Source organism: Limanda limanda, chromosome 1, assembly GCF_963576545.1.
Source record: "Limanda limanda chromosome 1, fLimLim1.1, whole genome shotgun sequence".
Taxonomy (NCBI): domain Eukaryota; kingdom Metazoa; phylum Chordata; class Actinopteri; order Pleuronectiformes; family Pleuronectidae; genus Limanda; species Limanda limanda.
In genome coordinates, this window is record NC_083636.1 from 18,989,012 (window position 1) to 19,049,959 (window position 60,948).

Below are 60,948 nucleotides of genomic sequence, written 5' to 3' on the forward strand. Positions count from 1 at the left end.
ACACTTGCGTCGGCGCTAAAACACCCAGAACCTGTGCTCACCCTCTGTTAGAACCACTTTGAAGACGTTTCCGTTTGGATTTCTAAAGTCTGCTTTACCCCATTAGACTGGGAATCTGCAGAAAAGAGCTTTATCCCATTTGAAGGACAGAATCACACAATCTCAATTTGCCCTGTAGCCATCCCTCCTGCTCCACAATCCTTCATTTCTAAATTAAAAAGTTTTGCAGCCGTACAGAAGCGTCTCAGTCAGTTCATTTATTAGAGCAAAAGGTATTAAATTAAAATGTGGATTCCAGGATCAGTGAAATCTGAATTGGAACAACTGAGCTGGACCAGTAGACTAAAGCAGCTGTAGTGCATGCAGTGACTGGCGTGTGCAGCCGAGTGTCACAAGTCCGATATCACATCCGTGGTACGTCCGTCTGTGCGCTCGTGCCGTCTTCCCTCGTGCAACTTAATGACTTGTTACCTGTTTGGCTGATTAGACCACGAGTGTTTATTTTGCTTGTTGGCAAATAATCCCTTCGACACATCAGTGGCAGCTTCATTAACTTGCACGTTTCCAATCAAGATAAGAGGGAATTACACCGAGGGAACAAAACAATGCAAACAAACATAGGAGTCCTGCAAACAAAAGCCCATATTCTTGTTTGGTTTTCAATTTGCAAACTCATCATATACCAATAACGGTTTTATGGCCGTGGACAGCTTTACCAGTGCAGACAATTCTCACTCGTTATGTGTAAATGCCTAAATTCCCGCAATTTTCTTGTGACTGTGTTGCATGAATGTGGCTGTAGAAGCTAAATCTGGCTGCACGTCACTATTTTATATATTTATTTTCCCAATTGACTAAATTCTCCGTAAGCTTCTTCTGTGCCTGCGGTGCGGATGATGTCACCTCGGCCACGGACTGAGTAACATGTGAATGCTTGCTGTTAAAAGAGGAGAGTGACGAGTGCTCTGGGAGGGAATTGACTAACATCTTTAATTCACAGTAAAAAGCTGAAATGTCACGTAATTAGTAATTTCTGTGAAACTTCTGCACACCAGTGATAATTAGAAGTGGGGGATGATGGAATCAGCATCAAACCTACAAGACTCCTGTCAAAGCTACGTGTGATAGAAACAGTTGGAGTAGTTGTGTCTGTTAACAGTTTATCAAATGTGCTGTATTCTTGTTTAGGGCAGAACTGGAAAATAAATTCGATGGGAGCTGAAACACTTCTCGTGTTCACTTGGCCAATGAGGAACATACTTCTCTACATCACTGCTGTACCATGTGTTAACGTGCACGTCTCAGTTGGTTTATTTGAATTTATTTGGGGGATTATTGTTCTTATGAAAGGAATAAAGACATGCACATTTTTGCAAACTGTCATTTAGTTAAATTATGAAATATTTCCACTTGTTTGTTTGACCTTGCAGAGTCTGGAACAACACCGTATGTTTTACACCAGTGGATTTCTTGTTGCATTCAATTACAAATTTGACCAGAACACTGCACACTTTATATTAAAAACAACAGAAGTTCCATATACATAAAATATCTCTTAGACAAGTGTTAACGAGAAATAGGGACTTAACAATTTTCTGTTTCTGTTCTGTTGGATAAGTGATGTATAAAGATAATTGTTGTTTTTTAGATATTATTATTATTTTCCAGTAGGAATCCAAGTTTTCCAGTTTTGCAATCAACATCTAGACTTTGCAGAAAGTACGTCCATCAGTGCAAATGCAGACGTTACTGCGACCTAACAATAAAACATGCAAACCAGATACAGTTTCTTTGAGATGTCACTCCTGCTGTGTTATTTCCAGCACAGCAGCAGCAGCGTGTGTAGGAACATTAGTGTCTAAGTCAGTAGCGAGTTATCTCTGCTGTCACAGACCTTGTTAAACTCCATTACAAAGCTCCTGTTATCATCCAGTTGTCAGTTTTACTGAAGCCAGCTGTCAGTCATTCATTCCACGTCGTTCAAAACTCAGATCGTTCACTGTGAATTAATGTTTCTGATCAGATGAGATGTTTGCTATGGGTTAAATCAGAGTGTTTCACTGGTTCTGTGTCTCTGTACTACTAAGGCACAATCTGTGACCCTCTTTTTAACTGGGTCAACATTTGGCCTCTTCGTTGGCTGTTGGCTGCGAGCGACATGACATCAAAATTTACCAATTAACCGAATCGGACTTGACAGCCGGCTCCCCTGGGCAGGTTCTTCTCCTGCGTGCACTAATGTCAACAAAATGGCCATCATTAGTGCTGAGTCTGCTAATGACTGAGTACATGGGGGGATGTGATTGGCTCTGGGCACCGTGTTTTGATGGGATGTCGAGTTAGGTGCTCCGTTGTTGCTCCAGCAAATGAGAGACTCCAATTAGCCGCATTTTAATGGCAGAGGGGGTGTTTGTATTGAAGCACAAAATTCCCAGTGACGTGCTTCCCCTGGAATCTGCAGCTGTCACTCAGAGCACAAGGGAATGAGATATTGAAAGCAAAGGGGGAGGAAAGACTAGGAGCTAATTACCGAGTTGACACCTCCTTCAACAAATATCTTTTTCCAGTGTAATTTCACGACAATGGCTTTGTTCCATTGTGCATCACCGTGCATGTGCTTCTATCACTTCATTGTAAGACACCTCTGTAATGGACGGGCGGAAGGTAGGACATGTGTAAAGCACAATGTTGTTTGTGTGATTTTCCACCGTAATTTCACATCAGCGGCTTTTGTTTGGGGACAAATTTACCGTCTTAACATTTGTGTTGTTGTCCAGGACACAGCTTTTTTTAAAGCTGGGCATAAATTGTGTGTCGTATGCAAAGAGCAAAACACAATGTTGTTTGTGCCGATCAATTTGCCGTGCCGACGCATACGAGAGAAGACAGATGGCTTAAATAAATCAAATGTGATGCAGGGACATGTCGTTCAAAATGCACACCAGCGGCTCCCTCCCCCCCCTCGTGAGGTCGAGTTTTTCCACAAAATGAAATCCCCCGTGATGGTTATTTATCTTTTTAAAAACTTCACAAACATTATTGAACTTAGCATTCACCATTATGGATGGTTATTCCAGGCGGGACAGCCTCTCGAGGCGATGCAAATAAGAGGAGGGCAGATAGCGAAGCGGGAGTATTTAATATACAGCACAACATGTATAATTGATGATAATGGCTGTGAAATATCGTGGAGATTTGGAGGGTGGGAGCTAATTTAATTAAATTCTTGGTGGAAGAAGAAAAAGCCTCCCGTCTTTCTAGAATGTGGCATACATTTAATCCTTTAACGACCCATATTGGAAGTTATGCGAAAGCTGTCAAAAACCATCGAAGACCCCCCCTTCTTTAGAGAAGTCATCGAGGTGAAATGATAAGAGATGAGTGGATAGATCAGAAGCAGTGACAAGGTAATCAAACGGAGAAAGCCACATAAGTGGGTCCTGTCGAAAGATCGGCCGTCCCTGTAACGAGACGGCTCGACAGGCTGTCAGGTTTGAATGCTCTGAGTCCTGGTCATGCCGCATCTGTTATTTGGATCAAGGTTGACTTGCGGGGGATTAGCCTCTGTCAGCTTTATTTTCGGCAACACCACCGAGCCTCAGACTGCAGATTACTGCCCGGGGATGCTGATGGCCACTTGTGACTGGCTGCGGCACATTGCATTCCTGTCTTATCTGACACCGCCGAAGTTGCCCCCTCTACAAGTGAGACAGATCCCTCGGCAAGCGAACAACCGCGGCGAGCCTTCATACATCGGTGCTTCTTGGAGCGCGAGTCCCACAACGCTGCACCGAAGCAGACAGTTTGCTACAGTCTCCTGGCTTTTGGTTCAACGGCTGCATTTAAACAACGTGGGTAGAGTGGAAAGAATGCAAAAACTTTGTTTCCCATCACTATTTGCACTGACTCATTTGGAGGGAGAAACAACACTTCATTATAGCGCGAGTCCTCGGAGGAGGCACTAATTACTGCATCGTTACAGGAAGACAAAATGGAAGGGGATCAGGTTGGAATGTTATGGTGTTGGAGGTGTTAGGAGAGGATGTGTTCTTAGATATGATGAAAGTTAATTTCAACATTTTACCATTAGAGAACCATTGAAATTGGCCTGTGAAGGGGATGATTCAGCTTTTAAAAATAGATAAACTTGGGATGCAGACCCAGAAATCTCTCTGTGGGCAAGCATTTGATTCACTGCTGTGTGTAGCCAGTAGAGGTCAGTGAGCAGTGGGATGATGTGACCTTGATTAAAAACAAGGTGAGCATGAAGGGAGGCCTGCTGGACCTAAGAAATGGCAAAGTGAGTCAGGTAAGACTTGGCTTTTGTCATGTTGTAAAGTGGAAAGTGGAAAGATTTGCCAGACGGTCTGGATTTCGATCAGGTTTCTCTCACACTTGCTTGTGGATGTGATCTTTATGATTGAGAGAGTTCAGTATTGGAGATTTAGTTGCATGTTTTTCTCGACGTGGCTCCGTCCGAGCCGAGCAGAGATCTGTGCCGAGGTCGTTTGGTGGGAGAGAGACGTACAGTTGGATAACGTCTGCGTATACAACATAAAGTTACATAACGTTATCTTTATTAAATGCTGCTTATACTATTCTGGTGGAGAACAGGTACTGTAAATAGAGCAACGTGTCCAAGGGCAACATAGCTCTGCTTTTTATTACTAAACCCTGAATCATAGGAGGAAGGCAGTAAAGCATGGGGGGGGGGATGGGCGGTGAAACACAGAAACAATGAAGTGGAACAAATCCAACAGGCACACACACACTTATCTCATTCCCTTCCCTGGCTGTTTTTTCTTTTTCCCATTTTTGCTATCTTTCCGTATCTTAATGAGCACCGCGGCTTTCTATGGAGGACTGGTGCCGGCGTGATTACATCACCGGCAGGACACATACAGGGGAAGGAGGACAGGGTGACGGGGGGGGGGGGGGGGGGTGCGGGGCCGAGCTATTAAGAGTGCTTAGACAGGCACGCTGATTCACAGAGTGTGAGCGAAGGAGCACCATCATGCTCGGGGAGGGGGGTGGGGGGGGGGTGGGGGGAACTGGCAGCGGCATCCATCATCTCCTCAGGATGGAGAACGTTAGGAGGGTTTCAGACTGGTGAATGTTTTTGACGCAGAGGAGCAGTCGAGACTCTCCCTGGAAGACGCGGATTCCAGAACTAAGTCCATTTGACAGGACGAGTGAGATAAATGGGCTTAAAGCTACAGGCTGCGACATCAGTATAATTTGAAATACCAGTGCATTCAAAAATTGTGCTTACAGTGAGTTTTCAATAGGTCTCGATAAGCAAATTGCTTGAATTCATCAGTGAAACCTCCTCCTATTCATATTTTTTGTCGGGGAATTAAGTAAAGCCAGCGTCCAGCGGAGTGGATTATTCACAGCTGCTCTCGAGACAGAACTCAACGATAATGAGCTTTGAGTACTGCAACCGGCTTGTGTGTAACATCACATGCCCTTTTTTTTACTCGACTCGTCCAAAACCAAGTGCTTGACACCGTTTTCAGAGGCAGTTGAACCTTTTCGTGAGTGACGCTAACGGGTCAGACCCACTGAACACACTCCTGTGAAAGGTGTGCAGCTGTAATTGCTCGTGGGCCTAAGGTAACTCGTCCGGTCCCGAAGTCGGTCTGCACGCCGCTCGCTGTACACGGCCCCCGAGAGCTCGATTGCATAACCCAATCTCATTATTCAAAGGCGACCACATTAATAGGTGACCTTTCCATTTGTTTGCAGCGGTTGCTGCGTCATATTTAAATTTGAATCCTCTTAGTCGTGCTGTGTCAAACTCTTCAGCAGATCTAAACTCAAGGGTGTGTGTGTGTGTGTGTCAGTCGCACCTATCCATCACTTTCCTTCATATTTCCACACAAGGTAATCTGACACTATCCCCTTGTTCAGAGGTGGCAGCGGTTCTGAGAGCAGGGTTTAATTGAACAAAGCCTGGGAGAGGAAGTCCCCTAGCAGCACCAGCAGAGCTCTCTGCTCCACCTGCGGAGAGCGATTACCGAGCCGCCGAGTAAAATGCAGCGGCTCGGTGGAGGGTGCGTCCGTGTCCGTGCTCCGTGTGGATTCAGTAATAAAGCCAGCTCCTGCCGGGAGGAGAGAAGCCGGGCCACCTCATTCCCATGCATGGTGTGAAGGAGCAGGGAGACAGCAGGGGAGTCCCAGAGGTAATATAGAGGGAAACAGGCTATAGTGTGATTCTAATGGAGGGTACATTACTAGGGAGATGCTCCTCGCTGATGGCCACAATATGGAAAGACACCGTATTCCCAGATATAACATGGTGCGTTAGAGAGTTCCTGTCCAAGCGGGACTCGGCGGTGACTCCATTTCCTTGGAGTTATCTCAATCGGAGCCTCACACTCAGCGGGAGTGTCGAGGATGAGGCGTTGAGGGAGAGAAACTCACTGTATCATCCAGGAACTATCAGCAATGTTCTATTTCTGCCCACACGAGGCAGAACAGATTAGATAATCAAAAGTGAAAATATTTTCGTGGAAATGTCAATGCACTTATTCCAGCTCAAAGGATTTGTCAGCGTGGAGTGTTGGATCGCACACGTTCACATCAGTCACCCGCTGCAGCGATCAGCCACACACACACACACACAAACACACACACACACACACACACACACACACACACACACACACACACACACGTATGCAGGATATCTGTCGTGGGCTGGCAACCGTCTTCGCCGGAGAAGTGACTCACCGACCAGATGTTCCTTAATGTGTCTGTCTGGTGATTATAGCTTGTTTCAGAGCTGCTGAGTGTTTGTCAGGTATCAGCTAAACACACCTGGGACATAAAAGGGATGTTTCCTCATCTACATTATTTCCATTTGATCTGATTAGTTTGACAATACAATTAAGTGAGCAAACAACATGGGTACGTCCTGGCGTCGTCACCTTTCTGGGCTGCATCCACCTTTACTCCACTTTTCACTCTTTTGAATAAAGTACATAGAAAAAGTGGACTTTCCGTTTGAACTGCCACTTTAATATCATGGTTTTAATATAAGCTAAATGAAATCCCTGTGGTTCAAAATATTTATTGTCCGAGGATAAGCCTGCTGGCAATCCTACAAATCGCTTTTGCTCCAAAACTCCGAACTAGCCAGGAAAATGTTTTATTCGGCCAATGATCCAGTTAAATTTGGACTGAGACCTTCTTTCAGTTGGAGTAAATTTTAAAGTCCAAAGGCTCAGACCAAAAAAGGTAATCAAGAAAGCGCCCTTGATTAGTGGAAACATAGCGGATGTTACTTAAAATATAATAAGACATTTCTCTAAGTGGGGAAGAAGATAACGCCACAGCTTCTCTACGTGAGAAGCTTGAATATGATTAGAAATATGGAAATCTGAGAATTAAAGCCAAATCAACAGAGGTTACGTGTGTGCAGGGTTTTTCACTCTCCGCTCGTTTATTCGTGTGACATAAAAACGTTTAATGTGAAGTGAGAGGCAAAGATGGCGAGCGTCTGAGGTAGGTGGCGTGACGATGTTTGTTCAATCGAAGCTGCTACATGACAGGAGAAAATTGACTCATCTGCTGTGTGTTCCCGGTTCGCTCCAGGACGCTGTGCGCTCGCTGCTGGCTGAGTTTTTACATCCCAGAAGGCAGGTGATAGAATCCAGACAGCGTGGCCTCTCGACTGTCAGCCACGGTTACAGCTCCACAGCTAAGATCTTTCCATTGACCTGCATCTGTTCAAAATAAGTTGGCATCGGCTCTGGAAGGTTATTTTAATCAATGCTGCAGCAGAAGGCTGAAAGAAGCTCCCAGTATCTGAACTGATTCCTTTTTCCTTTTTTTTAACGTGGCAGCTTACGGTGAACGAGGCATCGGCGGCTGAGGCTCCTCGCCGAGCGGCAGGGGTCGCGTCTTCACCTCCTTTTTCCACAGACATGCGTCGGAGGCTGCAACAGCAAAGTAGCTGCGGTATCAATAGGCCGATCTGAGTTTTCTCTGCAGAGGTGGTGGGGGGGGGGGGGGAGTAGCTGCACAGAGGGCACCTTAAAACGACACGCGGGCAACGCTGAGGATAATTTCGGTAATTCAGTGTGTATATCATTTCTATGAAGAGGCACCTGAAGGTCACGGGGGAAGAATTGTGGGCCGTTGTCAGGGCTGCAGACAGAAATTTGGAGGGAGCGGAGCAGCCACTCTGTTTTGAATTGGTTGACTGCATTAGACAGAAGATGAAAAAAGGGTCTGACCAATACCTGTATTCATAACCCCCCCCCTGCATGTCTTCCTGTTTTCAATCAATACATGTGCATTCACAAAGACACACAAACTCCTTCCCCCTCGCCTGGCGCACAGTGGCACATGGCCACCTACAGGCTCTCTGGGGAAACTCTTGAGCAGTCGACTCTGCAGATTATCACAGCTTGTTTTTCCACCCGCTTGGATGCCATTTCCTGCTCGTTAACTCTCCATTAACGCCGCTCGCCTCCTGCCCACTTAACACAAGCACTGCCGGAAGAGGTCTGGGTTTGAAAGGCTTTGTCACACCTGCAAAGGAGGAGAGGTGTTGGGCTGTAATTACATCCTTTTCATTCCGGATGATATTGGTTCTGACAGTGAGGCTCCTTCAGTCATATCCTCACGTTAGGTGTACTTCTGTGGCCTCATGACCCAGTGAGCTGTGCTGTCAGGGGGCAATAACTCCTGGTACGGCCTCTCAAGAAAAATCGGTTCTTTGGGTGAGGAGCAGAGATTAGCTGGGAGTGTTAGAGTTTAATGAACCTGGGAAACCTCTTCCTGGAGCGTGAGTGATAAATGTTTGGTTCATGTCTTTGTCCAGTGGGTGCTCTGAGAAAAACACCTTTGAATAGAATTGGACTTTTTCCAGAACAGGCCACATTCACGCTGCCACACTTTAGTTTTAAAACTCATCTCCCGTTCTACGTTTAAATGTCTGCCGTCATCATAACCTCTGAGTTTTCTAGCACCTTAAACGTGGAAGTTGGGTAACGTTGTTGTCTCCATTTTGCTTCGAAACTAACAGTGTCATTTACATCATATAGAACCTATAGCACGTGCAAATCACCCTGAAGGAGGAGCTCAGACATCCAGAATGAGCTTTAAGCAGAGCGGCTGCTCTTTTGAGTTGAAAAACAGCCCGTTGTTTTCACCTGGATGCCTCCAAGGGAGTATTCCATTTGGAGGTGCTCCCCTGAGTCTCCCCTCAGGTTGAGATCCCAGAGAGGGGGGGATTACATTTCCTTTCTGGGCAGGGAACACCCCAGGATTACCCAGGTAGAAGCTGTAGGCTCAGGGAAGAGGATGCCCCCTGTCATCGTGATCCAGTACCCAAATAAGTGGCTGAAAATGGATGAATAAATGGTTTCCAACAATCTCTGTACAAGTATTTACACCGCAGGCATCTGTCGAGATCTATCCTTCGCCGTCTGATTCCTCTGAGACCGTGGAAAGGCCTCGCAAGTGAATGCAAATGTGTAATTATACTCCAGCTTTAGATCTGGATGGTTTTGATAGCCATGTTTCATCAGCACACTGGGACAGCGTGTCGCTTCGATGGTTATCAGGACCTTTTTCATTTCCTGCCAAACATTGCTTCCAGTATTTGTATACATTTTCTTGTGTGTTTGTGTATGTGGGGAGGGGGGAGGGGTCTGGGTGCCTTGTCAGTTGTGACAGCCTGTCTGTAAACAGTCATTTTTGAACATACACTTGGGATGAGACAGTATATACCGTAGCAGCATGTTAATCTGACATCGTCCAAATGGATGTAGGTGGAAAAAAGACTTCTCTTACCTGCCAACATTGATGTTTCACATTAAATCTCATTGGAACAGTTGCATTAACATATTCTTTCTCAATTTGCTGGCATCTGTGTTTTTGTTTTGACCGTAGTCGGTTTGATCTTGAGCAAGGAAATATTGATATCCTTCTTTTTATTTTTAATACTTGCTTATATCCATGAACTGAAAAACACCATGAGAGGAGCACAGAAAACGATCTGCACCCACTCGGTGTAATGTGGCGATGATAGCTTTTGCATTCCGGTCATGCTTCTCTGCAAACAGCCAGTAAACGAAGGCCTAACCCCACAAGCTCCCAAGGAGAGGCCCGGCAAGGAAAATGCATGTAATCATCAGAAAGCAGGGGGCAGGTGCCCTGGGCTTTGCCTTGGATCAGTGCTCAGAGGTGGGGAATAAGATTTTGGACACTAGGGAGGCGGCTAAATGCATCCACACAGCTGCCACATCTGAAAGCAGTGTTTCTTACATTCATCCTCAAGGCTGCGGCCACAGAAATGCAGCACCTGTTGACTGTCTGTGACGAAAGCAATGACCCCGCGCAGGTCATTATTCAGCTTTAAATGAAAAGGCAAAGCAGGTATTGCCAATTCAAGCAAAAATGCAATAATTGTTTTTCTGCACGGTGGACATCTGACCGGAGTGTGCGACAAAAGACAAAGCGAAGACCTGAGCTGTAAAGAAAGGGGTGAGGCTCGGCCCTTTACTGTTTCCCAGAGGGCAGAAGCAATTTTCAGCTCTAGTGAGCCAGCGCCAGGAATACGTAAGTCCGAACACTCAACAATACTCAAGCTCATTTATTCACTTCCTCCCATGGCAGCGTCTGGCTTCTCTTATTTCTTTTTCTTCTTCTTCTAATGCACTAAAAACAAAAAGGGGCAAATTCAAGATTGGTGGGAGGACGGTGAATGCGGCAAAACTATGACATGAGGGACAAAACTCATCATTTAATATTCTTTCCTCTGGAGATAATGATGGAGGCGTCACTCACGTTCTGATCGGGCTCCGGCGGCTGCACCGGCACCGTCGTACTGAGACTTGCAGGGAGGATCTGTGATTGATGGCTGCAGTTTGCTAAGAGTGCCACTGCTGCTCTCCCGGGCGACGGCAACTGCACTCGTGCTCAGCGGGCTGGAATGCCAGGATGTGTTACCAGTCAACACTGAAGTTGTTGGAAGTTTTATTGTTTTCCCGTTCACTGTGTCTCAGAATATATAAGCAGGAATCCTTTAAAAAACAGGAGTAAATACTCAAACAGCATACTCATGTTTAAAATGTCTTTTTTTTGTGATTTTAAGTCATATTTATCCCCATCAACATATTGATTAGCTGCTCTATTAGCTTGCGTAAATTATCTTAATTGTAAAATACGTACGATAAGCATTTCGTGCTGCTCATCTCGAGGGTCTCGCCTATTATTCTATTCAAAGCAAAATTATCTTTCACCCTTTTCACGTTCTTTACTCTCGACTGTCACAAACATAAGTATCTGCAACACCTCCTGTACCCATTTCTGTAGAGGCTCTGTTCGCTGAATCCATTTATTCAAACGTCTGTTATCGTGAAATGTTTTCGGGACCTGAAGTTGCAGCCTTTTTTTTCTGTCACAACAAAATGACATGTATTATAAATTCCGTGGCCATTCTCAAAGGCAAACCCTTTTGCAGCAGACCCGCTCCCCGTGTGAACAACTGACAGGCACAAGATACAGACCCAGTGCGTCCCTTGCATGAGAAATATTCTAAGATTGAATGTGCCCTTGCTTTCCTGGAAGGCTCACAAGTCTTTTTTCTGCAGTAGCTTCATGCTAACATGACTCAGTGTGGACGGAGGCTTTGGAGCCAACCCCGGCGTCCCGTGGGACCTTTTGAGAACCGCAGCTGTCCGCATTGAGCTAAAAAGGGATTTGTGCATCTTTCAGCTGACTCCAGTCTGGGGTGCAGCTTTTTGCTGTGTTATGGCAGAGATTGCAGGTGTGGGACGAGGCTTATGGCAGCAGGAGGTGGACAAAGAGCAGCGCGGGGAGTTAACTGCCTCCTCTGTGCTATGACCATCTACACTGATCCACTTTACTCTCTCTAATCCACTTGTCTCGAGCGAGCCACAAGTGTGTCCCATTGGTATTGTTGGTGTTTTTGAATATAAAATGGTGGACTTGAACATTTTATGGGGATTAGGCCAGCTTAGCTCCATGCCTAATGCAATGATTAGGGATTTCTGGCGCAGCAGATAAGTGAATGTTCTCTCGTTACTCAACTGTTTAAGACCTTAAGCTCAAAATGGCAAAGTCTTGGACAAGACAGCTCTCCGGCTGCAGCAGCGTGTCACCCGTAACACTTCATTAGCATTCAGTGCGATGCGTCACTTTCACAGTGTCTGACTCCTTTAGATGGTCAATCTATTGTTCCCAAAACAAGTTGTATAAATGTCATTTTAAGCAAACAAGTCCAACAGATGTATTTTCAAAACCTCAGACCTAAAGTATTTCTCTGCATTTCAGTCTATTCATTCCAGAAATCTGTCTGTGGCTCACACATCTCGAGGAACCCTTCATCTTATCGGCTTCACACTTGGCAAATGTCTTGTTAAGGTGTGAATTTGGTGTGATTTGGTCACGCAATGCATTCATAATCAATAATTGAATCAAGAAGTGACTTAAGTGCGACTTAAGTTGTCGAACAGCTTGGTCACGAAAAGGTCAGCGGCGACTGATTCTCCAGTTCAAGGTTCTGCTTTCGGAGGCGAGCTTCACTGAACTCTGATTAAACAGGTGAACAGCAGCTCCAGGGTTCAGCAGCAGGTCTTTACTTTGCCGTGGCTCGATTACTGCGGGTCACAGGCAGATTTAGAACGGTCACTTCACCAGTTTACTTCAACGTCAACAAACCGTATTGATTCAGGTAATAACTACGAGTCAGAAGCAGAAAGAGCCTTTAAAAAAAGCTTTGATAATCCGTCCATCAATCATCTCTCCCAGCTGACATTGAATCTACGATTCACTAACATTAACACCAATTTAGTTTTCACCAGCCTGATAATATTCACGTCAAACTGAGAAGTGCTAGCATTCCGTAAACTCTGAACCACGGCAGCGTAAGAGGCTGCTGGAGTCGTGTCTAAGCCGAGGACACGGAGCAGACAAACCTCACTCATCTTAATATCAAAGCTCAGTTTATTAATCAAAGTGAGGTTGTAGACACAGGCAAGTGTTTAAGGTTAAAAAACGAGAACTAGCAGGCCACTCTGGGATCAAAGGGATTTTCGAGTGCCGAACGAGGAGAATTTTTAAGTGCAAGTTGGAAATAGACCTTTTGAAGATAAAACGTCTGCTCCAATATTGTCAATAATTCCTTTTAAAGTTTTTACTGAGCTCTCGGTCATGCGGACTCGGTGGTGGAGGGAGGATTGATCTCCAAAGGCCCATCAGCTGCACTGAAGACAGGCAGCAAAGGTGTTTTTAAAAACATAAATGAATTTCCTGTGCCTGTTTTGCAGTTCCAGGTTTAACTTTTTGGCTCAAACTCTGCATTTGGAAACACTTTTAAACCAAAATGAATCATTTTAATGAACTCGTTTGTCCGGAGAGGAAATAACATCTTCCCTCCGCTGATTTTAGTTTGAAAGTAATTGTGCTTTATCTGCGTTGAGACATCCTCATTTCACTTGTTTCCTTATGTTCACACCTCATTTTTCATTAATGTGCACTTAATGGGTTTTCTCCAACAAAGCAGGGGTTTGATGGAAATGTGTGTTATTTATGCTTATCTGTGTGTATTAAAATGTGACGCTCTTATTTAATGGGTTTTTAGACGAGCTACAAACTGATGCAACACAGAAAAGATCAAACTTCACACACTAATGGTTAGTAGATGAATAGGTTGATATTTTAGAACAAACCCCTGCGTCATTAATAATTGCCCCCTGACATAATTTCTTATGCATATTGAATATATTCTAGATGTTCTCCGGGGTGCCCGATGCTGAGGAGGTAGATGAGGGGTCGGTACTTTGATCCCCGGCTTGTCCAAAGTGTCCTTTTGTCAAGATACTGAGACCCAAATGTCCCCAGACAGCCGAACTAATACCGTATGAATGGTGTGTGATAAAAAAAGCTCTGTGTATGAATGCAACGTGTTTGACTGGTTGATTGATGAGACTGGAAAAGCACACTATAAACAGTCAAGTCCATTCGCTTGACTTCTGCACAGAGAAAAGAGGGTCGAGATATTTCTGAGTGGAATTTAGTCACATAATCTTCACATCCCTCTACTGTACACGCAATGAAAGATTCTTGAGATGACTAAAAACCCTGAAGCCGACACAGTCCTCACCACAATTCTTCTCTTCTCTTTTGTGTCTCTCTTCTTGTAGGTGCCATCTGAGTAGGAGGTGGCAAAAAAAGACCAAATGCCATGGATGTATTCAATTTCACCTACTGGAATGCCTCCGAAGGCAATGACACAGAAGTCGTGGCAGAGAAGGAAAGCGCCTACAAGACCGTGGAGGTGGTGTTCATCGTGCTGGTGGCCGGCTCCCTCAGCCTGGTCACAGTCATTGGAAATATTCTGGTCATGCTTTCCATCAAAGTTAACCGGAACTTACAGACCGTCAACAACTACTTTTTGTTCAGTCTCGCATGCGCTGACCTAATTATCGGACTGTGCTCCATGAACTTGTACACAGTCTACATAGTGATAGGCTACTGGCCCCTGGGGCCCGTGGTGTGCGATCTGTGGTTGGCCTTGGACTATGTTGTCAGCAACGCGTCTGTCATGAATCTCCTCATCATAAGCTTTGACAGATATTTCTGTGTCACCAAGCCCCTCAGCTACCCGGTCAAAAGGACCACCAAGATGGCAGGGATGATGATCGCTGGAGCCTGGGTCCTGTCCTTCATCCTCTGGGCGCCCGCCATTCTCTTCTGGCAGTTCATCGTGGGTGGGAGGACAGTTCCGGAGAGAGAGTGCTACATCCAGTTCTTCTCGAACGCCGCCGTCACGTTCGGCACCGCCATTGCCGCCTTTTACCTGCCGGTCATCATCATGATTCAGCTCTACTGGCAGATCTCCAGGGCAAGCAAGAGTCGTGTGAAGAAGGATACCCGCAAGCCGTCAGGAGCCACCCCCGAACCCCTGTCACCTGGCAAGAGGAGGAACAACACGCCCAAACCCAACAACAACAACGTACCAGGGGAGGTGGCGGTGCGTTCCCAGATCCCAAATTCTGACGCTGGGGCCCACGAGCATGATGGAAAACTGCAAAATGGTAAAGGACCCTCCTCAAATGCCGAGGGAGAAGCAGAAGGAGATGAAGGGGCAAGAGAGAATTGTGCTCCTGGAGAAGAGAAGGAGAGCTCCAACGACTCCACATCAGGGAGCGCGGCAGCGTCCAATCAGAGGGACGAGGAGGTGGTGCCGTCCACGGCCAACTCAAGCCTCGAGACGAGCCAACCGCCCCCACGTCAGCGAGCCAAGGCAGGGGCGTCCAAGCTGACCTGCATCAAGATCAAGACCAAATCACCCAAGAGCGACTGCTACACGCCGTCCAACGCCACCGTGGAGATCGTGCCGGCCTCCGAGCGGCAGAATCACGTGGCCCGAAAGATCGTAAAGATGACGAAGCAGCCTCCCAAGAAGAAGAAGGCGCCGCCGTCACGGGAGAAAAAAGTGACCCGCACCATCATGGCCATCCTGGTCGCTTTCGTAGCCACCTGGACTCCTTACAATGTGATGGTGCTCATCAACACCTTCTGCTCCAGCTGCATCCCCAACACAATGTGGACTATCGGCTACTGGCTGTGCTACATCAACAGCACCATCAACCCGGCCTGCTACGCTCTGTGCAATGCCACGTTCAAAAAGACATTCAAACACCTTCTCCTCTGCCAATACAAGAATATTAGGTCCGCCAGATAAACACGGGCCACATGGGAGGAAGAGTTGTGCATGTGTGCGTGAAGGTGTGTGTGTGTGTGTGTGTGTCCATGCCATCCATGTTTATGTGCGTCTGTGATAGGGGGTTTGTGCGCCTAATTATGAAGTGTATCTTTAAAATTACTTTACACCATTTTATCTTTAGTTCACCACTTTCTCTCTCAATAACCGGTTGTAGCACTCGATACAAATTCAACTGACCCCAGTTGTGTTGAGACGTGTTGTGCAGAAGCAGCGTAGATAAGGACGGTTGTGGGGAAAAATAGAATCAGTAGTATTAAGAGTTGTAACTCCACAACAACGAGGGTGTGTATAGCAGAGAGCACTCGGGAGTGACACCGATGAAAGGGATTTAAAAACATAAAAACACGGTGGAAGATCTAAGCCGTACAAAAACAAGAAAACTTCAACACTGGGAAAATAGGGCTGACTGAATTTACAAACCTCAACAGTTTGAACTTCAGTAAAGATACCTGTAGATACCTGTACATATCAGTGTATACTCTTATCTGTGTGTGTGCACATGTGGGTGTGTGCAGGCTCTGAGCACAGGCGTGCACACACCTGTGCGTCCGTCTGCCTGCCTTCTTTCTGTGCGTCTGTGATCGCCATCATCACCTTGACACTTCCAACCAGCAGCAGGGAGAATAGTTAGGAGGCAGCTTGCGTAGCTTTGCCCCTGACGTGGTCACATTAAGTCTTGGAAGGCGAAAAGTTCACATCAACACGCAGCAGATGTAGAAAAGTATCAGAGCAGCACTTGTCAGCTTTGCACAGCGGTGGGACCAGCAGCAGGAGATGAATTTGAATTTAAAGTTTGTGCCAAATTCCACATTAAAAACTAAACCTGTAACTGCTCACATTCTTCTGCAGACAGATAAGTAGCAAGCCTTTTGACCAGGTTTTGAAAAATTTCTCAACCAAAAAGCATCGAGGGGAAAGCAATTTGGTTTGTGCTCACAGATTTGAAAATATATATATAAAAATATTCTGCAGAATAAACAGTGTCCTGGTTACATAACCTCACTAAGCACATGTATTGGTACAAACTTCCAATCAGGCTTTTTGAACAGTGGACAGTCAGAAAGTTGTTTTATTATGTGTGTTTATAAATTTGAATATAACATGCATGCAGGATATTGATTAATACTTTGCGGTACAGTATTTATTCATAGGGGAAAGATTATGCTGCAAATACCATCAGATGAGTCCTAGTTTTTGTCCCAACTTTAACGGATTAGCTCAACATTTTGGGACATACCATTATTCACTCTCTTCCTAAGAGTTAGATGAGAGGATTGATACCACACACGACTGTAATCATGAAGCTTGGGCCTGGAGGCTGTTAGCTTAGCTTAGAAACTGAGGGAAGTAAGAATTAAAAAGAAATGGACCTTCCGGCACCGAAATCTCACAAACGCATCTCACTTGTTTAATGTGATCAAACCTGAAGTGTCAAAGTTAGAGCTAAGAAATGGTAAAGAGAGGATTTTAAAAAGGGACAGGGATGAAAACAGTCGGAACTACATTGCAAAATGTGGATTGTTCAGTGTCACTCTTCCCTCTGCACAGCCTCACTTCAGCTCGTACGACCGCTGACAGGACGTCTGTTTGTGTCCGGGCGGCCATTACGATATCATGCTGTCCAGTTGTTCTTCCCTGCGAGGAGCCGTCAGTGAGCGAAGCAGGGAAACAGAGGGTCGGAGCTCAGAGCTGTGGGAAGGCCTCGTTTTTTAATTTCTCTTCTTTTGGTGTGTGTGTGTGTGTGTGTGGCTTAGTGAGGGATGTGATTTGATCCTGGTGATTAGTGGATTGATGCCACAGTGTGTACTGATGAGGACTGATAATGTGTGTGTGTGTGTGTGTGTGTGTGTGTGTGTGTGTGTGTGTGTGTGTGTGTGTGTGTGTGGGTGTGTGTGCGTGCGCTCCACGACTGGAGTTTACTTCTGATCACAGGTTGGCACCTGGTGATTTGATTAAAGGGCTACTACTGCGTCTTACCATGTGTTTGTGAACCATCTCCTTTCCATGTTTAAAAAATGCATGAGAGTTAATTCATTTAAACGTGATAAACAATCCATATCCTTAGATTAAAAGTCATAAATAGTTTCATTTAAAAAAAAGAAATGAGAAAATATCAATTTACTGTGATACATGTTCTGTGTGTTCATGCATGTCATCCGTCATTTCACACTATTAGACGATTCCCCGCTACGTTAATGTACGCTCATCAGCTGAAGTGATGAATATGCAGGAGTTGTGCGTTGTCGCAGCGTCTGATGGGGAGTGGGGAGGGGGGGGGGGGGGCCTTGTGGAGCTCCTCAAGGCCTCCTCCTCCTCCACGAGAGATCTGGGACAGATCCTATAATGAAAACTCTCCATGAGGCTGATCAGATTACGGGACGACGTGGAACATCTACATCTGAGATTAAACACGGCCCATTACACGCTCAGTTTGCGTCGTGCAAACCCCCCCCCCCCCCCCTTGGCTCGGCTCGGTCCCGATCCTGTTACCGTCTAGTTCGAGTTCATAAAATGCAAATTCGACATATACATTCATTAGCTCCTTCTATAATTCATTCTGTGTCTTTGCCCTGCAGTTATTATACTGTAGCTGCATTATACACTGTGCAGATCCTGTATGTGCAGAGTTGTGCAGGATAGACATCCATGCATGGAAATTTCCCATCTGTAACACACACACAAATGACGTTTGAAATTATTCGCTTGCTATCTGCAGCTAAATGCTAAATCTAGAAGCTCTCACGTCAAAATGCTGATGTTATCGTTTCTTAGCGCAGCGGTTCCCCGGTCTTGTTTCCGAACTGTGTTGCTAATTCCACAGCTTGAAGCTCCGGACAAGTATAAAGGAGCCTTAAAGGACACAAAGCTAGGAAACAACCAAACAACATCATCAGGTCTTTATACAAACTCTCTTTCCTTCTGATTGGTCCTCCGGAGAGTTGAAACGACTGGTTCATGGACGATTCCAGATTTGATCAGTTTCAGCAGGAGCTCGGGCGTCCGTCCAAAGTTGAGTGTCGGACCCTCCGTCCCGGTGATAAGCGGAGCCGTGTCTGTTTGACATCTGTCACACGTCTCAGTCGTGTGCAAAGAGCCTCCCAGAATATCTGATTAATCTCTTTGCTAAGCTGTCATGTGAGTGATGCCAGCAGGAGCCTAAGTGGCTGGCAGCTCCAGCGGTGGTCCGGGGGTCCGGCTCTGAGCGGCTGCCCGGGTGTTTGATGGAAGGCGGTGGCACTTTATCACCTCCAGGAGCGGGAAACAGGCGAGATGCATCTCAGAAAAAAAACCCACAAGTGCTCCCTGTGGTTATCTGCATGCCATTCACTCTGAGCAACAGGAGCAAAGTTCCCGTAAAGCGCTCGCCTCCCCCTCCCCCCCGCTCTTGTTGCCAAGTTGTCGAACAGACGAGAACAAAACAGCGTTTGTGTATCAGGTGTTTCTTTTGTGTTGCAAACCGGGGGGGAAGTGGGTGATAGGAGAGAACGTGGGCTCATAATAGAACGAGAGAGAGCGCCGCACGGTGACAGTGGAGCTGTCACCGCGAGGGGGGGGGGGGGGGGGGACGCCGGCTGATAGACCCCAAGGTGTCCGTATGAAACGGATAATCTTGGCTTTGTAGTCATGGTGACGGAGGGAGGGAGGATGGAGTGGGGGGGGATGTTGTGTGTTGGTGACAAAATCCAAAGCGAGAGGTTCGGGCCTGCGTGTGGACCATGTTTGGAGAAGTCGCAGCCGATCGGGGGGGCAGGTCAGCCAAAGGCCCCGCCGCAGGAATCTGAGCGTCCCAGACGGGAACCTGCCGCCGGGTGTAAACACAGCGCGACACGGCGCTGTTTACCGTCCCTCCAGCACTTTTATTGCATCTCATTTCACACTGTGCACAACCGGTTTCCACAGTGTTAATACCATCATAATACATTTACAAGCCAAATGCATTCCTCTACACGTGCAGGGCGTCCGTCCCCATGTTCATCCGTCTCATACATCCTCCATGATCACAATGTGCCGTCAGAGCTAGTTGGGCTCCTCTTCACACGGCTTATGTCAAAGGGCTACGCTCCTGTATTCTACAGAGCACATATGACATATAAGGTTTATCAGAGATGTACTTCAGAATGAGGGTTTTCTTCTCCGGGCCTGGCTCTCGAGCGGGGGGGCCGTCGCAGAGAAGAACCTCGACGGCAGCGAGAGGTTTGTCGGAGATGAAGAAGTATGTAGAAAAAAATATATTGATATCGCCAGATTGTACAGAGCAATTTGCAGTGCCTTACCTGGAGTGACGTAAACAAATTGCTCTTCTATCCTTGAGTGTGTGTGTGTGTGTGTATGTGTGTGTATGTGTGGGTGTGCTGCACCTTTTTAAAGAGCCTGAGAGATTCAGCCTTCCTCAATTATTATCACAATTATTTCCTTTTCTTTTAGTTCCTCAGCTCTGAGCTCCCATTACTGTAATTTCCCATCTTCAGAGCCCACTGGCTGATTGCAGAGGCGATGGAAGTTTGGACTGAACAATCTAACAATCATCATCATCTCAAAGCCTTTTTTCTCAATTCATCTTCTCCCCCGAAATACCCAAACGGTGTACAGTCACAGCAGCGACAGGGTTTTAGAGCTCTCCTGCAGGCAAGGCAGGCAATTCTGGTGATTTGTTTCTTTTACCGTCATGTGTGTGTGTAGCGTGTGTGTGTGTGTGAGAGAGAGTGTGTTGTCAAATGGGAAATTGTGCTTTTTCATGTCTGTCATTATACTGAGATCAGTGCCGTCATTTTGTTTGGTGTGTGTGTGTGTGTGTTCTTACTATTTTCCAAATGGCATCCTCAGCATGAAGGCATCAGATTGGACAAACTACCATGGCACACATCAGGGAAAGAGGCACGCGGTGTTTTGATTGTCTGCTCCTCCGCCATCTTCACACCGTTCTTTCTTTAGCAACAAGCTTCCAAAGACTCACTTTAGAAACAGACACAGCTTTGACGTGGTTCCTGGTTTTCATACAAATACATTATATTGTACATTTTCTATCACGTTTTATATAAAAAGTCTCCTTCCTTTTTTCTCATTGTAAAAAAGTACAAAATGTATTATTGAAGATTAGAGTATTATCAGTGTACAGCCAGAGAGTTGCTTTTATTTGTTTTAGAAATTAATTATTTAAAGATGAATATGAAAATTGTGGGGTTTTGAAAGTGAAGGTGATTATAATGGTAGGAATTATAAATATATGCGTTTTTCTGGAGGGGTGATTTGCTCAGATGTGGATTTGCTGCTTTTGTGAAACGCGCGACTGGATCCAGACGTTTAAGCTTCGAGGCGTTTCAGGCGACTTCCACACGTGACTCCTGCCGCCAGAGAAGAAAAAAACAGATCTGGGAGGAGGAGGATGGATATAACCAGAGGCAGGGGCTGGACATTTTATTTTTTTCATTTTTATTCCACCTGTAAATTTGACGAACGAAGCTGCCCGCCTGCTTCCAACTTCATTACGTTTGCAATTTTAATATTTTATTTCATTTTCTTTGACCTCATCTGAACTTTAAAGGGTCAGACGTGGATTTACAACGAAATCGGCAAACAACAAAAAAATAAAAATATGTAAAAATTTACAAAAAAACAGAAAAATCAGTAGCCTGCTGCAAGTGTTAAATGTAACATACACGTGTTCATCTTTCATTTACTTCTGTATGTAGGTGTTCATTGTGGATTCACTCACTGTGGCTTCTCTCGCAATAGTAAAAAAGAAATCGAAGTCTATTGTTTGCTTTGTATATAAGATAACACATTATATGTAATTCGGATGCCGTACATTGGAAATGTACATACACGTGTTTAATAGCTACTATCTGAATGTTTAACCCCCTTCCCCCACAAAGACTCCCCCATTTATTCTCCTGTCCCCTCCTCCCACTATGATACTTACTGTACAGTAAAACAACGGTATTGATTTTCCCCTTTTTAAAATGCATTCTTGATTATTCTGTTCCGGACAATGAGCCTGAGTGTAACGACCACCGAACACCTGCGACACCGTAAGAGGAACTGAATTCTGTGGTGACGTTGTGCCATATTCTCTTAGAATGAAATTCAAATAAAAATATATATGAAATGTGTTTGAAATCCCGAGGTGTTTTTTGAATAGACACACACACACACATGCTCTGGATATCCTCTACATTTTTTTTTGTCTTATTCGTTTTTATTTTTGGAAGTGTAACAGGGAACAAAGGGGGGGGCATGTTTAGTCCAACTTTTTTTTTACAGCCGGGAGCTGGGAGAGTAGAAATCAGTGTATAAATTGAGGTACAGCAGAGCAGCAGGAGGAAAAAACAACAAACTAAAAACAGTTACAACACACACGTATACAGAAGTTATTTCATGCAGCCTCCAGATAGAACCAACTTATGTTGTTTGTTCTTATTGGAAATGAGAAAAAAAAAACAGAGTGATCGGAGTTACAATTAACTTTTTTTGCAAATGCACAACTTTATTTTTTGCCAAAAATAATTAAGCAAAGATGGTTTCAGAACTGCCTTATTAAGTGGCCGCGCGGACCAGATGAGAGTTAGGCTCCGCAGCTGTAAAACAAATCCTATCCAATTTGTTTCTTCAGAAAAAATACTCCTAGCAATAACATCATTAGGTGAGAACGCTAGTAAACAAATCTCCGTACTCATTATCTGTCCCTACCACTGAGTATTATATTTATATCTCCTATAAGCAAACACACACAAGTTGTATCTCATCAGGTGCTAGAAGGAAAAAGAAGGAAAAGTAAAACACTTGGTCACTAAAAGTCATATTTCCACTGGTCTTCCACTATTGGCTCCTACTGTCAAACCTACAGGACGTATAAAGAGGAGCCGTGTTGAAACAGGGCAATGGACATTTTCCCACCCTCTTCTTCTTTCCTCCCTGGGGTGGCGGGGGGGTGAAACGACCTCTTCAGTCCATTTGGGTGCGGTCTCGCTTCTTGCCTTCCTTCTTCTGCTTCTTCGCATCTGGAAGGACAGAAAAAGACAAGAGGTAATGGCAACGTTAGATAAACATTTTCTCGTCTTCTGTTTGCTGTGAAGTGGATCGTCCCGTGCTGCCCTCAGACAGAAATAATCAAAACTATTATTGTTTTCTTGCGACGTGACAAAAAGCTTTATCAACTTCCTGAAAGCGGTGGATTGATACCTGGCAGCCGTGACCAAACGCCACGGTCCACCGGTTCCCTCCTTGCTCTGCAGCCTCTTCGCTCTGGTGAACAGGAAGAGAGTCCAACCTGCAGCCTGTCTGGCTAACTAGCTACTGGCTAACTGTTTCCTACAGAGATGTGTCTCCGTCTGTCTACATGCACATGTCTCTGTCTTTGCATCGTCTGATCGTGCACCTCCACATGTGCAGAGGTGGGTTCAACACCTACATCTACACATGAGAGGAGCTTCTGTGGCGAAATGAGGAACAGGCCCTTGAAATTCTCCAGCAGGAAGAGCAGAGATGGAAACTGCCGAAGTTATTTATGACCGAATTTGTCTTTATAACTTCCCGGGCGCAGTGGAAGTGGGATGTGTTGTTGCGTAAGTTGACATCTGCTGTTTGTGTGATCGCCTCGGTTGAAGCCGGGTGTAGATGCAAGAAAACTGTCTTCCTCTGGTGTCTGTCAGACATCGACCGCTGATGATTCAGTGCTGCTATATTTGTGTCGTTAAAGTGTGTGTATGTGTGTGTGTGCCGGATATCCATACAGTATGGGCCTGTATAATAGCAGATGGATGTCCATTTCCGGATTTTATGATCAGAATATTGAATATCGTGTCCACAGTTTGAGATTGTTCCATTTTCCTACAAAACAGGTTTATTATTGTGCAACAAGCCGATAATTCACATATTGTTAATAAACTGTATCATATTACAAGATACAGATTTATTCCTATTCATAAATCAGTTTTAATGTCTTTGAAGAAAATGTATTTGCTTATTTCTTTAGATTTGCTCCACCACTGTCTAACACACTGGGTTAAAAGATGGATGATTTCCCCAAAGGTAGGCCAGAGTGTATCAATCGCCCCCTGGTGGCTGGCTGCAGCGCAGGTCATAAATGCTGCCTCCTCCACGTTAGCAGATGGATGGGACATGGATCAAAATAAAAGGTCAAAAACTAAGATCAAATAAGCGTTTCCTGTCATTTTAGGTCGTTCTTATCACACTGATGTTTGCTGGGGAGTAGCTTTTACGTGATCGGATAAAATGAGGGTGACACGTCATGATTGACAGCTGAGACGGACTCGTTATTGGTCGAGCACATTAACCTCTATCTCCTCTACACTCCAAATCTGAATGATGTCATAGGCACAAAATGGCAGCGTTTGTATCCAGGCATGTTTCGGCTTCATTTCTGGATAATGTGAGGAAGAGGAGTCGTGTCTTTTCACCTCGTGACACGTTGAACAGAGACGTCAGCCGGGCTAATCCACGCTCTTTTGTTTAGACGTGTGCACGATCCAAAGCAAGTCCTCAGTGCGCGTCCTGCTAAATACAGATCCTCCCACGTGGCTGTGGTTCACATTCACAGTCAAACCTGGTTTATAGAAATAGCGCAGACGTGTCAAATGTGAAATAAAAACCATCATTCTTTCATATTGTTGGTGTCGGAGGTCAGGACGTTATTTCTGAAGAAATAAAATGAGCAGATATGATGTCTGAAATCTAATAAAGAGAGAGAAGTAATATACGGATGATATGGTGTCTTTTTTTAAAAGATATACTGCGATAAGATATTAAAAGACTGCCAATGCTTAAATCCTGAATTAATATCTGTATAAATGGATTACGTTGAAATGAAACCTGCTCAACTCACAGATCCTCTAATGACATGCGGGCGAGCGGTTCAGAGCAGAGACGAGTTCTGCGTCGTCAATGAGATTTTTAATTTGACTTTCCACTTTTTTTTTTATCATTCACATTCAGCGTCTGCGAGAAAAAAAAAAAATCTTCTCAGAAATCTCTGCTCGTCGCCTCGGTTGCAAAAAGACTTCCAGGAGCATTTAGATTCTGACACGCGACGCGCTGCTACTCATGCCAATGTGGAAATTGCTCTTTCCGATCCGTTTGTTTGCTTGTCTTCATCTGTGTGGATGCGTTTTTTTCATTGTTGTGTTGTCAGCATGTCCTGCTCCCCAAGGAGAGACAGAGGAGAAGGATGCACTCCTCCCTCGCTCGGTTCTTTCTATCAGCTTCAGAGACGAGATGGGGACTTTTTCTGCAGCTTTTGCACATGACATGACACTGTTCACTCCACCGACTCACAACTTCACTGCACAAGTCTGAAACACGGAGATTACACACATGCTCAAAATTCAGCTAACAGCAGAATCTCACTTTGCTTTTCACATGTATTCCAGGGTGAAGTGTAACGAAGTTCATTCCCTCAGTAAAACTTTCATTCGATGCTACATAACTGTACGGCGTTAAATTATTCACGGAAAACTCTGATACTTGAATCATTGATTTTTATGACGCCTTATATCGCGCCGCAGGTTTGATATTTAAAATGTGTGAATCGCATATAAAATTTTTCCTCTGCCGTCAATTCAACTCATAAACCGAATAAAGTCAGCATAATAAGGAACTTTAATACTTCAAGTTAATTTTTCTCATGAAATAAAGGAGCACTGAGTTTATTTTTTACCATATGAAATACAGAGCATATTTAAAATCGGTCATTTCCAAGGTTCCCATTTAAAAAATGTACATCTTAAAGAAAGTGTGTAAACTTTGCAGGAAACTGCAGCGGATCATTACATTTCAAGAAGGAAAAGTTTTGTCCTCAAAAGGCTTAACAACAAGTATCTTTTCTTTTTTTCAAATCTGTATCTTTGGCACAGATTGTTTGGCCGCAAACTTCATTCCCTCGTTTCCTAACTGGATTTCTGCACTTTCTTTTCTCGTCCTTTGTAAGTATTGTGTGGAAGGATGATTCTGTGTCTGGCAGTGCATGTGTTTGATTTAAGAAAATCAGAGCAACACCTGTTTGGCCAACGAGAAGGATTACAAGAAAGAAAGCCGGAGATGCCGGATTCATCCGAACAAAGCCTTTTGTTGAACCTGAAATCAGCTCTGGCAACCGAGCGCTCCCCCGTGCGCCGCTCGCTCCTGCTCGGCTGAAAGAAGGAGGCGGACACCTCAAGGTTTCTACAGGTATTCATAATGTTTCAATCCTGTCACTCTTTGTTTTCTCCTTCTCGCTCCGCGGGGTCTTGTGTTTCACCCGGACCAGACAGCGAAGAACACGCAACTCTGAGTCTCAGATCGCTCCCAAGGTGCCTCTTAGCATTGTCTCCTCCGGAATCTTCACATGACAGATGCCGCCTCCATCACGGCTACCTGCTGCAGTCAGGGGAAACCTATCTCCTGGAGCCGAGGTGGCTGCTCAGAATTGCAGATTTGACCGGGCACGTCTCAGCTCCGAGCCCCGGGGTTAGACAGTCTCTCCTCTCTCCATCTCAGTCAAGCCCAAGCCAAACATTTGTATTCTTTTTTTTTTGTGAAGCCTCTGATCCTGCTGCTGTGGACTGTATCGCTGCCATCCCCCCTGGAACACACAGGACAGCATCCCCCTCCCCACACAGCAGCCGGTGTTTCTTTCTCCACCGGTAACCCCTCTGCTTCCCAGGGCTTATCTTCCGACTGGCAGACGGGGGGAAATCACACCTCGCTCAGATAGCGGCTCTTTCTTCCCCGGCTGCCTCCCTTCATCTCAGCCACTGTCATCCTCGCTCTGCTTCTCTTTTTGCCCTCAGCTCTCGCACCTCTCACGCTGTCTCTCCGCATTCCACGCCACCGGGCCTTCATTAGAACTGATGCGTGCAGGTGTATGCGGGTGCTGCTGCTGCACACACGGCTGCAAGCCAAGCACGTTTTTCACAGGAACCTTTATTTACATACTCGCTACATGAAATGTTCATGACCTACATCGACAGAATGCACCTGCAACCTGCATCGTGGAATCGAATTACATGAGAAAAGCAGAATAATCAGCTCTTAAGGATTGTATTTTTTATGTTAATCAGGATTCACTGAAATAGTTTAATCGATATGGTTTTTTATACCAGATCAGCAAAAAGCAAAGAAATATATAAATTTATGCTGTTGGTGTGTTCACGTTTCCCAAAGACATGCAGGTTGAATAAATTAGCTCTAGGTGTGAGTTTGAGTGTGATGGGACCTGACAGATTGGAGACCTGCCACTCTCAACCTTTGCATTATGGGATGCATTCCATCCCCCAAAGCTCTAACCTGCATAAATCGACGTGGAGGACAGGTGGGCGTTACACAAGGCCTCGACATTTAAAGCAACACTGTGTTACTGAGCAACAGCGCCATCTACATCTAGCGCCACAGGTGGTGATGCATTCTGTTGGGCTCTTCATCCGAGCGATGAAGCGGCTCAGCGCTACTCGCTGGACCTGATTCTGACAGTTTAGTTTTGGATTGTTAAACCTCTTTTACCCTGGAATAAGTAGGTATATGCAGGTTATTCCCTAAAAAATGGTGGAACCAGCGGAAAAGGAGCTTTAGCCAGTTCTACACTTCCCACAGGAGATTATACAAGTTCACCATAGTCGCATAGAACAGGAGCAGACGTTCGGGGAATAAAAGAGAAAACTTCTCCCTCTATTCCAAGTCACTGAACCCTCAAACTAATTTTAAAGCTGTTGTTAAATGCACAAATGTTGCATCGTGTTGCTTTAACTGCGAAAAAGCCTTGTTTGCAATTTGTCCTTAGCTCCTCTGTGAATAAGCGAAACCTCCGACACTTGTGTCAATGCTGCAAAACAACTTATGCTGCAGCCGCTCTTCAGAGAGAAGTCCCACGTTACAGCAAACACTGAACTGACACTTCTCCACACTCACTTTTCAAACCATAAACTCATTTACGTCTCGCAGCTGGCGGGGAACGGCTCCCTGATCAAACTTCTTGTCGCAAACTCATCAGTGATGAGCTGTCGAGTTGAAAAGAAATTTAACAGATTCAAATAAAGTTTGGCATTAAAAAGCCTTCGTCAAACAGCAGACGTGTTACAGTTGGCAGCACCGCAGCTGCAGACATCCTGTAGCAGAGGGACTGCGTCTCCGAAGTGTTTACACGCTCTTATCTTTATAATTTTGTTGCTTGATGCGACTCCGCTTGTTTGATGAAGTGACGGTAAGGTTAAGCAAACTCAGCGCGGAAACCCTGTGTGCACACATGTCATCTGCCGAGCGCGATAACACCCCAGTTTATGACCCTTGGCAGCATTTCTGCACACGTTATTATCCTGTTTGGACAATGGGACGAACACAGTCGCATCCTTGTTTGCACAAGTGACAAAAGGGCATTGAGTCGAGAGCTCTGTCCTCATCAGTTCTACCAGCGATCCCCCCCGAGGAGACGTTGATATGTTCCACACGTGTCGGCGCCCGTTATTAGATATATTCCTCCATTAGTTCACATCTTGTGTCAAATCAGGTTTTTCTGACAGCTCCTCATTTTCCAGGGGAATGTGAGAAGAAAGGAACATTTAAAAAAAGAGCGAGAGAAGCTCCCTGACTTCAGTGTCTTTGACACGACTGAAGAAAAGGTAAGAGCATGTAATTACAGCTGAATAGTGAGTTAACCTCTTCACCCTGGCCTTAACACTGTCACTCAGCGCTTCGACTGAGCACTTAAGTCGGTGGATTTCCATCCCGCTGACGCTGCGTTGAATGTAAATAAGGAGCGCGGCCCCGTGCCTCAGATTAAATCATTTGCAGGCGCTTGTTGGATTTAGCGGAGAAGCAGTCGGAGCCGAGACGAGAGAAATATGTACCGAACTTGCACAGTTATAATCACAACGGAGAGTGAAGTTCACGCACATGTGAACAATACACTGAAGGTAATTTATTTGAGTTTATATTAAATTCAGATCTGTATTTTCCCAACCGTGTTAAAAGAAAATATGAACATCAAACGCCAGGAGATAAACGGAGCCCGTCAGCAGGAAGATCAGGAGTTCAGCTGGAGACACGGAGACACCCGACTGGTAAACATCCCTCCAGCTGTAATTAAATAAACAAACCAACTAATCTAACTTTCCCCCGCAACTGTTTACAATAATTTGACAGTGCGAGAAAAGCGCTGGGAATAATTCCCCTCTGAAATCGTCGGCTCTGCTTCAGCACGATTTTTACTTTTTTGATCCGAATCAATCTCGTTGTCACGTGAGCGTAAACATAAATATTTCCACCGCACAGCTCCAGCTCCTCCCGGTTGGACGACGCTTCAACTTTGGTCTGTGAAAGAAAAACACTGTGGTTTTGTCTTGAGTGAATTTGAGTTCATGAAGATTTAATAGAGCTTACAGAGGTTCGGTTCGGGACAGGGTGATGGATTCCTTTTAATAACCGTTATTGTCTCCGACGTGTTTGGCAGAAGAAGCTTCTTCCTCGGGTCGCACGAAGGGAAGGAGGAGACTCTTCTCCAGGAAAGCACTGGCACACCCAGCACTTGTTTTGCATCAGTGTTGGACTGTAATGCATTTCACTAATTATGTTTGTGTCTAAGAGATTACGGTTTGAATTGAGAAGCGTTGGAGGAGCGATGCAGAACTGTTGCTACCCCCAATCAGGCAAATGTCTCTAATCTCTTTGGCTTCAAAAGTTAATGCATTACTTCACTGAAAGACGTGATTTGCCAACTTCAAAGTGATGACATGATGAGGTAATTCCTGTCATATCATCCTAAATAATTGTCCATATTTTTGTTTGAGGTCGTTCAGGATAGAGAGATATATTGAAAGATGCTTTTTGGAACTTGGCATGATGTCTTCAAGGCATCACTCACTATATGACATCATTTAATTGGGGGGGGGAGGGTGGGTGGTTGGTTGTTGTGTACATAAACACACACCACACACCACACACACACACACACACATACACACACACAGAGGCGAAAACAATTACCGGCTTACGGCTAGAATGGCCCGAAGAGTAATTAGATCATTAAAATATTGTTGTGTAACTTGATAAAAGTTCCTCCAAAACATTGGCTAGATGATTTTTAAATTAGCTGTATGCTAAATGCAGGAATTGCAGCATGTGTGTGGGGTTCCAATATATGTTACTATTGACAAATGTATAGTAAGTTGTAACTTTTAAGTAATTTGCTTTAACAGACAAAAAAATCTGTTGTTTTAATGGCAGAAAAGCTTGTTCCATATTTCTGAGGACGTAGCGTTCCATCAGCAGGACTCGGACCCTGCTGCTGCTGACGGACTGAACTTGTCTTTATCCAGTGATCACTCATCCTCCTCTGCTTACCTTGCAGCTTGGTCTTGGGGATTTTCCCACAGGGCTTGGTGGCTGTGACAGTGGTGGCGCAGGTCGCGTCCATGAGCGCCCGCTTCAGCACGCCCGTCCTGTTCTTCTTGCCCGTCGCCAGGTCGCACTCCCCCCATGCCTGGAAGTCGTACTTGCATTCCCCTAGAGAGCACAGGCAAAGAGAACAGACACTTAATCAGAACGCCTTTGTTCTGGAAAGCAGCTCCGAGGAGGCATGGTATAGACGCAACCGAGCAGAAAGCCTGCTAAGAATGACACGTTGCAGCTTCTGTATTTGTTATAAACAGCAGCCGACGGCAATCAGTCAACGGAACGAGTCCATTGAGCCTGAAGAGCTGCGAGTCCTGGTCTGTGAATGGCTGTTTGATGAGCATTTATAATTTATTTGGCTATTATCTGCGTCCTATTAAATGAGAAGAGTCCAGGATAGACAGAGGGAGTTCTGCTGAAGCCCGGATCACGAGGCCGCTCTTATTAACAACAAAATAAAAGTGCTGATTGCTGTTTGCCAACAGGAACAGATGGCGTCTCATTTATTGATCTTATATCTCCTATAGGACGAGAATAGGCTAACAGATGAATGTAATCAAAAAACCAGCCTGGCTGCCGTTGAGCCTGGAAATAAGGGACAGATACAATCTTAGCGTCGGAGCGAGTGCAAGCACTTACTGCAGCAAGTCAAATAAATTTCGCACATGTGCTTTCATTTGATATTGAATTTAATCCATCTTAAACTCAACCCCAGAGGATGCAAGATTGCCCCAGCACGCAGCAGCAATGGCTGTCGTATGGTATAGAAATGTACTTTGAGTGTGTGTGTGTGTGTACTTTGAGTGTGTGTGTGCTGTGCGCTGTCCCTCCATTATTTTGTTGCCACTCTAGCTGGTGGCTCCCTCGGGGCCGTGACACTCATTCGCCACTTTCCTCTCACATGAAAGCGCCGGACGCCCTGTCACTGCCTCCGAGGTCCCAGGGCGCTCATCAGAGGAGCAGAGGGGTGGGAGGAGGGGAGAGGAGGGGGAGTGACATGGCCATTGTTGCGGGAATCCTACTGGGACTTCATGAGCTTCCAACTCTTTAAAAAAAAAAAAACGCCTTCATACCTATAATTTATCTCAGAGAGAGAGAGAGAGAGAGCTTCCTTGCTGGCAGGCAGCCCGTGTCCTCATTAAGGTGTCACACACACAAGTAGGTTACAAAATAATGTCGGGAACAAACTCAGTCACTCACCAGATTCCCGTCGGTGAAGGTAACAATTCATAAGCATCTTTAGAATCAAAGTTTCTCAAGTTTCTTCAGGAATTTAACACCTTTTTTTTACACATTAAAACATCATCCATCCCTGTTTCTGTTGTTGAAATACGTCCATGTACTATAAACCTGAACACTTTACATTATAGACGTGTGATAAGAATCAGTAACCATCTTTTGAAACAGGTACTTTGACTTTCCAGTTTGGTACATGTCCCATCCGCTAACATAGATGAGGTGAGGTTGGGGACCTATACTGTAGCCAGCCAACAGGGGGCGAACAAGATAGTTTGGCTTCACTTATGGCTGCTGTCAGGTCAGGACAAAATTCTGAAATAAAAAAGAATGGGGCAGACATCACGCTTTGTTGTTTTACTTTTTACTTTCCAGTCTTTTGGAGAGGATGTCACTTCCTGCCACTTCCACAAAACTTCTGTTGCTATAATCTATATAGCCAGTTAACTGGAGCACTATTTCCTGATGTGTTCATCACTTGTGACGGACACATTGCAGAGCTGCAGGCTCCATGCTTGACGGGCCTTACTGGTGGTGGTGGGGGGGGGGGGTTGTCACTGGGAGGCATTTCAGCTTTGATGGCTGCACACACTCCCAGTCCAAAAAGCATATGACAAAGCAGGATGATTATTTCCCGTTTTCTTTTTCTTTAATGTTGGACCTCTAATTATGGAGCTCTCTTAGTCTCATTGTGGAAGTGGGGCCATTGTTTGTGAGAGTGACAGGCGGAGGTGTGTGTGTGTGTGTGGGGGGGGGATTGATGGGAGTCATGCAGCTGTACAGAAGGAGAAAGGTGTTCTGGGTCAGCATGTGGGTGAAGATGATCTAAACACTGATCTGATCACATGTAGCTCAATAAGAGCATCTCAGTCTTAGTATCAAAGACGGATGAGGTCAGCTGCGTGAAAGTGAAGCTAAAGCGTCGAGATTGCCCCCTGGTGGCCAGCTGCAGTATAGGTAATTTCAGGGTCACTGTTGGGCCTTGGCAGAGGTTCCACTGAGCGCTATCTTGATTCGAACATTTCTCTCTTACCTCCAAACTTCTTCTTCCAGTTGCAGGGGATCTTGCAGCGCTGGGTCTTGATGGTCTGCTTGCAGTCGGTGCCGGTGCGAGTTCCCTCCCGGGTGCCGAGTCCGCAGTCGCCCTCGTTGGCGACGCACACGCTCCACTGCCACTCGCCGCAGTCCGACTTGCGCTCCTTCTTCCCTGTACCACACAATCACACACTTGAACAACTGGAGTCGTATCGGACGGTTCAGGCTAAAGAATGTTTGAATTTAAGCTTTTATTAAAACAGAACACAAAGTGCTACATGCAATGTCTGTAAAAAGTATTTACTCTTGAACTTTTTATTATTATTACAAGGCACTTATAATGGGTTTCGGTGCTTGCACTAATTTCCAATGCAAATTAACTTTTTCCCTTGAATTTAAATTGGACTAAATGTTGTTCTCTTTACCCGAGAGGGATTTATCTGTCTTATTTTTCCCTTTTTTTGCGAGATATTTGCTTTTTGTTTCTGGTGAATTCTCAAAGGGGACAAATTACTTTAACCCCACTGGCACCTTCCCTATTTTCATGTTTTTTTGGAAAAGTTGTGTCCACTTAAATAAGTTGTCACGAGGGACATTGTTCGCACCGGAGCCTGCGAGGGGAGATAGCTTTGTGTGTCGCTCCACTGAGGAAACTGAACGTTGCAGAGGTAAAAATGACAGAGCGCTTTTTCTCCAGCATTTACCTTGTTTCTCTGCTTTGCCTCCTTCGGCGGCCATCACCGTCAGCACCAGGAGAGCCATCACAGCCACCCTCGTCCACTGCTTCTGTCCATTCATTCTGAAACACAGAGACAAGGCCACTGAGTTAATTAAGACATGGTGTTCGGTGCTCGAGTGTAGCAACTTCCGCCCGACTTCAGCGTTCTTACATTTCAAAACTCACACATTTTGAGAGCCTCCTACAATACATAGCAGAGCTCGACACGTTGAACTGCTGGATAAAGAACAGAGAGGAGCAGAGAAAAGCAATACACGTCTCATGAGAGCAGAGGAATAGCCTGGGGAATGTCCACGTCTCGACTTGTGTCATTACCACAGTCCTAGATTCCAATATCGACACTGTGATGGTCTGGACTGTCAGTCACTGGTGTAGTTGCTGTCAATCTCATGGGAACTCTTGTCTCGGGTGGAAACCGTCACCGCACCAGTTTGATTTGAATCGTCGAAACAAGGAAAGACGCTTAACACGATTTGAATTCTAGAAAAAAATGGGCTGCGCTTCCCATCACGGACCGGGGACCAATACAAGTTCTCAGAAGAAGAGTTTAAAGAAACCTTTGCTTGTTTGATTCTACAAGAGTGACACTGTTTACCCAGATCCTCGCAAAATATTTAAAAGGTCCTTATGGGTGAGGCCCCATCCCTCCACAACATTCCTCAGAAATCGGTTTAGTAGTTTTGGAGAAAGTTTGAGACAGACACTCTTGTTAAGGGCAGTAAATAACACCCATTCTTGTTTTCTGCAAAATAGCCCAAAGGCTTCTTATATGTTTTGAGACCAAACAGAGGAAATGAACAGCCCAGAAACGTCTGAAGAAAAAACCTTGCACCTGCTTCACTCAGGCAGGAAAAGAGCAGAAAGCTTGAGATGTCAAGTTAATCACCTGTCACAGAGGAGAATGTTCTCGGTTTCCCTCTCTCTCTCTCTCTCTCTCTCTCTCTCGACCGTTATTTGCACAGATTTCAATTCTAAATTCAATGTAGTTGGTTTAAAGGTTTAACGAATCAATCTACTTCTCCATATTGTGCATCAGAATCCCTTCGGTTCATGATCCTCCAGCTGGATGTGGATCAGCAGCAAGCTGCCACTGTGATCCTCCTAATGCACTGTGAATTAATTAGTGCGCTGAATCCACTACCTTCAACAACCGACTCCTATGTGTGTGTGTGTATGTGTGTGTGTTTGTTTTACAGGTGAAGAAAATCCTCCTGCAGACCCGTGGAGGAAAATTACCAAATGTCTGTCCGTCCCATTGTGTAACGGATAAGAAAATCCCAACTTTTCAGCTTCAGAAAAGTTGAGCCTGCTTTGTTGGAGGACAGTGAACCCCTCTGAAATTTAAATCAGGTATTCAAACCTTATATTTCATTATTAGCTGTTGTAGCAGTGGCCCGGTGCTTCTTCAGAGTCTCGTTATGAGCCTCGCGGCGGCGCCTGTTCTTCCTCGTGGTCGTCTTTATACTCTTCAGACTGTTTTGATTGAACACTTCACTCCATCTTCTTTTTTTGTGTGTGTTGACTTTTTAAAGAGATTCCACTCATTTCCATAACCTCCCAAAAAAGGAAGCAAAAAGTAAATCCTTGAATCCCAACCTGAAAAGAAGCGAATACAATGAGTTCTAAGAGTTTCACACAGAAAACCCAATGAAGGCGACTCGATAAGGATCGTTTTCCACCAGAAAGGCATTGTGGCCTCTCCGCAGATAAGAAAGTCTTTTCCTCAGTAAGTCACGCAGAGTGATGGGCTCAGGGTGAACTGCAGGCACAAAGGGGGGGGGGGGGGGGGGGGTTGATGACTTTGAATGAGCACTCCATACAGTACGCCGGTGAGAGAAATAAATCTTGGGACTAAACTGAATTAACCCTTTTCTTTTTTGTAGCCAGAGGATCCTGCTAGATGACAGGCACCTCCTCTTCCTCCTCCTCCTTCTCCTCCTCCTCCTCCCGGGGTCAGTAAATCAAATGGGAGTCGCTCACTCCTCCAACCACGTAGCTCCCATTTCCGGAGCATGACAGCACCTATAATGATGGATGACGGAGTGGATCGGAGCAGTTGAGTATCATGTGTGCTGCCTGGTTAAAGCTCAGGATAAGAAGCACAATGCTTTTCCATAAAAGTGTCGTCAGAATACCTGCAGCTCGACAACTAGTTCAGAGAACATTGAAAGTTGTAATGACGATAACTAAAAGAGAATATCCTTACCACTAGGGTTAATGTCCTCTCTCACCATGTCAAAGCAGTGCTTCCCATTAATTATCCCATAGTAACATAAGAGATCTCTAACTTTGCTGCATGCTAAAGGTGTGTGTAGAGATATTTTTTGCTACGTGCTATCGTCAGTGAAGTTGTTACTGTCCTCGCAGACAGTCAGGCCTCATTATTTCAGCTGCAGAGAAAGTTTCTTCCTGACACTAACGGATTCTACCATCGGGTTTTCTGGAGTTCTGCTAACTAACAGCACCGATCCTCCAGGATTCAACTTCTTTCAGTCATGACTCCATCCCCCTGTAATTTAACCAAAGCAATTGTTGACTCCCATCCATCAATACAAGGAACTCTTCATCTTCACGAGCTGGTGTTTTCTCTTTCAGGTTGTTTTTCTCTACTGGATTGTTTTTCATTCCTGTGCTCTGCCAAAGTCCTGTCTAGGATTTGCTGGTGCCAACACAGGCAGCTTGGATCCAATCGCAGACTCCAAGTCGGGCAGTTGTGGTGATTAATCTTTAATAATTAAAAACCTGGCGCACGAGCAGACAACGAGCAGGAGCAGCTACACCAGGAAAAATCCCCACAGCGAATCAGAGCTGGAACACGGAGCAGAAACCGAACAAGACGAAGGGACGAGGAACTAAAGATGCAACCTGATGCATAAAGAGGGGAACTGATGGATGAATGAGGTGCAGATGGGGGGGACAAGTGGGAACAGTTAAGTGGAGGGGCGGGTGAGGGAGGGGGGAAAGTCTGAGAACATGTGGTGGGTGAGAAGAGGAAGACAGGTCCGGGTGGGATAAACCAACTCGTTATCTGAGTTCTTGAGTCATTATTTTCTGATGGTTTCTCATTAAAGAGACTTCCAGGGTTTTGTCTTGCCCCCTTTTTTCGTACAGTGTTCATGGCCGAGTGAGAAACCACCAGGTGCTGCCGACCGGCCGTTGGTTTAAAGGATCAAACTTCTTCTTCTTCTTGGACAATAAGTCAGACCGGTCCGGGGGTTCTGGGTAAACCTGACGATCGGACCTTACAAGCACATGAATTCTGAGGTTTAGCTTTTTTTCCACCACAGATGATTCATCCAGTGTCAGTTGAAATTCAACTACAACATTTCTACATTTGCATCCTGTGTTCAAACTAGGGTTTGAAATCCTGCACTTTTCTTTTTTCTTTATTTCTTGATGGCTGTTGGGACGTGAAGAGGATTTCAACATATAAGATATTTCAGAAACGCATATCCAGCCCTTTACTTTTAATATGGAGATATGGGTAAATATGATCACAAGCAGTATCTGCTTATGTTTAAGGTGTAAATGGTGAAACCAGTAGATTCCCACGATGGGATCAGAGGTCAGTGAATGAGTTACGTTAGCTGGAGTGGCATAGACACCCATTAATCTGTGTCGTTATGAGCTGGTGAGAATGAATCCTATCAACTCTTCTATTTGCCTCATCGAATGAAACAGAGTTGTGGGTTCCTGGTGAGGGAGTGGAGGGGATCAAGCCCATACCGGCCACACAACAATGACACACACACACACACACACACACACAATATGCCCCGTCACTCCACTACACAATCCCCAGATGCGAGAACCCTCTCTCCTCTCGGTCTCATTAGGACTGACGTAATCCCTGCAGAGTATATGAAGGCGAATCTATTTATACGATCACATCCTCTTGCCTGCATCTAATACAAAGGCACGCGGCGATGGAGCCGACAGCGCAGCAATAAAGGAGGGAACCTTAATGAATCAATTATGAGGTCCAGGGAAAGGGGAGTCGCTCGGGTTATTAGTCGTCTGAGCCCAGTGAGGAGTGATCTCCGGCGTTATCGTTCTGAGAGGAATAGATTTCTGTTTCTTTAACTTACACCGTTAACCTCTTTAAAATCTGCTGTTGATCAGAGAGCTGATCCCAAAATACCCAGGCGGAGGAGCAGCAGCGGCTTGGGGGTGCACAAGCGACGAGCACACATATTACCACAAGACACGTGTTTGCTTTTAATATCACTTAGCTGCAAAATATATTAAACATGTTTTTTAAAAACTGGGCCCCCGGAGGTAGCGAATCAAAGAATCAAGTCTTTTCCTGCTCGCTTCCACCAAACTATTAAATATTCAGAGTTGTGCGGACGGGACTGATTCTCTTTGTTATTAGATTTAAGGATTTGTTTTGGTCCATAACCGTGAACGCCTGTAGCTTGTGGCTAACAAATCTTGCCTGTGGACGTTTCACAGACGTTAAACAACTTTTATTGTCTGTTCAGTATAATAATTGTTTTTGCATTTTGATTTAAACACTTATATCTTCTTATTTGTTTGTAAAAGTGCACACGTAGTATTGACACGGTTGTCGCCGTAGCTGCCGTCATAATCGGCTGCACATTCAAATATTCATGCTCACTGAATCCTAAAGAGTATTCATGTGTTACAAGTAAAGCTATTAGAGCTTTTCCAAATACGTCCTGGAGCCACTGGAAGGGACAACTTCACCAGAACATGTTCTATGACGTAAGGCCGACAGAGCTGGCAACAGGCTGGTGAGGATAAAGAAATGCACTTTGGGAAAAGCAGGAAGTTGGAGACAAAACTTGCAGCAATAAGCAGGTTTCATCTTGTGCAATAAGCTTTTCTTCACCCAAACTGCCCCTCTGGCTTTTCCGTCTTTGTCGTGGCCATTTTGTCAGTTTCAGATTTCACACGAGTCAGAAGGAAAACGCTTCCACACTCTGGTCTCCTGTGGAGGGAAAGGTCACTGGGGTCGTTCAGAGTCTTGTTCCAGGTGCAAAGATGAACTTAGAGAAGAGAGAGCGGATCATGTTTCTTTGCTACATGCAAAGGTTACACACAGATATTTGTGGACAGCAGAGGCAGGGTCAAATATCGCAAAGTCATAAAATACAACAGGAATGGAAAAAGTTTGGCTTTGGCTAATCACGATAACAGACGCAGTAGACTCCAACTGAGTGTGGAGGTCATCTTAAAGACAGTTTTTATTCTATGCATCGTTTCATGTTGCTGCTTCAATAACCATGTATTTTTTTTCTATGGACTGTTGGATGTTTCTCTCTTTGAAGGTTCTCCCTCTCGAGAACCTCGGTTGGCATGACGTCTGTCCTCCTTGTGAAGTACATGACCCTCACGTGGTGAATAAGGTTGAAATAAATCAAGAAATTGAATTAAACAGCTCCTATGAAGTCCTTTTTTTTAACGATATTTACAACAACAAAAGGGAAAGAAAAACATGTTATTCACAAGTTTCTCTGTTGAGCTTTAGGTAGAGACAGAGAACACTGCGCCGTGTCCTTGGGAAAAAAAGTCGAGGGGCAGAAAAAATCCACTTCTAAGTGGCTTTCCCGTCTCAGTAGTTGTGATTCAGAGGGGGAGCGGATGCCTCCCCGAGACACAGAGCATATTGAAAGGATTTATTTAGGACTTTCTCGCTCTGTGTGTTCCTTGAGCTGCGGCTTTTGAGAGATCCCGGCACAGATGAAATGAGAAGTGTATCGACTAGAGGACGGAGGAAGGAGGAGGAAAGAGGGAGGCAGGCCGACGGGCGAGTGAAGTCGGGCACACAGAACGCCGGAATGCAGCCGCAAATAAACCCTGGATTAGAGAATGTAAAGCGTAAACGCCCGTGTCAAGGGTGACGATGGGAATATGGATGAGGAGAAGGTGAAGCTGCAGAGAGAAACGCGGCCGGGAGCCATCACACCTGCGGGTTAGATAACGACCGCCATTGAGGAAAAGTGATTCAGTCCTCTTGGGGCCGGGGGGGGGAGTCATTTGTCATGTGCTTAGGTGCAGATGATTAGAGGGGAAATGCCACACATTTTCTGACTTGTGTTTTGTAAAAGGTCAGACAGTGGAGGGGGGGGGGGGGGCCGGGACAGTGTGTGGAGAAGGTCCCCGCTATCGCTCAGAACAGCCCCCACCCCCCTGGAGGACACCCCAGGGAGCTGCATGCCGGAACAAAAGCAGCATGCGTGGTGTCTGTGTGTGCGTGTGTGTGTGTGTGTGTGTGTGTGTGTGTGTGTGTCTGTGTCTGTGTGTATGTGTGTGTGTGTGTGTGTGTGTGTGTATGTGTGTGTGTGTGTGTGTGTGTGTGTGTGTGTGTGTGTGTGTGTGTGTGTGTGTGTGTGTGTCTGTGTGTGTGTGTTACCAAGTCTCGAAAAACGGCGGCGGGTTTGAACGGCGCCGCACGACGACGGAACTTGTTTTAATCATAACAACACCATAATAACGACGACGAACAAAAGCTCTGAGAGAAGCATCGGAGCTGAAAATGCCAAAACTGAGGAGGTATATTAACGCATGAATGGCTTCATTACGCTGATCTTATTATATCTACGCCTCCAAACACCCACTCCGAGCCCCCCGCTCCCTTTTGTCATTCACACGCACATAAGGACATTATGAGCCGACAATGAACTCCAGTGGTTATCAATTACTCTCCTTTTTCGGGATTATGAAACTGCAGAACCGAAGGCCGAGTGCGGCACTGTCTCTCGTCTCTTTATCTGCGACTCTATTCAGTCTATTCACTGGGATATTTTAACCATGTTATCATGTGGCAGGGGGGGGGGGGGGGGAGGGCACACGAGTGGATTCCATTTCCTCTGTTGGAGACGGGTTTGTAAAATACCCTCAAAAAGACAAGATCATTTTTTTAATCACTAGCTCGGGGGGTAAACAATTTCAAAACAAATATTGAAGAATGTTCAACTTGAGGACGAATTGACGGCTCAACAAGTTTGGAAGATTGCTATAGTCTTATTTTTTTAATTTAAGATGGCGGAAGTTAATGAGTGGATCTGCTTTTAGTCGCACCATCGTGTTTCAGACGAGGTAGTGTTACATTTTAAAGCAACACTAAGAAACTTTTTAATCTTTAAAACAGCAGCTTCAAAATGACTGAAGCTTCACTGACTGGGAATATGGAGAATGTTTCCTCTTGTTCTGTTTTTGAGATTTTGGAAAAAAGGAAAAGTCGTGTGGACACAGATTTTTCGCAGGATCTGGTCTCTCCCTCTCTCTCTCTCTCTCTCTCTCTCTCTCTCTCTCTCTCTCTCTCTCTCTCTCTCTCTCTCTCTCTCTCTCTCTCTCTCTCTCTCTCTCTCTCTCTCGCTCTCTCTCTCTCTCCCTCCCCACATCCAATTCACTTCATTTAGCTGCGAAACAACAAAGAGAATTTGTGTTCCCGTCCACTTGAGCAGCGCCGCACATATCTCAGCCTCCCTCCTGTGCTTTTTAATTCCGCTTGTAAACAGACTGTGGAAATGTCCGTTATGCAGAGCAGGAGAGGCAGTGACAGCTTATTAAAATAAAAACCCTGGAATCACGGTGCTCTTGAAAAGCGAGAACGCCCCTAATGTGTTGTGAACTGTAAGATAAATAAGGCCGCGGCAGATTCGTCTGCCAGTCAGGACACAAACGCATGAATAATTCAGGAAATAATACAGGGGAAAAAATGTGATATATGAAGAACATGGTGATTTGTAGAGTTCAACCGAATGGACGGGTTCGTTTTGAGATTTATTTCAACTGTAGTGATGTGTTTGTGTAGAATCTCTGCCGTGTGATACCTGACAGGCTCACACGTAAATGTCAGTGAGTCCAAACCGCTGATTATCGAGCAGTCAATTAGAAAGACATACATTCACTCCAGATTGAATTAGTTGCTACCACATGTGAAAGTGACATTCGAGTCAGTGACTGGACTGAAAAAGGTTTAAAGTCTGTTTCTCACAGCAGGGGGCGGAAGAACTCTGAGAGCTCAGCACAAAAAAAACTTCAGTAGTTTCCAAACTGGTGTGAAATTTTAATTGAGTTCAGATAAAAAACTCGGCCTGAAATAAGCACCACTCATATCTCTGCTACCTCCTTGGGCTGTCACTTTTTATTCCAAATCCAAATATTCATTTGAACTTGTGGGAAAAAGTTCATATTTAACCTGCAACGAGTTTTGCTCTTGATCCAGGAGGGGGCTCTCACCATCGGTTGGTAATGTTCCGTTCTTTTGCTGCGAAAATAGAGGACGCCAAAGCATCTGAAGAAGAAGACCCAGATTAACTCCCAATCTGATCTGATCCAGATCCAGAGATTCTTCCACTAATCTTCTAAATTTTATGCAGATAAACACAACTTCCTTTGTGGAGGTAATAAAAAGCACAGTTTTTTTACTTTTGGCTTGAACATGAATCAAAGTGTCTGAAGCTTCTCTTTGCTGCACAATCCTCTTTTCCGCTCTCCCTCCATGTGCCTCAGTGGGTTTCTAACACTCTAACTAACAGCTTTGCCAAGATCCATCTTTATACTCCCAGCTTCCATCCTCGGTCCAGATTCACACCTCTCTAAAGCCTTTTTAAAGCGATTGTCTTCTTTTTTTCCGCCCACTTCAAGCCGACCGCTGTTCTCCCCCCGAAGCAGCAGTTTACAGACTTTTAACTGCCACCTCTTGAGTCGCGAGCGGGTTGCAGGAAAAACCAGGGTTTGGCTCCCCCCCGCCCACTTTTCTATGACGGTGCTGGAAGCCTCCATGAGTCCAAACTGAGAAGAGATCAGTGCTCACTCTGTAAAGACTTTATAGATCTAAGTGTGAACAGATCATTGTTATCACTGAAGTCATAAACAAGTGCTATCCAGCAGATGGGCTGCGAGGGATTCAAACACAGTTTATTATAGACACGTTCAGTCTTTAATTACAGGATTCATTTATGGTTCTTTACTTTGCAACACCACAGAGTTTGCACTTTACATTTTATGTTTTGACAAGTAGAGAAATTAATAAACTAGACGATTTAACAGCTTGGAGAAAAGACTCGGGTCATGGTGAAATAATTAAAAAGTCAGAGCAATAATTAAATTAGAGGAGAAAACTTTTATACCAGACGTTGGCATTGAGCTGGTGCAAAAAATAAAGTCTCACTTTCAGACAGCCTCACAGTGAGGGGGGGGGGGGGGGGGTTGACTCATGATGATGAGGATGAAGATGATGATGAGGGAGTCAGATTCTGTGTCTCCTCTGCCTTGAGTTTGATGCTGAGAAATTGTCCACTGCTTTAAAGTGTTTATAAAGAGATATTTACCATATTTAAATGTGTGATATTTCTGTGTGTATAAGTGTGATAACTGAGTGTAAGTTAAAAGTTACACCACAACATGTAGCACCCCCACTCACTGTTATTTGTTATGATCATCAAATTTCTTATAGTTCCTCCAAAGCAGGCATTTTTTTGTATTCCCAAAATTTAAATGTTGTTTCAGTGGCTTCAGTCTTTTTTTTTGTTTGAAATATTTCCAAAAATGTGTTTTTTATCAACCTAGTTTTTGTTGAAATATAACTTTTGTTATATATAAATATGTCATTATACACCTTTAAGCTTGGAAACATCCCAAATCATCTTAATCCCCAAAATGTTGGTTTTATGGCCTCGATTTCTTTAAAGGTTAACCAAACATTTCTATTTTGTATTTGTCACAATTCAAACATCTGTCATTGTGTCACTCATTCAGTTATGTCAAAACTGAATAGGGTGGGTGGACTTTGGAGCCCCCTAGTGGCTGGGGTGGACTAAGAGGAGATGCATGTCTGTTCTCGAGTGTCAATCTCCATAACAATGACAGCCGGCTGCACTGTCTCATATGTGCACTTCAGGACCTCGAATCCACCGCAGGACTCCACACACACACACACACACACACACACACGCACACACACACACACACACACACACAAACACAGTGAGAGGAGATATTGCTCATCCTCTGGATTTAACCATGATTCCAGTCTGTGATAACCTACATCTCCCACCCACACACACACATACCACGCCAATATTTCCCCACAGACCTTCACCCACCCACTTCCGCCAAGGGGGGCGTCACACGGCGAGGCTGAGACGGAGCACGACTCCGGCAGCCGGTGGAGAGAGGACGCCTGCGGTTACCTGTAATCCCACACCGGCTTCTTCCAGCACTGAGTAGGACCAGATCTAAGAGCAGCTGGAGAATATCGAGACTAAGAAGATTTCTGCTCTCTTCTTCTATTGTAGCTTACGTTCTCCGTCTATTTTAAACAAACCCGATTTAATTTCATCCCAAATCTGAGCAACACCGAACTGTAGGAGACAATCTGATGCAGAGAGAGAGAGAGAGAGGGAGAGAGAGGGAGGGAGAGGGAGTCAAATCTCCTCTCAGGGGCCACGTACGGGACGATGGAGAAAATCAAAACATTTATTTATATGCAAATGTCACAGTTTATTATTTTGTTCACATTCTGTCGACACGCATCCTGCGGGGAGCCTTGTTTATCCCCCCTCATGCACGGAGTTTATGATAATTACATCAGGGCACAGATGTACATATGTTCGTGGCTCGTTCATGTAGATTAAATCCAACAGCAGTTGACTTCGAGTCCGCAAAGTGAAAAGAAAAGTCGCGGCTGTGATGCTGTCTGAGGAAGTTGGTACAAAAACAACCTTAATGCAGCAGTGCAAACAGAATATGAAATCAAAGCCAGATGTTTGTGTGTTGATGTCTGCAGGCAGAAGGGAGAAGGTGCAAAGGCCTTTGTTTTTGAGAAGAGGTTTCGGGACGTGCAGAAGCATCAGGCTGGTCGGCCTCAGGGCTCCGGCTCGATAACTTGATCCCAGACTCTTTAAAATCTTAGATAAAGAATCATAATACTACGAGTTTTTGCAAATTCAAAGACGGATTCATTTATTTCTATAAATTTGAGGCCAATTTGTGTTTTTATCGTCTTGACAGAGTAGCCCAGCGTCGTGCGAGACGTGAAGATGTGAGTAAAGCAGATGCATTAATGTTCCTCTCAGTGCCGCCTCCTTCAGGAAGAAACAGACGGCGGGAAGAAACATTTGCGATGTTGCTAAACTTCGCTCGTCACCGGGACGCGTGTGAGATGAGAGCGTTGTCCTGACTGAGGGAGTGTGAGCAGATCCTGTTTATTCACTTGAGCAACACAGATTGTTGACAGCTCTTCCCACCGCGTTGAGGAGATGTAACGTTATGTTTGCAGTATTAGTGTCACACTGCTGGAATAGATCCTGCAGAATATACTTATATATACGTATATATTTATATATTTATACCTGTATCACATTTCTCTCCTGAGCCCACGTACAGTGAATCACAGCTGCTTTTATGTGCGTTTCTTTTGAAACAGGTCTTACACTGGCAGGTCTGTATGCTCTCTAATGCAGAATAACAAAGATAGAGAAGTGGGTCTTTGTTTAGCCGAAGTGCAGCCGTCCTGTTGTGGTGGAATGAAGCTCGACTGCACATTACGAAAGCCTCACAACTCAACTCAGACGGCGGCGGTGAGAAATACACATCTGACGAGACACAGTCAAGGACCCTCCATAACAACTTTGAACTTTACAATAACAATCGGACTCCTCAGCCCTTGAGTCTCAGTGTTACCTTGATATCCGTCCAATTTCAGGGATGAGTGCAACCGAGAGAGTTGAGGCCTTTTAATCACCAACCTGTGTGATTTGCCGCGAGGGAATCATCACCGGTCATTTCCCAATAGTTTCTCCCCGGGACGCCCTGACACGCGCAGGAGAGGCTGCAGGTGTGGATTAGTGAAGCCGGAACACGCGTGTTTGATTCCCAACTCGTGGCCGGTTTGATTAATATTCACCGGCGCCTTGCTCCCAGGTGTACGACCCGCAGAGAGGCGGGAGTTTTGGGTGTTTCTGTGTTTCTGCTCTGATTGGGGATTTGTTCCCTCGTGCACTTTATTTATTTTCTCACCAAATAAACCCGGCAGCCTGAAAGTTGTTGTTTGTGTTGTACTATCGGGCTGAATAAAGAACATGTTGAATAGATTGCCACGTTCTCATGAGAGGAAATTATTATTATTCAGGCTTTTTTTAATTAAAATGGCTTGAGGTGTAAAAAACGATGAATAAGTATCTAAAATCATCTGGATCAAACTTTTCTTTAAAACCTGAAAACACGTTAAAAGAAAAGTTCTGTCTTGTTGCAACTTAATGTGAAAGTTTTACTTCATTTTATTTCAACAAAACTGTGGAACATCAGTCTCCAGTTTTAATTAGACTTGTCCTCATTAGATTTGATTTAATTTTCAATTATGCAATGTTCTATTATCTTCGGTTCTTTTAATTGACAACAATTTTAAAATGCAATTGCACTGTTTTCTGTTTCTGAACAGCCAAGCAGAAGAGGAAATGTGTCTCCTGTGAGTTTTTGTCTCCATTTGTTCGTTGTTTGCAGGATTTTGCAAAAAGTTATTTAACCAATTTATATGAAATTTTTGCAGAGGGGTGGACCATGACATACGGAAGAACAAATTAGGTTTTGGTGTAAATTTGGATCAGGGAGCAGTTGCAGGAATCATTTCACCATTTTCCTTGATATCTCAGAGAACAATTCGTGGATCTTAATGAAAAAAATCAGGTAGGGAACTGATATTTACGAGTGTGAGTGATTTTGTGCAGAAATAAACGTGAATTTAAACGTGGGTTTTATACGAGGACTGCTGGGTCCTCGGCGGAAAGGCAGTGCTGGTTATTAAAATCTGAGCAAAAGTGAATTTAAAACCCCCTTGTGAGGCTGAAACCCTTGTTTCACAACTTTAAATCATCATTTGAAGCAACCGGTCACTCCGAGACGCTGTTTCCAATCTCTCCTCCTCCTCCCCCTGGATCACTAAAAGCCGCTGTTTCATTTCTTTTACCGCAGTAGGTGGGTGTTTGAAATAAGACGTTAGAGCTAAATGATGATGAGAGTTTCCCCGAGTCTGGCTTCAAGGAAAAGGAAAGAAAAGAAGCTAATTTGTGATGAGTCAACCACGGAAAAATAATCACAAGTTCTAATTTTTACTTTCCTAATGTGTCGCAGAGAAGCTGAGCTGCTGCTGGTTTCTTTGGATTTAACTGTCAGCAGAGGGCTCTCATGATCTATCTCATAATGGGCCTGACCTCTCATCTGCATTCTGGGTGTAGTTAATGACACACACCACCATCAGCGTCCTTTCATGGCCATATTGAACCCTGTGGCTCCTCTCTCTCTCTCTCTCTCTCTCTCTCTCTCTCTCTCTCTCTCTCTCTCTCTCTCTCTCTCTCTCTCTCTCTCTCTCTCTCTCTCTCTCTCTCTCTCTCTCTCTCTCGCTCTCTCTCTCTCTCTCTCTCTCTCTGAAGCACTCAAACAATGGCGTAGATTTGCCTCAACGCGTACTTCATATGTGTGTGTGTGTGTGTTTGTGTGTGTGTCCTGCTGCTCGATGTCCCATTGATTTCCTCCACATTCTCCCGTTGAGGCTGAATGAATTGATATCCGTGGTCCGCTCTCTTTTCCCGGTGACCTCCGTGCGAAGGCGTTGATTATTCGTGCACCGCGGGCGTCACGCCGAGCGAATGACCTCGTCAGACCACACGCCGGCCCTCTACCGGGCCAAATAAGTTATCGCCTGAGTAGGAATGAGGGAAAGCAGAGAAATGGCAAAGATGATTTGTTTGGGGGGATGGGAGTTGTGATTATTTTTGTAGATGGAAGATGTCAGCTGCAGGAGAGGTTCATTTAAAAAATATCATCCAACGCCGGAATAAAGAAAGGCCGGACTACTCCGCTACAGCCGGCGCGTCTCCTCCTCTCACTCCGTTGGCAGGCTTTGAATTACCTGCGCTCATCCCTGCCTAAACTGTTCAAATATGTTGGAGGTTGATCAAACAGAAAAGGCTTCTCTCGGAGCGCATCAGAATTCATCAGAATTAATTCGGTGAAACAGCCACGAAATATACCCACCGAAGAAGGGGCCTCTCAGACACGTCTCTCGGAAAAACTGTGGAGATGCGTGGTCCTTTAACTTCACTCGCTCTTTATCTTTAAACACAGATCAGAACTCTGCAGGTTGAGTATTCAGATTCACTTCTTACATTTGGACGTTAAAAAGTAATTTAATATCTCCTGTCGGCCACTTTAACAGCTTTAATCAACCCAACGACTATTTTCATATTTAAAAAGCTGTGAAAAACATCTACCCAGCACTTAAGAGAAGAAAGAGTTGGAGGTTTTTGATTTGTCAGGAGACCAGAAACTCCATTCAAACATTATTATAACTCCAACTAAGATATCCTGATGTTGCTCAGGGGCCCGGCTGACTCAGGGTGAGAGGTGGTTAATCGCAGGTTCCCCTTGTTTAATCTGTTTTTCCTTTCTCCTTTTTCCATCTTTCACTTTACTTATTAAAGCATGAATCATTGTAAACTGCCAGAGATTCTACTACTTTACATGAAATTAGATTCTAAGTAAAAGTCGATTCCCTGCTCCTTATTGTTTGTTTTCATGGTTTCCAGGCAGCGGTAACGAGAGGCAGAGGAGCTACAGAGCAACACAACATAATTAAGACGAAAGGGGGCTGCGACTAATTATCATGACTGTACTTATTTGTGTCGTTAATATTTTGTAGTTATATCATAATAAGCCGTTTGTCTTGCCTCTCGATTCAAACCGTGAGGAAACCAGCACAGGAATCGTTCCGCGGCGGCTATTTTTAACTTGTTTACTCCCGTGTTGCAGTGATAGTGTCGCTCAGCCCCCCCCCCCCCCCCCCCTCGAGACCCTCAATGAATCAAACGCAGCTCGCGACGCACTACATCCCCCGACCCGCTGACAGGCTTATTTCCAGCCACGGAGGAAGCAAACGGGGGAAAGTTATTTACCGGGAGTGGTGGACAGAGAGGAAGATTGGACATCCCTGATCTGTCAAGGACACGACTTTTGGCCGAAGCAGATCCGTCACTTTTATTGCATTGTCTTTGGGCCCATTTGGCGCGAGGGAGATGGAATTGGACGGCTAACGACGGCGCGTCCGCTTCCATCTCGCACTGTCGTCAACCCGCGAGTTTGCAGGACGGAGACAGAGTCCAATCTAAAACCTGTGGATTCGCTCGAACGCGTCTTCACACCCTCAGGAGTTGTACAAAAACAACACAAAGAAACAAAAGGCATCGAAAGACGCGGCCGTGCAGCTTCAACACGTCTCACATGGCGGGAAGTAAATTGAACACCTGTTTTCCCAAAGACCCTCAGAAATCTCGCCCTCACACCAAACTTAATAAACATGGAAATAACTTTGTATGTGCGACGTCCTTCACTTGAAGAGGGAGACATGGATAATAATTGGCATATAATTAGCATCCTAGTCCCTTGTGTGTTTGTTAGTCAGTGAGGAGGGAACGTGCAGCAGCACCACAGAGACCTGTCGCCTGCGGACCTGTGACGTCAGCAGGGGGGGAGGCTGATGGGAATTCAATACACAGCATTCACGCCACCTAATTTATTCCGCAATAAAAATCGGGAGCGGCTTGTTCGTCCACCGGCTCCATTGACGAGTCCGACGTCACCGGAGCTGACGACCCACGAACAGGAAGCGTGTCAAGATCCTGGAGGATTCACTGGGACGTGTGCTGCAGCTGTGGTTTTGAAATCGGTTTTACATAAACCCCATTTTTCTACAAAAATTCATGCTACACACACACACACAGAGTTGTGTCTCCATGACTTCAGTGGACATGACATTGAAAAACTTTGATTTCCTGGAGATTTACTCGAATCCTAACCACAGCTGCTATTTGCCTAACTTCTCCTGATCTAATCCATAACCTAATCTAACCTTAATTCTGACATTCACCTAATCTAACCTAAACCAACCCCCTGACCTAAAACTAACCTGAACCTTGATTTACACTATGGGGACTTGCTTTTTGTCTCCATAAAGAAGACAAGTCCACAAAATGTGACTTTGTGATTCCACACAACATGAGTAACACACATACACACATACACACACAGACAGACACACAGATCCATCCCATCACCATCCCATTGCCTCTGCAATAACCCATTTCAATCCATCAGGGGAAACAGCCCACCACATTCTCTGTGTGCCTGCCGCCGACATTGTCTCCATCCATCTGCAGAAAACACGACTCGCTGCAGCTTTATTTACCAAACCATAAATGTGGCCATACTATATATGTGACGCAATTTGTAAATAAATAAAGGGGGGGGGGGCAGTCCATTTGTGCTGCGCGGACAGATCCAATCATTCCTGTTCAAAATGGAAACACAACCCAGGGCTGATGTGTGGATGCCGGTGGCCTTGAACACGACTCTGGCTCTGCTCGGCTCAGGGTTGAGAGGTGGAAGTGGGTGTGGGGGGGGGAGTAGCTGCTCTTGCCCGCGGTCACAACCCGGGGGACGAAACCGCGACCTTTCAACTTGCCACTGAGCATTAGAAGAGTCAGAGGAGACGCTGCAGAGTGTGTCGGGGGGGGGGGGCGCCGCCTCCTCTGACACCCGGGTTTAACTTCAACGTGCATCACACGAGTCGCCGCCGTGGAGGTGGGTTCATCCTAAGAGGAAAACAGCAAGTGACCGACATGCAGGTCGTTTGATAACAGGAGTTCTCAACTTTGACCTGCGACGTCACATCCTGCACTTTCCCCACATCCAGCAGGCGATGATCTGTGATTGGCTCCGCAGGCGATGATCATTAGCTTCCGCTCACGTAACCGTGACCTGACTCTTGAACGTTCTGGGCCTGATTCTGACTGTCGAGGCTGCGACTGTCACCAAAGTAAGAGCTAAAGCAAAGGGTCAGGGTGACGAGTGGAAATGAAAGAGGAAACACTCTGCATTCACCAAGTCAGTGAGCCAACAAACTAAAATGAAAGTTGATATTTTAAGGATAGAAAGGGACACTGTTGCTTTAAGACAATAAAATTGACAAATCACCATGTTGATTTTGGATAATTACGCCACTTTTGCTCTACTTGGTAAATGTATTGTATTAATATAGCGCTTTTCTAGTCTTGATGACCGCTCAATGCGCTTTACAGTACAGTTTTACATTCACCCATTCACACACACATTCATACAGTGCATCTATTCACAGCACTTTGTTATTCTATGGGGGGCCATTCGGGGTTCAGCATCTTGCCCAAGGACACTTCGGCAGGCAGATGGGTGAGACTGGGGATCGAACTGCCGATCGAACTTCAGGTTGGAGGACGACCACTCTACCCCTCAGCCACAGCCGCCCACTTACTTCTTGTTCCTTTTGATCCAACAAAGCCGTTTCTAACACTTTAGAGTAGAAATCTGTGCCAATTCCCCCTGAAGTAAAGGTAATGAGGTTAATAAATGTCATGTTATTAAAGTTCATTAAGGCGGTGAACTGATTACGGCACCATGATGCAGAAAGAGAAACCACAGCTGAGGGTTTGGTGCTCGGCCGTGGTGCCGCTAGTTTGACCCCCGGCTGGCGGGAGGATCGCTGTTGAGCAGAGGTTCGTGTCCGAGTCACGACATTAACTCGTCCTTGTGGCTGTTCCACCAACAGCCTCCCATGTGGGCGACACCACAAAATAATACAATGTCGGGGGGAAACTGTTCATTCGAATTAAGGCAGTTGTGTGATTTTCTCCGTATCCCTCGCACAACGATAATGTTTAAAGGTCACTCGGGCGCATGATTGAACTTTTCAGGATACAACTGGTGGAGTTTCAGAAACAGACTCACAAGTAAAGGGTAGTTGTTAGGTCTGCCGCCCCGGGGACGAGCTTTACTGCTGTGTAATCCTGTCGTACAGTCTCAGCGGGAGCATAGAGGTCTTAATACATTTCCATCTACATGTTTAATGGCCATTACCTCCTGCTGTACATGATTTGAGAGGAAATGGCTGAAAATGTGTTTTAAAAAAAAGACGGCTTCTGTAAAAGATTTACGCTCGGCCGAGTACAAACGGCACACAGAGGCAATAAAAGAGAATATGCAATAAAAGCTGGTGGGGAAGAGATATTTCAAACACACCTTGTGGAAGCTGCTCTCCCTCTTTTGCATTCATGTGTGAAAACGTCCTCAGTCTGGAAGCAGCAGGGACGTGTCCTGATGTTTAAACTACTTATTCTAATGCTAATCATATTGTATAAGCTTAATGTCCTTATTTGCACATAAAGGTGTCTAGTGCAGGATTTTAATGGAAACTTGGTGAAGCTGCTCTTGGTTCAGTTGTTGGGATCACCGGGGTCTCCCAGTGATGAACTGGTGAGGAGTGGAGGGGGGGGGGGTGGAGACGTCTTTACCACAGCGACGCCTCTTGAACCAGACAATGCATCAGGAAGTCAGGGCCACGCACCCCGAACCCTCGGGGGGGGATGAAACAATATGAATTCACATTGTGTTTCTCGTGTTCTGTCTCCCGGGACGCGTCCTCGAGTCCGGACCGAGCAGCAGGTGAGATGTTGCTTTAGTAACCCGGCAAACAACCCTAAAACTCCAGCGGAGGTGGAGGGCAAGGCCGCGGCCCTGGCCCGGTGTTTATGGTCCGACGGAATGTGAACCCCGGGTGAGAAAAAAGAGGGCGAGTTATAATGAGGCATCCCCCCTCTGCTGGTTGTTTATTTGGACAGACCGGCTGTCTCACAGTTCATGCTGTGGATGGAATACTAATGGACACGACTAATGATTCTCTCTCTCTCTCTCTCTCTCTCTCTCTCTCTCTCTCTCTCTCTCTCTCTCTCTCTCTCTCTCTCTCTCTCTCTCTCTCTCTCTCTCTCTCTCTCTCTCTCTCTCTCTCTCTCTCTCTCTCTCTCTCAAGTCAGGGATTCAAAATGCAAAGTTAATTTACAGCTGACACGAGGGCACGACGACATGGACGCACACTTTCAGAGAATTGAGGGCAAGAAACAAGCTGCTGACAAAGATTTCATCCTCGGGGGGGGCTTTGTCGAGCACACCCTCACTGATCCTGGTTTCTAAATCACTTATTGGCGGGTGGACATAAACGCCATCCTCGGTGTTACAGCAATGACAGAGTGGGGCCTAATCTAATCCTCTCCCCACCCGATGTAGGTGTTTAATTTTCCAAGTCGTACTTTCTCCAGAATCTGGAGCCTCAAGGGAGGAAGAGGAGCGGTGGAAACTCTTCACTGGACCCGATTAAAACCTGCAGAGATTTAGCCAAGGATTAGACACCACCCTCCGGCATGAGGAGGGTGGTGAGGAGGGTGGTGAGGAGAAACTGGGAACATTATTCTCTTATGAAGTATTGAAGATTCAGGCCTTTAAGCAGCCTGGAAACGACCGTTTGACTAAATCAAGATGAGCTTCAAGAGGGAGAAAACTGAGAACTTCTGTCCCGAACATCTCATTTCCCTGAATGAGCCGAAGAGAGAGAAACTCAATGTCTTTTCTTTTTTTCCTCACGCCATCGCTGCACTTAAAACACGACTGGAATCCACGATAAACTACACAGACCTTTCTAATCTGTTGAGTTACATTACCATTAGCGATCCAATTAGCGACGGGATTAGAATAGCAACACTAAGTGGCAGATGCGGTTCCACGGTGTTGCTCGCCATCAATTCCACCTTCCTCTCAAATCCCAGCGTCCCTGAGAGGAAAAGCAACCTGCGTGCTTCTGTTTTTTTTTCTTTCCTTTTTTATACTGATTACGCCTCGCAAGGATCAAATTCTCTGTTTTTAAATTATTACGATATAGTTAATAACCCCACTGGCCATGGATGTGGAGTCCACTCAAAAGCAGCTCTGAACAGAATGAGGTTTCATTGATTGAGCCAATAGATTACAGCATTTAACTGGAGCGTTGGCAACCTATTGGCTGATACGGTATGTAATGGTCCCCTCAGGGTTCACCTTTAACAAGAGCCTGCATCAGGGGAGAAAGTTTCCCCAAGTCGATAACACACTTTTATTTCTTCTGCACCGGTAATCACCTGGAGAGGGATTTAAATAAAGGAGCAGTTGTTCATCATTAGCAAAAGACACTGGGACAACATTCATATATCGGCTAACTGCTAAAATCCAGACAGACTTTGCACAACTTCTCCTCTTTGTCTGCGTTTCTTTCTCTGACAACGTGTGTGTGTGTGTGTGTGTGTGTGTGTGTGTGTGAGAGTCGAAAAATCCTCCCTCAGTTCATTAGAGAAACGCAAACACAACCCTGGACACACACAAACTGGAGTGAAGGGAGCACCCGGAGGGACCCTGAGTATTCCCTGTTTGACATTTGCTCGAGATACACAACTGCAGCTGCTTCTCTGTGCAAAGCTTCACACTGGAACGAGGCAGACGTGCAGAAGTATCAGTTTTACCTTCTTCAAACTGCCCTCATCAATATTTCATACTGCAAATGGGTCAGATGTGAAATGAGGTGCTTATAGTGACGGAGCTTTAGAGGATTATTACCCCGCAGTTCCTCCCAGGCCTGTAGTAGTCTTAATACTTTAAGGTAATAAACAAAGTGAATGTGCTCTGCTCGTTTTAAGCACTACAGAATTCCCTATATAGTGAACCGAATAGTGATTAGTAAGTGATTTCAGACACGGCCCATGTTTCCATATGTAAAGTGAATTCTAGTAAATAAGTAAACTGGTTTTCAGCTGCAGGTTTCTAGTTTTTTCCCTAGACCGACACTGAAATCCAATCAATCGCATCCAATTAATTCCCCGGGAGCGGTCTCACATTACTGGATGTTTACTTTCTCAGTCGAGCTTCAGCTCCAGCCTCATGACTTTTGGCCTTTTGTCACCTCCACGCCGGCAGAGGCCCCGGTACAGCTTGTGCGTGTACGCGTGCGGAGGTGGCTGTGCCAGTGAGTGGGGACACTAATGAGCTGACTGATTACAGTGGAGGGCCCCAGGTTATCATTAGCTCTCTGAGGATCAAACATCGGATCAAGTCAACAGCGCAGCGGCAGAGATGCAGGCCACAATTAGATATTTGTTTTTCCACCGGAAGAGCAGAAAATCGGTTGGAAGTCGAGGGAGGAGGAAGAAATTTGCACCTTTTTTAATTTGACAGTGCAGAGTAAGTTGGAGGAGACGACGCAACATGCCTCAACACCTGTGCACGGACACGACCCCCCCGACTTTGTGTGTTTGAAATCCCTCACCAAGGACGTGGGGACCGACACTAGAGGAACATTCTCTGATCAGCAGCTTAGTGGGTTTGCAGACAGCTTTGATTGGGCCTGTAATGAGATGGCGTCTCCATGAGAACACACGCATTTCCACACGTCACCATTAACCCGGAGAGCCTCGGGAGCCAGCATTGCGTGTCGCCGCAGCGTGTCGCCGCAGGTGAATTACAGAAAACAAATTGGGTGAGATCTCAGTGGAAGGCTCAGGAGATGTGGTTGTGGTCACATCTGCATTTTCAGAGGCTTTATTAAAGGATTATTCCAGTTTATCACAACTATCTTTAAAAAAATTACTTCGACCCCTTGATCACATCTGTGTGATAAGAATTTAGAATCACAAAAACTCTTTTAGTTTGGCCCTTGTCCCATCCACTAACATGGAGGAGCACTTACTGCAGCCAACCACTAAGCTGCTTTGGCTTCAGGTCTCTCAATAAACTGTGATTGATGTTTTATTTTATATTACTACAAAGAGTTTCGTCTTCTCAAAGTGTGAGAAAATACAGGAGGGTATAAAAGAAACTGCTCAGTTGCATTGTGGGAGGTGTAGTATCCATGTGTTTATGGAGCTTGACCCATGTGAAGAAGAAATAGTGAGGGGATTTCTAGTCTGAGCTGCTTTACAACCTGAACGATGGAGGAACATCTTGTGTTTCCTGCTCAGTTAACTCACCACCAGCAGGAAGATAAAACCATAAACTTTAAATGTATATATCGCACCTGATCCTCCTCTAACACTCACGTCTTCAGGGTTTCTCAGCTCTAATCGGCTGCAAACTGCTCGCTGCTGTCTGGAAGTGGACGTAATGAAGGATGTTGCCTTGACAGGCCTCTCTCCTGGCATCCCTCCCCTCCTCTTTTCTTCTACTCCCCCTCTTTTATCCTGTCCTTTTCTGTGGAGGCCCTCCGGACCCCATCAGGGCTCATTCTGTTCATCCCACATGTGAGGGGTCAGTGCGTACCCCACAAGAATAAAACCAGCCACTCAATGTGAGGATCTTTGTGTATGTCCTCACCCCCCTCCACCCCCCCTACCCCTCTTTCTTCCCTTTCTCTCTCTCTCACTTACTTGTGCCCTATAGATGAGAATTGGCTCCTTTCAGGGCAGCTTCCCTCCCCCCCGGAGCGGACTTCTCAGGGCCCTAACAGCGCAATTCTATGCCTTATTGCTCCGGCTCCTCCGCGGAGAGAACAGTCTCGTCAAAGCGTTTGTGAAGACACAGAAGGAAATGAACTGGCTTTGTGCTCAGTCTTGACATATAGGCGAGATCACGTGGTGGTGTCCGCGGGGCAAGTGTTTAACAAGGGGGAAAGGGCAGAATGTGTAAAATGTCTCCCGAAAGGCCTCCAAGTGGCCGAGGTGGAAGCAGAATGCCAGGGTGTACAGTATTTAGAAAGCGAAAAGCTGTTATGAGTTTGGCCTCCGCTGGCCGGTGTCCAGCGTAATCCACATTGTGCTCCGACTTCCTCTGGACCAAAGCCCCTCGAGCTCATCTCCACCTCATGTTTAATCTCCCCCAGCTCTTTCATTAGGACCACACCATGTGTTGATTCTAAAGAAAACGGAGCGGACACCTCATTTCGGGGCAAGAATGAGCCGGAGGGGAGCTTTTGTCCGCCGCAGGAATGCCCATAACACAGAGAGGAACACTTGTTTGGTGTGACTCGGGTTGCTACACCGGGGCTGGAGAAAGCCATGGCAACGGAAGCAAGAAGCTCTGCCGGGCCACATAGCGCTGACACAATACCGGCTGCTCCGGGGGGGTTTGTCATTCCAGTCAGGCCTGACCCAAATTACGACATCCTGGGAAAAAAAGTGGCCCACTTCAACCAGCGGCGGCACATGCGCAGACACACGTAACTGGGCTTGCATTTATTTGGCTGATAGCGATATTGAAACAAAGCATATGGATGTTTGAAGTCTAATCAACCGAGGAGGAGAAGAAAAAAAAATGAAAAAGCCGGTTAATGATTTAGCGCCACAGTCGCACCGTAGCCCACGGCTGCTGGATTATTAGGACTTTTCAATTGTTTACCCAACACGTCTACACGCCACTTTTCCATCTGCGCTCGTAATTCTCAGCATCTCAAGCTTAATAGTCTTTTGTGGGGTTTTTTCTGTGTGTGTGTGTTTATCGTCTCCTATCAACAGCCCGGAGGGAAAATCTGCTCGGAATGGGAAGAGTATAACAAAAGAGGCGATTAGGACCATGTCAGCAGAAGCGTCTTCACTTTCACCGGTTCACATTCCACCGACAGGCAAAAGAGGAGCGTGGAAAATCGACACATGCAAAAAAACAATGTGTGGATCACGAGAGGAACTTTTTTTGCAACTTTACCCAAAGTTTTACGATTGCAAGTTTCTTTTAACCACACACACACTCAGCAAAAAACGGCCTGCACACCATCTTCTCCACTGGAAACACACTTAAAACTTTTCCCTCTTGCCCCAGCTCACCACTTCACAATCTCATCATGCCAACCCCACGCAGGACATGCACCAGTAAGTGTGCAAACAACAAAAAAATCCACTTACTTGAGTTTGGAGGTCTGGTAGTTGTATATATATATCAGAGCTTGAAGAAGTAGTTTCTCTAGACTCTTTTCATCTGCACCTCTGCCCCGCTGCCCTGCCTCTTCAATGCTATTTCTCTTTGTGGGCTGAGCATACGATAGCTGTGTAGTTTGTGTGTGTGTGTGTCTGTGTGTGTGTGTTTATGGGGTGAGGGGAGGTGGGGTTGGGTGTTGAATGCCGGGTTTCCTGACTCGTGATCAGGAGCTCATTACCCCCAAGGTCACTCCAGGGACGCCCCGCCTGGCACTCAGTGAGACACCCGGAGAGGAGACGTGTGAGACAGAGGATGGAGGGAAAGAGGGGGGGGGAAACAGGGGGAACAGCCTAAAGTGGTTTGGAGCTCCGCCGGGAGGAACGCAGGGAGGGGGGGGAAAGAGACGGACATGAAAAACAACAAAACAAAAAATGGATTGCATGACAGAGAGGGGGGGTTATGGAGGAGAATCAGCAGACAGGGTCGGGAACAGCGGCCCAGTCAAGCCACACAGTTATATAAATGATGGTGTTGATCCATGGAAAAGTGAGCGCGACCACAGCAGTCGATAGAGTATTGACGCACACCAGCTGGACTCTGGGTTTGTTTTTCAGCCTTTTTACACGGAGCTGAAAAACACACACTGTACTGTGTCATGTGAATGACACCAGACTATATGATTGTTTTATGGGTCTATTTGTGATGGTTTGGGGTCAGAGGTCAAACACATGATGGGAGGAGGTGATGTGAGTGCTTTGTTTTAAAAGTCACTTTTTTCCAGAGCTGGACTAAAGAATGAAAGTCACGTAATCGGCTACAATTACTTTTGGTTGTTTGTGTTTAGAGAAGTTCTGGAGGCCTAATTATATTTTCCCCTTTAATGTGTTATTAGATTTCTCAGGCACTGATTTTCTGTTCCACTAATGACGACCTCCTTGATTAGAAGTCTGACTCAACAAAGTGTTTCAAACTTTCACAGTTAAAAACACGGGGCTGCTTTCAGTAGTCAAACCTGAATATAGACGATTAATCTTTAAAGTAGTTTGTACCGATCGATACAAACTCCTGTTTTTTTTCGTGTCTGCTTTTTCAAGAGTAAGGGAAAATAAATGCAGGCATTTAAAATGACATAGAAAATAAGATAGAATAAACCACCCAACAGCAAAAAACAATAATTAATAACAACACAGATAAGACATGTAGGCAAACAAACATTGTGCTGGACTTGATAAAAGGCTCTTTTAAAAAGATATGTCACAGATTCTGCAAGTCTCAGTCTGATATCCATCTACAGGGTGTGTGTGTGTGTGTGTGTGTGTTTGTGTGTGTTTGTGTTTGTGTGTGTGTGTGTGTGTGTGTGCATGTGTGTGTGTGTGTGTGTGAGTGTGTGAGTGTGTGTGTGAGTGTGTGAATGTGTGTGTTGTTATTCTCTGGGTGTTTGGAGCCGGGTGCTGCAGATGACCCTATAAGAGCAGCTCGGGCCTCGGCTACAGCTCCACAAACCTGGATTGACAGATCCCAGCACATACAATCAATAGAGTGCACCATTAGTTCTGTCCACTCGTGATGTCAGCCTTTCTCTGTAAACTCTCTGCAGTGCACACACACACACACACACACACACACACACACACACACACACACACACACACACACACACACACACACACACACACAAACATCATCTTATATGGCCTCTCGGGTTATTGATTCAGAGCCAAGAACAGATTCATTCTTTACGACAACAACAAAGAACTCACAATTCCCCCCAAAAAGAAGCTCAATGCTCATAATTATCAGATAAATCTTTAAGTGCTGGGGTATGTTGTTAAGTTGCTGCTCACACATTCACAATGTGATTTTAATGATCTATTTCAGCACTTTAAAGGTCATTTATAAGTGGCGGCATAATCAGAAACCGTTGTGTCACAGGCTCAATAAACCGATCTGAAAAGAGGTCGGACGAAAACCTTGTTTCAGTCAATCCTCTCACTGCAGCTGCGTTTAAAACAAAATCTAATGTTGAGTTTTAAGTCTGTCGAAGCAAACTGGGATTTTGTTCATGTTTTTAAAAGTTTGGCACAACGACAAGCACAAGTCCTCAAATCTAAAGAATATCTGCTTTTCACTGCAACACCTCCTGAGACGAGGTGAAGAGGATAACTGAGCTGATTTATAGGTCGGCTGATAGAAATCGGCCTGAATTAACCTTTCTGTCGGTATCTGTGTTTAGGACGGAAGAGCACAACATTAAAGTTAAATTAAAGAAAAGTTCTCTCTCTGCTTCCAGAACCACAACCGGAAACACAGGGACATAAAAATATATAAAAGATTCAAAGATAAACCAAATATGCTTGTATAACACAGTTGAGCCTGAAAAATCAGGCTAAACAAAACATGCTTTCTGAAATAGGCATAAGGAATCGTTGACCATTAAAAGAAAAGGACATATATCGGAATGTTTTTACTCCCTAACTTCGGTATCAGACCCCAGATATCTACAAAAACTTGTGTCTGAAGTCATTAAAAGGGAAAATGATTATTGAGCAAGAGGCTACAAGCAAAAAAAAAAATAATGGATAAGATATAAAAGAGCCTTTGGGGCTGTTTGGTGAATCGGTCTCCGAAAAGTAGGCCCTCACCTAAAAGTCAAAATTAAGACCCAAACTAGAAATTTAAGGCATTGATTTTTGGAGCAAACGAGATCAACATGTGAAGGTCGTCCTGATGTGGAGTTTTTTTTATTCACGCTGGTCGAACCTTTGAAAAGCTGTGATGTAGAGATACGTCAGAGATCCACAGGTTCGGCATCATGTTGCACTGTTGGGGATTTTCAGCATCGGCCCCAGTAATTAGTCTGACTCAGCCCCCCCCCCCCCTGCTGATAACGATATACCATTTCTCTGCTGCCGTCTCATATTCAACTCATTAATAATACATCTCATCCATTTGCGCTCCCCCCTCCCCTCCCCTCCCCCTAAGTGTGCGATAGATATGCTTTAGTGGCGTCCACCAGGAGCTTCTCCAATGATATCATTCCCCTCGTTTGATTAAATGGGATCTGACAAACGATGAAAAAGGAAAAAAAGATGGAAAGGGGATCTTTTTTCCGAGGGGTTGATTTTTTTGTTTTGGGCACAAAGCGAGCGCCGAACAAAGTTACACGCAGATGTAAAAAGGCGTTGGAGTGGGATATGATATTTTATTCTATACGTCCTTGCAGCTTCCTGGTTATTTCCATCGGCTCCTGAACAGAGTCTGGGATGGAGTCACCGTTTTATCCCCGCTAACCCCCGTTGGTTGATTGTACGTCCTGTGGCAGAACCAATCAGAACGCGGCGGCGGCTGGGGCCCGTCTACGGCGAGAGTCTGATGAAACCGAATGAAATCAGCCAGTCACATTTCTTTCCATCTCTGCTTTTTTTCCCTCCTGTAACCCCGGCTGCTTCAGCTCTGATCCTTCATCTCGTCTCTTACGCAAACCGATTTTTTACACACCTTATTTTGAAAAAAGGAAGCATTCAATTTCTGCAACATGTCGAGGAAGGAAATAGAGATGGAATTTATGGGCATAAAAAAAATTGAGAAAATTGCTGTGTCCCGTCAAATCAAGTCAGCAGCTGTTCAGATATAAGATCACACACACACACACACACACACACACATATATATGTTACTCCAGGAAACCGCTGTAATAACATAATCCAGTGTCGGGGGGGCAGATACTCGCTGTTGCAGTCCATACATTTCCGTAGAGATACCGCACGAGGACAAAAATGCAAGAACAAAATGTCTGGACAGTGTGATTCACAGGATGCACCCTGCAAGGCTGCGAGTCGTATCAGACACAACACAAACACACACACACACACACACACACACACACACACACACACACACACACACACACACAAACACACACACACACACAGTGAACATCTGCGGGGCCATGACCGCCATTACATCAGAATGGCATAATACTGCATCCAGATGTTTCTATACACCAAATTAAATTAGCCAGGTTTATTTATATATC

At 45.3% G+C, this 60,948-nt stretch overlaps 2 protein-coding genes across 3 annotated transcripts; one reads left to right on the plus strand and one right to left on the minus strand.

Annotated features, from left to right (window-relative positions):
• The first annotated feature begins 14,215 nt into the window (after positions 1-14,215).
• chrm2a (cholinergic receptor, muscarinic 2a) lies at positions 14,216-15,727 on the plus strand. 2 transcript variants are annotated; one of them, XM_061078605.1, is made up of 2 exons: positions 14,306-14,995; positions 15,026-15,727. In XM_061078605.1, exons 1-2 carry the CDS (start codon positions 14,384-14,386, stop codon positions 15,725-15,727), a joined length of 1,314 nt encoding a protein of 437 aa, XP_060934588.1. In that variant the 5' UTR covers positions 14,306-14,383. The 2 variants fall into 2 exon arrangements, with proteins under 2 accessions (XP_060934580.1, XP_060934588.1); XM_061078597.1 differs by having other exon boundaries at positions 14,216-15,727.
• Positions 15,728-21,928: 6,201 nt separating this feature from the next.
• On the minus strand, positions 21,929-57,012 carry ptn (pleiotrophin). Its single transcript, XM_061075652.1, has 5 exons — positions 56,900-57,012; positions 33,121-33,215; positions 32,415-32,588; positions 30,095-30,256; positions 21,929-22,767 (listed from the first exon to the last, which is right to left on the minus strand). Exons 2-5 carry the CDS (start codon positions 33,212-33,214, stop codon positions 22,712-22,714), a joined length of 486 nt encoding a protein of 161 aa, XP_060931635.1. The 5' UTR covers position 33,215; positions 56,900-57,012; the 3' UTR covers positions 21,929-22,711.
• Positions 57,013-60,948: the final 3,936 nt, after the last annotated feature.

What these genes read in the sequence shown, in the direction of transcription:
- chrm2a (XM_061078597.1), top strand. Translation starts at nt 14,225, where the DNA reads ATGGATGTATTCAATTTCACCTACTGGAATGCCTCCGAAGGCAATGAC.
- ptn (XM_061075652.1), bottom strand. Translation starts at nt 33,214, where the DNA reads ATGAATGGACAGAAGCAGTGGACGAGGGTGGCTGTGATGGCTCTCCTG. An exon ending in AGGCAAAGCAGAGAAACAAG is followed by an intron (nt 32,589 to 33,120) that starts GTAAATGCTGGA and finishes TGTGTGGTACAG; the next exon opens with GGAAGAAGGAGCGCAAGTCG. An exon ending in CCCCAAGACCAAGCTGCAAG is followed by an intron (nt 22,768 to 30,094) that starts GTAAGCAGAGGA and finishes CTGTCCTTCCAG; the next exon opens with ATGCGAAGAAGCAGAAGAAG.